At 43.3% G+C, this 72089-nt stretch overlaps 1 protein-coding gene across 5 annotated transcripts; it reads left to right on the top strand.

Moving 5' to 3' along the window:
* Positions 1–18166: 18166 nt before the first annotated feature.
* tle3b (TLE family member 3, transcriptional corepressor b) lies at positions 18167–48456 on the top strand. Of its 5 annotated transcripts, none has more exons than XM_070959331.1 (21): positions 18167–18620; positions 19054–19319; positions 19887–19987; positions 20230–20293; positions 22101–22145; positions 28519–28581; positions 29310–29384; positions 35170–35374; positions 36186–36202; positions 38939–39061; positions 39803–39853; positions 40288–40443; positions 41439–41574; positions 41794–41966; positions 42564–42640; positions 42745–42994; positions 43831–44078; positions 44273–44420; positions 44555–44705; positions 46128–46204; positions 47026–48456. In XM_070959331.1, exons 2-21 carry the CDS (start codon positions 19296–19298, stop codon positions 47131–47133), a joined length of 2292 nt encoding a protein of 763 aa, XP_070815432.1. In that variant the 5' UTR covers positions 18167–18620; positions 19054–19295; the 3' UTR covers positions 47134–48456. The 5 variants fall into 5 exon arrangements, with proteins under 5 accessions (XP_070815432.1, XP_070815416.1, XP_070815407.1 ...); XM_070959315.1 differs by having other exon boundaries at positions 35170–35375; positions 36145–36202; XM_070959306.1 differs by having other exon boundaries at positions 29310–29414; positions 35173–35375; positions 36145–36202.
* Positions 48457–72089: the final 23633 nt, after the last annotated feature.

The raw sequence follows: 72089 nt of genomic DNA, 5'->3' as shown, positions 1-72089 counted from the left end.
AATAGTGAAAAAAAAATCCTACCATGTAAAATCTTAAAATTTTAGAGTCTTAAGTTCATCAGTGAATCAGCTGAATTCAGCTGTGATTGATGTCGTGAACTTGTTCTCTTTCATGATTTTGTTAATAAGATGGCAGCAGTACCATGATAAAAATGGGTGTTCTATGTTATGAAAGGCAGCCGTGTTTCCATGAGCGCTGTCAGGTTTTTAAAAATATGAATCTGAACCGTTCTGGTTTCAAAGAAAACAGTAATCCTCCTCATATTTATACACATAACCTTATATAATAGATCTCCCAAATAAATGCCCTTGACAAATTTTACATTATTTTGTATGACTAATTGTGACATCTGCGTGTTCACCCTAATTTTCTCATTTGACAATAATAGAGCACTTAAATTCGGAGGGATCACTGATATAAAAGCGCCCCCCTACGCTGCTGATTCTCTTCTCGGTCTGAGCCAGTACAGCATGTCTTCAGCTTTATCCGCCTACTTCAGCTGGCTACTCACAGCTTGATCACAGTTCTTTAATCTCATTAACTGCTATCTTTGGGAGCACATCTAAATGACTTTAAGGCAGATGATGCGGTTTAGCACAGATTTAATTGTTGTTACCTCTCTGACCCAGGCTATTGTAACTGCTATCTTGGTGCTTAAAACAGCTTGACAGGAAGGCCAAGTTTTCCTTCTCCAATTGCTGCATCTTTATTCAACCTTAAAGTGTGACCTAGGGCTGGGCGATATGGCTAAAAACTGTATCACGATATATCGGTCGATATAGATAAAAAAAAATCTGAATTCTCCTCAGTGCTCAGCGGAACAGTCTTGCATAAGTTACAGACCACATTGGTCTGACTGCGGTCCGACTCGTAAAATCCCAAAAACTCCATACTGGCGAGCTGACTTTCCCTGTTTTATCGTCAATTTCTTCGCTCGCTGCAGGACTCTCTTTCTATTTCTCATCTCACTCCTCGCGAAGCATCAAACACGAGACAACGAGATGGCGCAACTGAACTTGATACTGTTACGTGATTGGCCAGTTAGCGTGTCACTCCCACTGATTAGCGATTACTCCCTACGTTGCTCGGTTACCTGAGAGCGAGTGCAGTGCCTTTGTTCATGCAACCAACTTTGCTTCACAACTGTTTCTTCCGACGAAGAAAAAAAAATTATCGAATGTTTTATCGAACGCATTTTTTATTGATCTTGATTATGTGTCTATCGCGAGACACATCGTTATCGTTTTATCGCCCAGCCCTAGTGTGACCTTTGGTATGTGTCATTGTATACATATAAATGTGTTTTTATGTGGATCTTAATTGAGCTGTTCTTAGCCACGCTAGCGGCATGACTTGAGGGATGGCAATTTCAGTCTTGAGTTGGTCAAACACTTCCAGAACAACTATGAAATGGATTGACATGAAGTTTTGTACAGAGATTAATGGTCCCTTCATGATGGACCCCTGTGAGTTTGCTGATCCACTGACTTTTCCTCTAGCGCCACCAGTAGGCTGATATTTTTGGCCTTTACTGAAAAGTCTTGCCAACCATTGGACGTATAGCCATGGTGTTTGATTTATGTTCCACTCAGCGACAACTTTGGTGATCATCTAGCGCCACCATCACATACTCAGTTTCTTCAATACTTTGGTGTATGACCAAATATGTGTAAAACCAATGAAATTCTCAGTATTCGCTCTGTTTTAGTCATCATTAGCAAATGTTAGCTTGCTGTGTTAAACACGCTAAGCTAAGATGGTGAACATGGGAAACATGATACCCACTGACATCAACATGCTAACATTGTCATTGTGAGTAGTGTTGTTTTTGGCGGCCTGTTTTAACTTTAGTCTTAGTCTAGTCTTTGTGTCAAGCTGTCATTTTAGTTTTAGTCACTTTCATACTCTTTTTGGTCTAGTCAAATTTCAGTCGACTAAAAGTCTGAGCACTTTAGTCTTATTTTAGTCAGAATTATCTGAGACTATTTTTGTGTAGTTTTAGTCGACGAAAACTGATGACATTTTAGTCGAGTTTTAGTCAATGAAAATTGTATTGTAGTCTCTTTTTAGTAATGCAATTTTATTTAACCCAGTCAATATAGTATAAGTACCTAGCAGTATAGACGAAACCAAAATTGCAGCCCCTGAAGTGAGACACAGGAAACAGAAATACTGCAAAATAATAATAACAGTGCAACTCAACGAGACGAAATAACATTTCGTCTCATCTCGTTTTAGTCAACGAAAATGATGAGACATTTTAGTAGAGTTTTTAATTTGTAAACCACATTTAGTCTTGTTTTTATTCATCAACAATATTGCATTATATATTTAATTATAGTTATCGTCACATGACCAGCATTTACATTGTGTCTTGTCTCCTTTTCGTCATGAGATAAAGGTTCGTTTACGACGATATTTAGTCATAATTTTCGTTGACGAAAGCAACACTAATTGTGAGCATGTTGTTATGCTGCATTAGCATGTAGCTCAAAGCCCCACTGTGCACAAATGGAACCTCACAGAGCTGCTAGTGAGTCTGGTGTCATTCAGTATTTCTAAAGACACAATATACTCCTACAGTACTTGCTTGCCATCTGCACATTATAAAGACATCAGCTGCCAAAGCCACTTAAAAACAGCCCAACCCTGGATGAGGTTGTGTTCCGTGTGTGTGGCTTTTTGAATGAGAGAATGGTCTGTTGTTTGAGAGGCACTTCAGCAGTGTATAAAACATATTTGTGAGTGATGCTACAAAGAGCATGAACTAAAGTACATACTTGTGTAGCTGCTGAAGCTCCACATCGTGACCCCTGAGAGGCTGTTGATCACGTTTCGTAACAATCTCATCTTCTCAGGCCTGGAAGACTGAACAGCTCAAGGAGTTGCTCTGTCATTCACTAACAACCACTTGAACCTCGCTACCAAGGAGACCCAGGTACTCCCCAAATCCCAATTAATGAGAGAAAGGCTTTAAGAGGGTGTTCTTGACTCTGGCTGTGACAGCTTAATTGTAATTTTGGCGAGGCCCCTCTGGCAACAATCTTCTCTACTTGACAGCTCTGTGCTCCTGATTGAACTGAAAGCCCTCTTTTGCATATTCATTTAGTTACAAGTGAATACAGTATATTGGAGAAACATATGTCGGCTGAGAGGATGAGTGCCGGCTATGCAGTTGTGTATTTGTACACGAGGAGCCATTATGTATCTTCTCAACACATTTCCACGGCAGATAATTAGATTGAATGTGCTGATGACTGACGCATTCATACGGATGACAGTGACGTAAATGTGGTGCTGTATTTTAGTCAACTCTGATTTGTCCTTAGGAATGTATCTTTCTAACCTTTTCGACTATTTATATCACAATAATAAGCCAGTGTGCATGTCTCTACAGCCCCGATTCCCAAAAAGTTGGGTCACTGTGTAAATTGTTAAGAAACACAACACAATCATTTGCAAATGACTCAGTTTTACAGTGTTTCTGAGTCCATGTAGTAATAACCTTCATACAATCATGTATTGACAAAGTGGTGAACCTCTCTCCATCCTCACTTGTGAACGACTGCCCCTTTCATGCCCAGTCATGATACTCTCACCTGTTACCAATGAACCTTTTTACCTGTGGAATGTTCCAAACAGGTGGCTGCACGGTGGTGCAGCAGGTAGTGCGCGTGCCTCACAGCAAGAAGGTTGCCGGTTCGATCCCCGGGTCAGGCGGGGCCTTTCTGTGTGAAGTTTGCATGTTCTTCCCGTGCATGCGTGGGTTCTCTCCGGGTACTCCGGCTTCCTCCCACAGACCAAAAACATGCTCATTAGGTTAATTGATGACTCTAAATTGTCCGTAGGTGTGAGTGTGAGTGTGAATGCGTGTTTGTCATTACATGTGGCCCTGCAATTGGCTGGCGACCGGTTCAGGGTGTACCCCGCCTCTCGCCCATTGTAGCTGGGATAGGCTCCAGCCCCCCGCAACCCCGAAAGGGATAGGCGGTATAGATAATGGATGGATGGATGGATGTTCCAAACAGGTGTTTTTGGAGCATCCCACATAAGATAAGATAAGATAAGATAAGATAAGATAAGATAAGATAAGATAAGATAAGATAACGCAGGGGGTGGGAGTCGTTCTCAATCATGGATGACAGCTTAGCCATCATCCTCCTCTCTCCTAACACCTCCACTGAGTCGAGGGGGCATCCCAGGACAGAGCTGGCCTTCCTTATCAGTTTGTCAAGTCTCTTCCTGTCAGCCATCGAGATGCTGCTCCCCCAGCAGACCACTCCATAAAAGATGGCTGATGCCACCACAGTGTCATAAAAGGTCTTCAGTCTTTCCCAGTCTTTAGTTGCTCCTATCCCAACATGTTTGAAACGTGTTGCTGCATCAAATTCAGAATAAGCAGATATTTACAACAATCAATGAAGCTGCTGAGGAAGAACATTAAATATATTGCCTTTGCACTGTTTGCAAATCAGAATATATCAAAAGGATCAGCAAGTTATCACATTCTATTTTATTTGTTTTACACAGCATACCAATCTTTTTTGAGTCAGGGTTGTATTTATCAGGTAATGCACTGTTAATGGCACAATAATCTACTTAAGAAATTAGCGAGCTTCCATTCATGAAAGAATATTTGCCATCTGTGACCATAGATGTTAAAGCTATGAGGTAAGCTTTTGTTTATCCTTTAATTGCTGAAGCCTACTAGTATCAAATTGCCTTTTATCCTATAAGTCCTTTAAACCAATATTTAGTCATTTTGCGGTCAACATCTATGATTTTAGCTTTCAAAACAGATTTACAAATGAATTTTTTGAAGACAGAGACAGCAAAACACAGCATTATAGTTTTCTTCTCTTCATTCAGCTTTGGTGCAGTGAAAAAGTGCTTATAATGGTGGCGAAAAACCTGATTTTTATAAATTGTATTCATATTTTTTGTAATTTCTGCAATATTCCCACAGTGAGAAATAAGATGCTGTTGGCTCTTTACAGAGATTTAAGTAGTATATCACATACAAAACTGTAGGTATCTGCAAAGTTACTCATGCATTTATCGTGTAAAATCTAGTCATTGTGCACAAAAGACTGTTCCTGCATTAGATTTGCTGTTGCTGCTTAGCAGAGCACAGTGTGGCGCACCCCTGACTACAGATCAACCAAGACAGACCATTACCATCAAACCCATGCATACAGGAGCAAAAAGGCAGCAAGGTGCATTAACAGTCGTCTCTTTAATGTTTGTGGGCGTGTAGTCTTCCTTTTATGAAGTGCACTATATCTCTCACAATCCCTTTTCCTTATTAACATAATATTAGCTTTGAATAGACTGGAGCTAAATGCATTTTTCTGCATGAATAATGAAAGTAAAAGGGACATGTCGTCTTCCACGTTTCTTTTCCACGCACCGTGCAACCCTTCCTCTCTGAGGTAGATGTCCCTAAAAGCATTTCCTGTGAGAGTGCACTGAGGTGGACAGCAAAGCAGAACAAAAGGTTATTTTGTTGAAAGAGGCAGAGTGGTGACAAATTATGAACAACTCATTACACTGAGGTGGCACTTTGTAGAGCAGTGGAACAGAATGAAACATGGAGGATGGATCTCTGGGGGAGTGTTGGAAGGTGCTAATAGCTCTCTGTCAATGACAAAATGAATTACATTAAATTTCCCCAAAGACCAAAGCCTCATTAATACTTTAGTGCATTTCACGTTTTAGGATGATTTTTTATGGTATGCTGCTCTGCTGGCTAGAGTGCTAAAAAAAATACAGAAAGTGGTAGAAGAAACAGACGGTGTGTTTTATATTAACTTTATCCAAAATATGCCTTTATATACTCTGAAATATGTTTGATTACTGCTTGTGTTATGTATACTGGCAAAGTAGTTTTCAGTCAGGAAAGTTTTGTTCAAAAGTAAAGCAAAGCTGCATTCATAAACTTCATTTTAAATTATTTATGAGTAATGAATTTTAGCATTCTTTTTATTTATGATGGAGCCATTGCTTCCCTGTTAATGATCTCTTAATTTTATCCTGAATTGTGAAGCCCTTTGCAGTGTTATAGTAGGAGCTCTATAAATGAATCATTGATCATTCTTGCGACGTTTAATAATGATGATTCATCCCAATGGCGGTTTACAGGCACATGTGAACAGGGTACGCTACAAATTGCAGTGTACTTGTGTCAGCTGTTGAAGAACTTTGCAGTTGTAGCAGCGAAATTACACTTTGTCTTTGCCGCTCCTCTCACTGATAGGTCTAATGAGTGGTGGAGCGGGCACATGTATTGAAATACCAATGGCCATTATGCTAGGCTAAGCTAACTGCCACTAGCCGTAGCTTCATGTTTTACTGCACAGACATAAGAGTGGTATCAATCATCTCAGCTAACTCTTGGCAAGGAAGAAAATATGTGGATTTTACCAAAATCAAAGCAGTTTCTTCACAACTTTAAAACACTATTGGGCACTGTCTACACACAGTGTGTAGTCGAGGACTCAGTGGGCATTTGAAGATAATGTTCTGTTTTGTAATTTTGGTCTAAAAATGTACAGCGTCAGTGTGGGTTAATAAAGAGTTGAACTGCAGTATTATGAATAGTGATTAATTTCTTATCTCCGTTTCCTTCAGTTTTAACAAGGTCAGCGGAAGTGTGTCAATTCACTGAGCAACAGAAGATGAAAACAAATTAATAAATTAGGTTTTAAGTATTTCCCCACTTTAACACTGAGGAACTTCATTAATAAGATATGACATAGTATAATTAAGCAGCAGTTACAGCCGCAACATAAAATTTGCAGTTTTGGTTGTGCTTGTGTCAGAGTATAGAATCAATCTCAGCTTAATTGCATGACGCTGAAAATACCGTTTGCCATACTAATAATACCACCAAAGGATAAGCTCAGTGGTTGTATATTTGTCCTTGTTGCATTTAGTTTCTTGTTTCTTGAATTATGACCAATGTGTTTTCACCGTAGCTGAAGTTATATCTTAAAAACAAGTGCAGTTCCTGGCATCATCGGCGTAGTGTGCTTCTGTTCCCAGGACGGAAAAGGTCTAATTTTTGGCGAAAAATATGAATCCCTACTCTCAACAGTATTTTCATGGAGCTTCATCATTTGGTTCTCAGTTCCCTCTGTAGGGTGTAACAGTGTAACCCCTCTGTAGTCTCTTGGATAGAGTTATCAGCCATTTGGATGCTATGGTGTTAAAGAGAGCCACTGTGTGGGCCAGCACATGTTTCCCTGGTGGCATCATCAAATCCCCATGGCTGGACTCCCCACTTTGCTTAATATCCCTTGTCAACAACTGCTTTGGGTTCAGTTCTCGCCACTGGTATTCTAATCAGTCACTATTATGGGCTAAACAGCTACACTGGCCCTGAGGCCAGCTGTCGGGCATGTTTGAATGTGTTTGGATGTGCGCCTGCATTGCATTGGCCTGCCAGCATGGGGGCAGCACAGTGTGATAGACCTTTGCTGAACAGGCACACACAGACATACACACTGTCTGTAACTTATTTAATTTTATGCTGAAGGTAACAACAAAATAGTAAGTTCATTTTTAACATGATGAGTAGCGAGATCAGTTGATATGAAAAAAATATATCATGTTAACAGTTTTTTCCATATTGCGTAATGTACAATGAACACAGCATTGAAGTTCCATCACATGAGCGACAGAGCTGTGTCCCCTGTCTCGGGGGGGGGGGCTGATAGACAGAAAATGATGGGCAGTGGGCAGTGTGCCAGCCTCGGTGATAAGTGGAGCTATGATCGTTGAGAAACCTGATAGCAGGGTGGCAGCACTCAGCGTGTTCGAGGTGAGGGAGGGAGGGCATAACACTGACAACAGCATTACTTTTAAGTGGACAGCTTGAAGATATTAACACGAGATGCTGTTTACCTGTGTGTGTGTGTGTGTGTGTGTGTGTGTGTGTGTGTGTGTGTGTGTGTGTGTGTGTGAGAGAGAGAGACAGTTAATGACACATCAAGCAGAAGTGGTGCTGAGAGGAAATCAAACTTGATCAATGAGTGAAGGTGTAACTCTATCACAAAGTCCCATACTTCCTTCTATGCTTTGTGTAGCTTATTTGTTTCAAATCCGGTGAAGTCTCTCCGAAAACACAAACCACGTCTGCAACTGACAGTTTGCATTTTTGTGAGCGGTGTATTTATCTCACAGTTACTTTCTGTTCCGAGTTGTAACCCACGCATCATCTGAAAAACGCGCTGTGCTTTGCTTAGTAAGACTTCAGAAACACCCTGTGGTTCTTCTTTGATAGGTGTGTTTAGCTCTCATTCTCACGTTAACAAACAGTGTCAGCGGTGTCAGAATCTCAGCCCTTTTCCAAACTCTGAATCCCCTCACACATTTCACATTTTGACAAGTGATTCAAAGGTCTGGAATTCCTCTGAAAATTCAGAGCCTTTGTGAACAGGATTTAAGTTGGCTGCCTTATCCAGGACAGCCTTTTTGGTCACCTTCTAGTCTGTCTTATTACATTAAATTCATTTAGCTGATGCTTTAATCCAAAGTGACTTACAATAAGTACTTTTGACCATGTGCATATAAAAGGGTGACCGTATTTTCAAACCCCCAAACCAGGACCCTTGAATGTACCGCACGTTTTTGTATGCACACTGTATGCTCTTATGCATGTGCCATTGGCATTTTTGTCAGGATGGGGACAATAATTTCAGCACTTAGCCCACCTCTCAAGCTCACCTCTCAACACTATGGATGCCATGAATGCAGCATTTTCGTTGAGGGGTGTTTTACAAAGGAAATAGGCAGCCTCCTGGAGCTTTTTAGCAAAGACTGACTTTCTCTTCACCCTGACAGCTGACCATTAGCAGACTGACGGCTTTTGTCAGGCAGAGCTGCAAGCATCATAGCCTATGACGCTTGGCTATGACTCATTGGCTAGCAGCAGCCTTAACAATGGCACATTGATTGGTTGACATGCATACAGACAAAGCGGTGTTGAATTCAGACACATATTGCATTGCTTATGTTTTTATAATGGTTTAGGTAATGAGGTATAATTAGAGGTATAATAATAATATGTATAATTAAGTGATAACCTCTGATTGTCTGTAAGCTCTGAAAATAAGTATAAAATTCTAATTATCATTTTAATTGTGGTAAAACTGGGCCAATTTTGCAGTGAATGTTGAAAACAGGGACATTTTAATGTTTACAGATATTTGTCTGGTTTCAGGACACTGAGGTTGAAACAGGGACAGTCCCGGATGATCTGGTCACTTCAGGTTACAGCCCTAAAATTACAGTTCATCAAATATTCTGGATTGCTTCACGTACCCCATTTTGAACAATAGTAGACTAAGAGATGGAGAAAAAGGTTGTTGAGACACTTTGTTAGGACAGCTTTAACCAGATTTAACTAATTTTCAAATATCAGCTTCCTTTTTCTGCAAACTGGCTTAGGTTTGCAGAAATGTTATATCATGTTATGGTAGCTGCTGAAATCAGAGCAGCAGGCTGTATGGATCCATCACGAGCGATGGTTAAGGCAAATCTTTCCCTCGCAGAAAATGTGTAACATGAAGATATAGTTGGCCTGAATGGTAGAGCTGCAGAGAAATTGCCATTTAGTTTAAATGTGAGACAAAAAAAATCCAGAGTTCATTAAAGATTTAGTCAACAACGCTGTACCTTTGGTGTGATTAGATCAGCGATACTGTACCTCCCCGTTCCAGTTCCTTGGACACAGTGCAAGAGGTTCTGAATTTATTGCGGTGGGTGGAGCAGGGTAATTAGAGCTATTGATCTGGCTAAGTGATAGCCTTCGCCTGGTGCTGAAGGGCATGTGCTCAGCAAGCCCCAGTATTATCTGATGACCCATGAAATCGATGGCCTGACTGCAATCTCCCAGGTGATTTACCTCATTCCATTTATCTCACAGGGCTGAGTGGGTCCACATGCATGAAAACAGCATACACGGCTCTGCACCATGTTACATATTCTCAATAAACATGCATAAATGTAACGCAATTCCCTTTGAAGAACACACCAGTGCAAACTCCTCAGTTGCCTACAGTCCTGAGACACTGCATGTAGGGGCTTGTTCCCTTGGAAACCGTGTTTTGCTCTGGTCCATAATGAACTCGGTTCTCTGGTAGCCTGCCGAGTGACTGATGAAAAAGAGCACAGAGAAGACATTTGAAATATCACAAAGATGTCAGGCTGCTCTCACATACTTGTAGATCCTTTTTCCTCTCCTCTCTAAAAGAAATTTTGTGTTTGAACAAGAAGGCACGCAGTTGACCTCCACCAATAATGAACAGTTGCCAATTTACAGAGCTGCAGCTACTGCAATAGATTCACGTTCATCATTCGTATAATTAGATTCGCTAAGAAGATCAGACAAAATGCGTTTGGATGTTCCTGGTGTCAGACAAAAGCCGGACGAATTACATTTTGTATTAAGATAATGAGGACACATCCTCAATGAGCATATCTGGCAGGTCGCAAAAATGTTCATACTGAATGTATCAGTATGTGTAATATTCATTCATAGTGACTACCACATGATTAAACTTAAAAATACAGACAATTAAATAGTGCTTTATTAAACTTTCCATAGTTTAATGATTATGCCATATTAAATCAAGTTTGATCATCTTAAAGTTAGGTAAAGACTATGGTGGTCTGTTTTAATAAAAGAAAATGTGACAGTGACTTTTCAGTAACTTCAGTCAAAGCGCTTTTGTAGCCTAAACCTCAAACATAATCCAGGCAGTGACTGCGTTTGTCAGCACGACATAACTGCGAAAACAATTTCATAATCTAGAATAATTTCAGGGTTGCTGGACCAGGCACTATTCTGTTTTTCATTGGTGGCAGTAGCAGGAGTAGAAGAGGTACTTGACACCTCCCTGGGTGTGTTATCATTCACTTGGTAAAGGCAAAGTGGGCCTCAGCATCATCACTAGCTTCCCTTTCACTCTCCAGCTGAGGATAAGGTCACTTTGTTGACCTGCTGCTTACAGAAGCCACTTGGACGGTAATCACAAAAAATAACACCAACCCACTAAAGAGCCTTATTCTGGGCTGGCCTGCAGACCTGGTCACAGTGAGTGCTGACTAAATGAGCTTATTAATCACAGACAGCATCAGAGGCAGAACTGTTAATGCTCAGCAGAGCAGTCTGAGAAAAAAAAAAAAAAAAAAAAGAGTCGGTATCAACAACTGTGAACTCATTTCAAATTGACACTGCGTGCACGACCAACACTCATGAGTGTTGCATGAGCACTTAATATTGCATTCCAGGGTGAGAGGTCCATAGAATACAACAACACGACAAGTGACCTGCATTTACAAGTACTCTGGCTTTACAAAACTACTAAATAAATGACTCACATTCAGATGATAAAATCAAACCACTACTTAATCTATTGTTGTGATTTAACCACTTTTAAGCTGTTGAATAATCCTCTTTGTATTGACTGCACCAGTTGTAGGTGGTTTCAGCAGTGTAAAGTGTGTCGAAGAATAAATCTTAATATATTTTACCAGTAAAGCGCATGCTGGAATAGTCTTTCAGCTCTGCGTGCTAATATCTCCAGGCTTCTTTAAAGACAGGAACAAAAGCAAAATTTGCCAAGGCACTTTGAGGAGCCTCCTGTCTTTTCTCACTACTTCTCTCTTGTTTACCTTTAGTATCTTAACAAACTGCCCTGATAGACAGCTGTGTTTTTAAAGAATTACTTGTCACAGGATGTCTTTGCAGGGGATGGGGCCCTCTTTCAAGGAGGGATTACAGCACATCATCAGATAGGATTTTAAAGAAATTCCACAAGATCCTCCCTGTATTTGAAACTCAGCTCTGCGAAAGTCCGTTAATTAATTAGAACACAATTTGGAGAATATTTTTATTCCTGTTTCATCCCTGTTAGGCAGCCCACTGCAATGCATGATAATTTTAGAGAAAATACAGCAGCCCGCATGTGTGAAGGCCTATATATGCACACACACATACAGTTTATACACCAGCCAACAGGACAAACAGATGCATGGAGTTTAGCCAAAAAAAGGCCTTCACCGTTTTTGTTCGAACACTGCTCATGTCCGTGTTTGTCTCTTTTGATAAGGCCCTTTCATCTTGTTTGCATTGATTACAGTCTGACGAGTCACAGTGATACACTTAGGGGCCCTATTCATGCCTGCAGCCCCCGCGACACACACTGGGTCCATTGTGGTGAGGAATGTCTCCTTTCATGGCCTGGACTCGCCTGTGAAAGCATGTCAATAATCCCCAGTCAGTGGGTGCTTCACAATACTGCTGCGACCATCCCACCAACCAGACCGCTAGGCCCCATTTTTCACCCCTCCAAGGAAGGAAGAGTGACTGGGATGGTTGAAAGAGGGGACAGTTGAATGGACGAAGTAATTAATTTGATGGATGCTGATAATCAAACAACGTCTCAAAGGTGTGACTGCTTACACAAGAAGAAAAGCACTAATCATCGTTTGAAGCAGTATGCAATCCCTTTTTATTTATAACCTTCTCACATATTACACCCAATATCTCGAGAACAGCTCTATGGCTTTGCACAGCCCCTCCTTGCTTTCACACTGCAGGTTTCCAAAAGGCGACTGAACACCGTTTCTCCTCTCAGGAAGTATCAAGATCCTTGTATACAGCAGAAGCAGGAGCCAGCATCGCTTTGCTATAGAAGCTGTGGTTTTAGTACTGAGGATTTGTTTGAGCAGAGAATGTGATACCATAAGCACAATAAACGGGATTTGAGTCTTCAGTGGCCACTAAAGCCATTGAAAATATACATCAGTTATATTTATTTTGGGGGTGGTGTGAGTCGGTGTGTGGGTGGGGGTGGGCAAAGGAGGATGAAAGAATCCATTGGCCAAGCTCTTGCAGCGATGAGAGTGAAAAGAGCCAATCATTGCTCTGTAAAGAATTAAAACCACCTCTGCAAATAGCCCCAATATTTGTGTAGTGCCTCAGAGTGGGAGTTTCACAGCGTCTGGGTTTCCAGTGCAAATAAACAGTGCAGAGGTCTACAAGGGTGGACTGCCCCCCCTTGTCCCAGAGGTGAAGCCCACTCCTTTGTTGCTGCCTAGTCTAGGCCACTCTCTATTGAGTGGGATGAAAAGTTGATCTGTGTGTGAGTGTTCGTGTGTGTGTGAGTGATATATCCACGGCCCTCAGTGTGTGAGATGAGGCTGTGTGATAATGTCTGTTTGTATGTGGTTCTTGAATCAGAGTCGCGGGCCTGTGGAGACCACCGCTGTGTTTGCCAGTTCCCAGATAACCCACATCCTTACACTGGACCTACACATACCAATCCCAGGATCCTCAGCACAGAGCAAACTGACAAATATCAGCACAACCGACCAACAATTCTGCATAAACCAACAGTACCTGCCCGCTCCAGATATGATGAATAGAAGATGATGCTGATATGCTAGCAGTTGATTTTGGATGGCGGAAAAAGTTGTACACCATCCTTCACATAAACTCTGCCTGTCACTGCCAATCATCACAGATCCACTCAGTTCCTACTTACCTGCTGTAAATTATATTCAGTCTGATAATGTTGCATTGCCACCGATCTCGGCTTTGTGTGGCAATATGTCAAAAGCCTTTGGTCCATTTCTTATCTGGTTTCTATTGTTTTTTTTAGGTTTTTCAAATTAATTTATGTACCGCGAGTTGGTCCATTTTGGACAGGGCCCCAAAATTTGCACCCATTAAGACCTCTGCTGCGGAGGCATTATGTGGATGACTGGAGGATTTACAGTACTAGTGCGTACAGCACTGTGGCTCCTCTGACGACATTAGAGAGTATCCTAATATACTTTATAAACTTGTTTTATATTAAAATGACGAGATGAGAGGTGCATGTTTTCAGTGTGTCTATGCAAAATGTAAGAAATTATTTTGCTTAAGGGGAAGTCTGGATAAGAGCTGAGAGTCTGAGCGAAACCTGTAAAAATACAAAGTATATGAGAGTAAAAAGAACTCAGAGAAGCACATAGTTTCTAAACATGAAAACAATCTTCCCGAAACCATCTCAGTGTCATTTGCAAGTGTAATGACATGAAAATGAGTAGGTTGAAATAGTGCCGTGGCAAGTGACTTAGAAGTGATCATAAAATACTTAGTAATTTGCTCCCTCTTTATACTTGGCATCATCCCATATTTGAGCTGGAGGAGGAAGTTTTTATTCTGTTTTTAACACCCTAAAATCACATCAGAACACACACACACATACATGTAATCATTTCAAGTGTTCCAGTAATTAATACCAGACTAGAGTGTGTAGAGGGCAGAGTGCCATGTTGAGATAGACACACCTCAATGTTCATACCTGTGAGCAATTTAGTCTCTAATGCACCTGGAAAGTAGAGCAAGCAGTGGAAATACACACAAACAAAGGTGACACAGAATGAGGCTGTGAGGTGAAGTGAGCCACTGATCCGCTCTTTGATACAAAATCTGGGCTCCGTTTCTCAGCTATCTTCGGAGATATGAGCGTTTTCTACGAGCGTTTCTATGAATGCTCTTAAATCTGTATACACGTGTCCCAAAGCGGCATGTCAGAGCGAGTGCACGCCAGCGTTGGTGAGCGCTTCTTAACGCTGAGGGTGATACCGAAAACACTTTAATATAACTTTGCATATTTAACTGTAAGTCAGGCTGTTTATTAAAAATACATCCATCGCAAGGCGTGAGCGTTGTAAACAACACAAAGAAGTGTTTTCTATTTGGAAAAGCAGTCTACAGCTTTCAGCTCGCTGTGCTTTATGATTCATGTCACTGGGTGGAAGTCAGTTTAAGAAAGTAAACTTTGATGTAACTGCTGCTCGAGGGAGACGCAACGCTTCAACTCATATTAACCTAAAATATGACAGTGATGGTTCCTGTACGTTTCATGAATAAGCACATCTTCTGTTGTCGTGTCATTCTGTCATCATTTCTGTATCACACTTGCTGTGTGTGACAAACACGCTTATATAAATAGAGAATGTGCAGAACCTGAAGATACATCATCAGTAAAGTGGCACTTCAGACAGAAGCGATTAATGGAGACGAGGGAGAGGAAGACGATGTTGACATAAACTGGCAGATTGATTGCGCAAATGAGCTGAGTGTTGAAGGAATATCAGTTATAATGATTGTTTCATTAATTTGTCAGTTTAGATTTATTTGATTATTTTCAAAATTGTCGCTCACTTTTACGTAAAACATCACTAAACATAACACGCTGGTCCTGGAGCCTGAATCCATGTGTCTGTTCTTGTTTTGGTTCATTCCTCTCACACATGCAGCCAGGACTCATGCAGTCTGCAGGTGTGTGTGTTCAAGGTCAAAGGTCAACCAACGGAGCAGTAAGGAGGAAATTATTCCCGTGCATTTTTTTTTTCTTTACAGAAAGATGAGATGATGATTAGAGTTTTCAATAACTCGGTAATGAACTTTTTATAGATTTTATTAAAATATATTAAGCATATTAAAGATTGGAACATATCTCCATATTATAACTCAGATTACATAATTAAGTGAAACCTTTCTTGTATAAATCCACGTTTTTTGGCAAGGCTTAATCATACTGAAGCCTCATTTGTAAAGTCTGTTTATTTATGCCATGTTGCACCTCTTTACCTGATGTGATGTCCCACTACAGCATCCTGGGAGTCCAGGTGCATCACTGATGAGGAAGGACAGCTCTCCCAAAATGTCTGCACGTTGTAACTTTGCAGAGTTACTCATGCATTTTGGTATTTCACGTCAAGGTGGATTGAATGTCTGACAGTATTTTAGTTTCAAGAGGAAAAGAGCATTGAACCAACATTGAAATCTGCCCCTGCATATTCACACCATAACAACAGCTGATGCCACACCATGACAGGAACAGTAAATTAGAAATGGGCTCTTCATATAATATTGATGGTCGTTTATTCATTCTAACTTTGAATGTATGTGTTGAGAATCATTTGGACGGCATCAACGGGATGACAGGTCAGTGCAAATCAGCGCTTGTTACAAGCAGCTTACAGAACTAATGAAGTTCCCTGAGGAAGCTTTGGTTTTGAGAAGTACAGAAAGTTTACAGTGTGTTGCTCGTGCTGTTTCCTGCCTGCTCCTCCTCAGACTACTAGTATACAGCGAGGACTGCAGAGGTCATTTATCATTAGGGAATTTCTGTGTGAAAAACCTTCTTTAAAGTCTCCCAGCAAGTGTGTAGCTCGCCGACGTGCCCTCAGTGCATAAGTTATTATCCCAACTCATGTCAGAGCATCTGCAGGAGGGATACATTTGTTGCTAAGCAACAGCTAAAGCTCACAGCATGCTAGCTGCAGTCATGTTCAAAATTTGGTATACTTCTTGACTTCTGGGCACTTTGTTATGCAATAAATAATATAACATTGAGTTAAGGTCTGAGTTGTTCAAGCTGCATTTTAGAAATACTTGAGTGACCCTGGTGATTTTCCTCAATGTGTAGTTTAGGCGTTGCAAAGTAATAATAAATAACAATAATTCATATTGTGTGATATCTGGTTTGGTTGCTGTATATTGTGTTCAGTATTTGTTTTGTATTCTCTATTTCCTCCTGACGGCCATGTTGACATCTATAAATGTGGCATGCATGCATTATTTTACTTTTAAAATCATCGTGATGTAGGGATACATTTATTCTAAACTGAAATACAAATACTTTTATTTTCATTGTACAAATACAACAAGATTAAAATTGTTATTCTCTTATTTTAAGACAATTAAACTGCTTCCCCCAACATTTAGCAACGTCCCAATAAATCGATAAAGCGTTAAATGTCGCACAGGCTTGCCAAACCTGGTCTGCTTGTTTCAGGGAGGACAGAAACCCCATCCTTAAATTCAAATGTGAAGGGATGAAATGTACACTTAGATAAACATATAAATACAATTTTTGAAGAAAATGAGAGCAGAAACAGATGAGTGAAGCGAGCCAATGTTTGAGCGAGGTAAAAGCTTTGTTTTCCAGCAAATGTTTTCATGGAGGAGGGGTTGAAGTGGGGGGAATCAAACTGATATTTAGCCCCTACTGGCTTTTTTTTCCTGCTTTTGTTTTATGCAAGGCTCTTTTTACCACATGGTAGTGACAGATTGTTTGAGCTGAAAGGAAAAGCCATTCGAAGCTAATTAAGCAGCCATTCCAGGCACTATTCGCAGGCAGGAGGGAGAGTAGCACAGGCATTTGTCAGCGGCGCACCCAACGTGGGTTTAATTGACAACTCTGGCTCTTGACTGACAGCTTTTCCAGCGCCGAGCCAATTGTAAGACGCGCAGGGAGACAGCTGTGACACCATTGGATGAAAAGCAGTGAAGGGAGGGGAAGGGGACCCACGTGGGGCCCGGCATAGTGAGCAACACTTGATAGGCTGATATCCTCACACGCAGACGTGTTGTAGCCTACCTAGTGCTGCTGATAGGAAAGCTTGTAGATGCTTGAGGTCTCGTTAGAAATAGGTCGATCAATTCAAGTCACTCAAAGGACACTCTGCTGTAGATTAAGCGGTATTCACATCTTCTCCGCACTTCGGGCCTTGAATGAATTTCTATGAGCCTCTGTTTTTCTTGGCTTAGTTATTTTTTTGTTTTTCTTGGCGTCTCTGCCTCTCCTTGAATTGAGAGCAGAAAGTGTGATCTTCCTTTTTCAGACTTTGAACCATTGTCCAGGATCAGACCAGCTTCCCGTGTAATCGTTCACATATTAAGCACATACCACATTTAGAGCCTAATGCTTTTATTAAAACGACAACTTCTGTCTTTGGTTATTGTGATTATTTTCCTGTTTACACCAGCGTTGTGTGTCTGAATCGACATAGCTTTTAATGATTATACTCGCAGGTACATATACTCAAAATGTGAAACGCTGAACTACCGGCTGCAACGCACGGACATATAAATTATTGCCTTTGTTTTGAACAAGCTGTTGAGCGCACTGAATGTCACTTCAAATCCAAAATGGCGAACATGTGAGGTCACATTTCTCAGCCCAATCAGACCGGAGATATACTGACCACCCCACGTGGGGATGCCGCGTTGTGATTGGTCATCGTTGCTAAACTCCTTCGTAGAACCCAATTGGTTAGCGCACGGCCCTCTCTCGGCAGTCGGGTCCTCGTGTCAGTGCACAGTCTGTGTGTGGTACAGCGCGCGGCGGAGGAACTGGGTATACCCGACAGCAAGCTAGTGGTATATTTCACAACGGCCGACATTTTCAAAGAAATTAACTCGGTTATTCGCCAAAAAATAATCTTTGGACTTACTGGAAGACTCGTGTACTACTACTGGATCTACTATAGGCTTTTTTGAAGTTGTCCGCGGTCAACAACTCGTCTCAATCGAGGGGTTTCCAGCGTCCGACCTGACGGAGAGACGCTCTCCGCCTCGGGATCACCGGGGTTTTAAAGGACTCTCAAGGGGCAAAGAAGAAGAAGTGTGTGAAGTGTAGAAACGGCGACGGACATTTTCCGCCCTGAGCACTCTGTGGAGACGGTTACAAGTCAAGGATATTAAGCTTTGCGTCTGGATACTAATTTTTTTTACCTGTGCTGAAGAGGGGAGGAATCAGCCCAGACAAAGGTAAAAAGAGCGACATGAAGAGAGCCGCTAACAAGACGGGTGGTGGTGGTGTTGGTGGTGGTGGTGTGGCTTTATGGCAGCCGACTTTGAAAGCAGCAGCTCCTTGTTTTCTGATCTTCCCGGACCACCAAAACAAGCCGTTGTGTGTGTTCTGTCCCTCTTTGTGGGAGACGACTCGTTAGATTTACGAGAAAAACAAAGCATCACGACCGAAAGTCTCAACTTTGGGATTTATTTGATTCGTCGGATCAAACACTGTGGTGCAGATCGAGGCGGCAGATTTAGATTTTTGACAGAAAAATGGGAATATTTGAAAAGAAAAAAAATATAATGCCACAATGAGGATTAAGAGAGCAGTTCTGTGTTTGTCAGGGAGCAGATCGTAGACCCGTCCGGTTAAGTTCATAAAGCTTTTATTCCTGTCGATTTACAGACCAAGGTGCGACGGTCGCCTGCCGTGAGAGTGATCCAGCCCCTCCGCTTTCAAAGGAAAGGCCGACGAGGTGATCCATCCAGCGGCCGGGGTCTGAGTGTGCGCCTCGCAGCCGAGAACAGGGCTTTGTCCGCCGCCATCCTGCGCGTACGGGGGAGGGGGTTGCGGTGATTTACCGCACCTTGGCTGGGATTACGGAAAGAGAGAAAACCCACCGAATTCCCCTGTGTGAAGAACGCGACATGTATCCACAAGGCCGGCATCCGGTAAGTCACGGGCTTTGTCACTCTTTGTAAATTGATGCAAATGCGACGCCCTTCAAGTCGCCTAATGAGCTGGTCAGAGTGGAGCTGCTGATCCACACCTTGCTATTTATGGTCTGCGTCGGTGCTGCTGAGGGGCTTCACTCCGGGTAACTGAGAGTTTTTATTGGCAACAGGATCAGAGCTTTTGGTTGAACTCAGCAAAGTAGATCATCAGCCCCTTTTGTAAACTGACTTAATTTCTCAGTGCAGTTTGTTATAGCTGCATTTTACAGCGCTAAGAGGCTAATTTAGCACAACTTTGTGTTTGCATTTTATTTTAATCCCACCCTCATCATGTAACATTACCAAGAGGATGGATGAAGTGACCCGCCTCTGTCGTCGCACATGATGAGTGAAAGCGGCTCTTTCTTCCACCAGTCAGGGCTCTGGGGAAATGTGAAGACGAACCATCAAGAGAAAAAACACACAGTTTACCAAGAAAGAGGCTGCGAGAGGGCGATGAGACTGTTATCTGGCCTGTGATGGCGGTATTTACACCTGTGGTAACTCCCACCTTGCACTTTTCAGGCACCTCACCAGCCAGGGCAGCCTGGTTTCAAGTTCACTGTAGCAGAGTCCTGCGACAGGATCAAAGACGAATTTCAGTTCCTGCAGGCCCAGTACCACAGGTAATGACCACAGCCAGTGCTGTTTACCTACTGTAAACAGCATTAGCTTCCTGGAAAGAATAGGAAGAGGAAGCAGCTTCTGTTTTGTTCCATTTTGTAGCGTCATGCACCAAGTCTACACTGATGTTACACTCATAAATGTATCTATTATTCATTTTTTACATGGTGTAATATGTCCTAATCAACAATGTGCTTAAATGTAACGTACCATAAAACATGATTTTATTTCTCTCTTTCTCAAGTCTTAAAGTGGAGTACGATAAACTGGCCAATGAAAAGACAGAGATGCAGCGTCACTACGTCATGGTAAGAGCAGTCATCGTAAAGCCGTGAATCTGATTTAATGCCGTATCCTCCCTTTAGCCTCAGGTGAACAGTCGCAGGTGGTGTGCGGCTCCGGTGTTTCGCAAAGCCCATGTCTGCATTTGTCCTGGCTTGGTATTGTTGACTCGCGCCTGTGTTTTCATTGGATAAGAAGATGCAGGGTGGGGGCATGTGGAGGGCCGTTTGAAACTCTAGCATGGGGTCAAATGTCCAACTATTGATTGTGGGGTGTGACGACCCCCCTGTACTGCTCCTTGACCCTCTTTATGACCCTCCACCACCCCTCCCTAATACACCCAACATGGCCCACTGGGGGTTAATGACTGGTCTGCTGGCTTTGTGCATGAATCAGAGGGTTTCCTGTATTTTATTTTACTTCTCAACTCCCCCAGTGTGAACCGCAGGGTCATTCAGACACTTTTGACTCACCCTGGGGTTTCTCAGATATGGGGAGACTATGTGTGTTTTTCTCCATCCGTAAGGATAATAGACTGCTTGTTGTGGCCGTGTGCTGTCATTGAAATAAATATCACAATATGAGAAATATATGCAAGATAAACCCAAAGCACTCTTGGTCGGACAAAACAAAACATTTGATACTGTCATCTTGGGCTGTGGGAAACTATGATTAACAGGTTAAACAAGAAAATAATCAGCAGGTGAATCAACGAATAAAGTAATAGCTGTAGCTTCAACATCATTACATTACCATTCCTTTGAAAGTCAGTAACATATGCATGATAATATGCTGTGGTTTATGCTGTACAGGCCTGCTACATATTTAAAATCTTGTGGCGTGTGTGTACTTTGTGTGCCAGCACTTTTACCTTTTCTGGAAGCCTTACTCGAGAGCAACGACGGGTGCTTGATTTCTATCACAGAGCTGTGAAGAGGTGAAATGTAAACTGCTCCAATGCTGCAATTAAAACACGTTCCGTTCAGTTTAGAGCTGATCAAATGGAGACAGAGAAATCTGTGCCTCTGCAAAGACAACTGTGCATGTGGAAAAAGAACAATCTTTATCTGTCAAGTGCTGCAACTCAGACCTCTCTCACAGGTTGTGTATGTGCGTGCTTATCTTGTTTGTACATGAAAGGAATGACTTTAACCAAGCGCAGCAGTACGATTGTTAAATATTATTTTCCCTGTGACGAACCAGAAGGTGGTGGGAGTAGCTATAATAAATGGAAGCTGTTCGCTGTGTGTTTGATAAACAAGACAGACAAACTACGAGGCTTTAGTTTGTATCTGTTGGTGGGCTCACAAGCTTTTGGCAATCAGCTGCAGATAAAGTTGTTTTCAATAATAGTATTGGCGTTCTCCTGGCTTTTTGAAGCCATAGACAGTGTTTTTAGCTCAAAGACTGGCAGTGCCAGTTGTCTGTCGGCTGTGGCTGCACAAAGAACACAAAGTTGTCAAAGTCTTTGGTTAATGTTAATGTGTTTTTTAATGGCTCGTCCCTGCAGCAAGTATTCAACTTGTTTCTTTCATTGTTTGGGTGCTTTAGAGGATCGATGAGAAAGTGCCACACCATTCAAACACAATGTTTTACAGCCAACTCATTGTTCCAAGCCAAATTAACTTTGGATTCTTATTTTGTTGCACACGATTAAGAAAGCACATACAGAATACCATGAGGATACATATTTGGGATTATGTCTGTCCTTCAGTTACTTTTTTGATTCAGTGTACACATGAAAATGCATCTTTGAAAAGTCTTGGAAACACCTGTTTTAGGCAAACTTTGTTAACAATGTAACCACGTTTTCTTTTCTCCTGTATTTTACAGTACTATGAGATGTCCTATGGGCTCAACATTGAGATGCACAAACAGGTATGTAGCCATATCAGGGATGGTGTGTGTACAGCCAAAACACTGCTGTTTTTTTGCCCCTAGTGATTGAGGAATATAAACACACACACACACACACACACACACACACACACACACACACACACACACCTGACCTTAGTTTCTACCCTCATCCTTAAATGGCTTTAGGAGGCACACACATACTGGTTTCCTGTAGTGAAAACGCTGACAGGCTAAACAACACGAAGGGCACGCTGCCTGATGGGGATGGTTTGATAAGATTAAAGTGAAGTATTTGGCAGACAGGCTGAGAGGATGTGTTTTTGTGTGGTTTGTCCTTCTGAATGTGTGTGTGTGTGTGTGCGTGCGTGCCTGACATATGCCTGCACTATTCTGTGTCTTCCTCCCCAGTGCCAGCCAGGCTAAAAGCTCATTAGTTCAGCTGCCACCCAGCACTGGGCACCATGCTGCAGTGGAAAGACTTCTACAGATGAATAGGGCAAAAATATCTGCAGCTCCCTCCACACCACCCAAGAAGCCAATTCAGTGCACTGGAGGCATGACGGGAAGGGGGGGGGGGGGTTCAGCTCATCTTAGCCTTAGAAATGGTGGCCGCGTTTCACACCAGGCTTCTTTGTTGGTTTCCTTCCAGTTGATCTTTGGCCTGTCATGTCCAGAGTTTTGGATGCAGGTTGTTTTAGTGTGTGTGGAAACCATCCCTCAACCCAAATACTTAGCTAACATAAAGCCCCTGCACCACCAAGAATGCACCATGCTCAAGTTTAGTTGCTCCAGCAGTGGTTTTCTGTCAGCTGCGCTCTGATGGTCCTCTGCATGAAAATAAGTGCTTTCTGCAGTGACTTTGCTCAGTGATGCTAATGTTTAACATCTTGATGTGTTGCATGTTGGAAATAAGTGTTTAAAATGTTATCCCTTGGTTTCAGTTTGTGCTCTTTGTGATACTTTAACAACTAGTTGAGGGAAACATTAGACAGAAAACTGTTTCATATTATTCTAAATTGAATGTCTTAGTCTTTTGAAGTCTTTGTTGGACTTTGCAAACGTGTGGTGAATATTTTCTGCAGTGTTTAACATTTTATGGACTACACTATCAATCAAAAAAAGGCCCCAAAGCATAATCTTTAAGAAGTCTACAGATTAATCTGAAATAGTTGTTAGCTGCAGATCGGGGCTTGTAGATCGATTAAAAAATAAAATGAATCAAAAATACAGTTTCGCACAACAGCATGTGTAGTTTTTTTCATAGTTGTAAGATGTCTGGAGGTGGGCATTTGGATCATTTCATCTGAAGTCATTTTCATTTTCATCAGCAGTGCATCTGCTGATCCCACGCCTAATGTAGATACCATAGTCCCAAATGCAAGACATCACCCCTCTATAAAAGTCAGATTACAGCTGTAAAGAACACTGGAAACCACTCTGTTTAGCTAAAGGTTTGACCTGAGGCCTTTTAGTCAGCCGTGTGAAACCCACATTTTCTTTTGTATTAACAGACATCAGCATAATCTTTTATTCAGTTCACTTAAAAAGAGGGAAAAAAAGATTAACGTGATCTCAAGACACCCCACTTTTATCTTTCTGCACTTACATTTCCATTTTCTCTGATTCTGTCTTGCCGTCTGTTGCTCTCAGTCACCTTTGCCTCCTCGATTCTCCCTTTCCACCTCCTCCTCGTGCCCTTATGTCTTTTCATTGCTTCCCCCCTGCTCCGACTGCCCCACCACCCCAGCGATGTGATGTGAATGATGGCCCTTGTGTCATTAGCTGTGTGATATGATGTATGAGGGTGGGAGTCTGTCAGAGAGGGAGAAGGAGAGACTGAGAGAGGTGGGGTGGAGGCTTCATGGCCCTCAGATCCAGAAGGTTAATGGCATCAGTGGGAGGGTAGCCCAGCTGGAACAGCGGAACACTGCACAATTCATCAGTGGTAGACGTTTTATGTAGGCACGTGGTGTGTGTGCGAGTGTCTGTGTGTGTGTGCTAACTAGGTGTTTTCTGTTTATCAAGGAGCTCGCTGCCTCTCAACCCTCCTACTCCTCCTCCCCTTTCTTGAGCATTTTCTGTCAGGCACTTATCACCAACAAGGAGATTGAAGCGATGCAGGATGGGGGTGGAGCTGGTTGTTGTGGGTGGATGCTGGTGGCAGTGGACAAAACAGGAGGGGGTGGAGACAGGAAAGGAGTGAGAGGCTTCAGGGTAAATGGGTTAATCGACTGGTCCTCTCCTGTGCATCTCCTTTGTTTATCAATACGCCCGGTGGAGTCGACGGCGCACTCTGAATAATGCATGATTCCTGCCACCTCCCTGCCTCCCGCTCCCTTCTCCCATCCCCAGTGAACGAGTGTTTGTGATGACATCAGCGAGAGGTAAACAGACAGCCGTAGCCGTCCCTGTTATTGGGAGGAGGGGGTGTGCGGGGGGCTGGATTATTGGATGCGGGCATATTACTTGGTTCGTGTTGAATATTTATGGCAGCGTGAAAAAAAGACATGATAAACCCACTTTGTGTTGTTATCGCTCCAAAGCTGGATTGAAAAGTGGGAGATGAGGCACGAACACACACATATACTATGCGCATATATGTAAATGCTCATATCCCTTACACGGTAACACCAGTTGTATATTCGCGCGCGCACACACACACACACAGTAAATCAAGTTGCAACAGACACACAACTTCCCCTACGCTGCTGCTGCCGAGCTGAATGGTTGCTAGCAAAGGGATGTGTGTGGCTGCCGGGGGGTAATTTGTTTTGACAGTGTCTCTTATGATGGCAAAGAGTGCAGGGTGGAGGTAATCACCCTCGCTTGCTGTCAATAAGTGATTTTAATTAGCGCAGCTCATTAGGCTGCCTCAGCAACATGCCCTGCTGACTTTGTGGTGTGGGTGTGGCGGCGTTGCTTTGTTTATCACTGCCTCTGTTCTCCGTCGTGGTCCCTGTTTATCTCTTGTACGCTTGTGCACATTTTGATTCCTGCTCTCTCTTTGAAAGCAAAAGGAACATGCATGGAAGAAATGCATCTGAGCCATTTTGGATATTATTACACATATCCATTTCCTCACTTGTTGAGTGGACGAGGGAAACAGAGAAAGTGCTTTATCAAGGAGAGTCATGTCCGTTTCCTGGATGGAGGAAGAGGATGAAAAAGGAGGAGCAGAGGGAGGGAGAAAGAGAGCTTGTGCAAATGAATAATTTATACAGGATTCCTGGAATTGTTTGCCAAGGTGATGATGGCCGACCTGTCTCTAAGCCAAAACAAACTGACTACGAGAACACACACACTCTCTCTCTCAAGGGAGGTTGAGAGGTTATTGGAGGCTGTGAGACATGCTTTATTTTGATAGCGAGGCAAAAGGGCTGGTTGAGCAGTGTTACACAATTAGTGTCTGGCTGTGTGTGTGTACTCAACCAGCTGAAGATGGTTTTGTGTGTCAGCGTTGATGTGGTTAAATGGAGTAAGATACTTTTGGTGCGTGTGTGTCTGTGCATGTGAACTGCTTTAGTTCAAAATGAAATCTGTGAAAAATGTCGTCTACCCGATGACCTGAAGTCTAACGAAATGAGACGTAATCTGTTGGAAAACAGCCCGTTTCCACGCGCTCCCCTACAGAAAAGATGTCACTTCAGTTTCGTATGTATGAGCTCAAAATAGAAGGACACGCACATGCAAAATATTCTTCATGCATTTGTAATGAACAAGATACCTCTAAGTGCCTCTTTCTTCCTCTGCTCTGGCTGAGAAGATAATTCCCAAACAGCAATCTCTGCCCCCCTCCCCCCGTCATATGCCACTTGTTTTCCTCGCCAATTGAATCCTCGTCAGAGACTCTGCTCTCCACTTGGGGGCTAATGCCTGGAGCGACAAACAGCCAAATGGCTTTCAACGCACCATTGACAGAGGGATGCAGCGGAGAGAGAGAGCCTCTCCAAGCTCTGCTGCTACTAGACAACCCTGAGTACCTGTAATTGTGGAGCTGCAGTGAAAAGCTTCTGCTGGCTCAAAGGCTCCTGTTTTCAGTGGCTTTAAGTGACAATAAACTCTTTCCAGTGCCTGTCTCTGCCTCTAAAAGCACTGTGGAAAATAGTGCCTCCAAAGTAAAGTGGGAGTCATTTAAGAGTGCTGTGAGTCATTGGATGTGATGTGTTATCGGTATTTTTCCCCTTCAAAATGGCAGTGAAAAAGTCGTGTAAATAAGCCGTGTGCCCGTTTGCCCTCCTGAGCGTGTGTGAAATCATGTCTGTGCAGAGCGGAGGGAGTGTGTTTGAAAAGGAAGGGCAAGATGTGGCTGATAAAGGCAGCGATTCAGTTCAAGGGTTTTTACAGTAAGTTTCTCAGGTTGATGTGTGAGTCATGTTTGCCCTCATTCTCTTAAATTGTGCAAAATGTACGACATCAGCATCGCAATAAGTAGGCCACAAAAAGAAAAACAGAAATGGATGCAAAGGAAGTCTGTTCCATTGTTTCATTTCCTGGCTCCAAAGTAATATTTTAACTCTGGGGTAAATTTCTGAGGAAGCCAACGGCTCGGGAACATTTAACCTTAAAAAACCCTGAACGCCGCTCAGCATGATCTCAGCTCTCCATGCACCTGGTGCTTCAGCTCGCCTTTCAGAATGAGCCGCTGAGAGAAACCTGTGTTTTTTAGCACAGCGCACTAAACAACTCAACACAAAAGTGCACCTGAATTCCATGAATGTTTTTGGCTTCAAATGGCAGTTTGGCGCGGTGATTGGCTATGAACAAATGGATGCCTTTCTTCATGAATCGCTTTGTGGTGAGGGTTTGTAATGTTGTTGCTCTAATAGCTGAGTGAGTGTTTCAGCATACCGCTGTGTCCTACAAGCCCCATGTTGCTCCCCTTGCAGCCATTTCCAGAGAAGTGGTGTGATACTGAAACACTCTAATCCTACTGTGTGTCATTGTATCCAGCCCCCGCTAATGATGATGGTTTATGAGTCTCCATAGAGCTCCCTCCCTCTCCCTCTCTTAGCCCCCCCCCCCCAGTGCAGCCCCCCTCCCAACCTCCCCACTCCCAGTTATCCCTCATTAATTTCCCGTGCCGATCAGATCGACAGGCCGAAAATTCAATTTAATGACCTGCCTCTTTGCTGCGCCTAATATGATTTTACAGGCTGTTCTGGTCAGGGCCCCAGCCCAATTTACATAACGATCAGCCGTGCCAGATAGCGTTGCCCCAGCAACAGAAGAGGGGGAAGATGGGAGAGGAAGAGGAGGAAGGAGGGAGGGCATGGAGGAGAGTAGTGGAGATTAGTAGGGAGGGGTGTGAAGAAGCATTTGGAGGAGGAGGGGGGAAGCTGGATGGACAGAAAGCACAGAGCGTCTGAGGTCAGACTGGGGGTTGTGAGATAATTCCTGACAGGCCAGCAAAGGTCTGTCCCCCTCCTCTACTTTCCTTCTTTTCCTGCCCCCTCCCCTCCAAAATGAAAAGACTGACACTGAGGGTTGTGCAAAGGGCTACTGGCACCTCATGTCCCCCCTCTCCACTTTGCCTCTCCTCCTCCCCCTTTCACAGTCAAACAAGGTTAAGGGAGAAAATGAGTGGAATGCAGCGGCGTATAAAACGGCGGGAAGGACCCCCCCCACACACACACACACCTGCTGAGCCTCCACCCCTAATCTCTCAGAATCAATTAGTTCACCTCCCCCGCTTCAGTCAAACTACATTACCTTAGTGTCAAATCAGAGCGTTTCACTCCACCATTCATCACCCCACCCCTTCTCCTTTATTCTGCTTTCTACTTTTGTGTTCCCTCGCCTCCTCCTCTCTCTGTGGAAAGAACAGATTTTAAAAAAGGAAATGGGTTTGGGCAGAATGTCTTGGGACATTGAAGTGCGGTAGGCGGGCAGCGCAGCATATCCATTTGTCCGAGTGCAGCGCCGTAAAGTGCTCTATGCTCGCCGAGCCCTGCAGGATCATCTTACTGTCCCAGCTAATATCGTGCGGTCGATACCAAAGATGCTTCTGATAGATCGGGCCAGAGAGTTAACCTGTCTGCTTCAGCGTGCCCCACCCCCCTCTCTATGGGCCATAATTATGAAGTATGGACCTCATTATGGTCTCTCCAGCCAGATGGTATTAGCATATTTCAGCCTCCTAATGAAATAAGGCCAGAGTCTAATGGAGGCAGGAGAGAGGGGGAAGTAAATTTGTTCTAAGGCGGTCACAATTTAGTTAAGAAATACATGGTCTGTCCAGATGGACGCTGCAAACATTTGTGTGTGTGTGTGCGCACACAAATACACTCCCTTTTGTTTTACTGGTAGTTTAACTGCTCAATGATCGTGTTGCCTTTGGTGTGCAGTCTTCCAAAGGACTATCATTCTAATATTTTCTCTCCTTCTTCTGCAGACTGAGATCGCCAAACGTCTCAATGCAATCCTGGCTCAGATCATGCCATTCTTGTCACAAGAGGTGAGTGTCACTGCAGTTCGCTCAGTAACTGTGTAGGGATCTGTCAATGGTATGTTGACAAGGCATCTTATTACAGTGCAGGACGTGCATTCACTGAATGATAGGAGTACATTTCTTAAATAATTTTCAGAAATTATCTTAATCATGAAAAGGTTACTGAATTGACAGTTTTAGCAGCACAACTCCATTAAATAATCATAAATGAAATAAAAGCAGGTAACTTGAACAAGAAGTGCTGCTGCTGTTCTGCTCCTCTCCATCGTTATTCAACAAACAGCAGCTCTACAGAACCTGCATGCTTCTCTGAAAAACAGAGCAGATGAGACCAAACATACAAGGGACTTCAAAAAAGCCAGAGTGCAGGAAACTAAAATGGCTGTCCTGATCTCCTGACAGCAGATTTCTCTGTGTTTGATGGCACCTTTATCTTTACTGTAGCCCAAAGAAATAAGTCCAGCTGCTGAGAACACACGGATGGAAACTGACTGATCATTAACGTGCCTCGTTCTTACTTATCATGTCGTAGCTGCTGTGAGATTCCTCAGTCTGTACAGTTACACTGATGACTTTTGTGCCTGATGGAGCACAGTTCTCTCCCTCATCTAAAGCGCCTGTTTGTAGTCTCGTGTCGGTAAACCATCCGTACAGGCCAGCATATGTGCTTTTTTCAGTCTGCCGCAATGAATTCTTTCCATCAGGAATCTAATCTTTGTGTTTGTGTCCTGCAGCATCAACAGCAGGTGGCTCAGGCTGTTGAGCGAGCCAAGCAGGTGACAATGACCGAGCTGAATGCTATCATCGGGGTACGTGGACTTCCCAATCTGCCTCTCACTGTGTGTATACCCCCTTTTCTTCCTTCAATTGACCTGAGGCCAGGGGCAAAACTGCATGCATCGAGGAGGACGGGCACTCCTGACACAGACAGGCTATTTTAACGTGCGACACTATGCTTTTGGGTTTATTTCACCTTTACGCTTCAGCTGAAGTGTTGCATGTCAAAGATAAGTTTGGAAAGGGCAATGGATTCAGGATGAAAACAGGAGTAAGAGTAGCTTAGTGTATTAATCTGCAACCATTTTCTTCCTCCTGTCTGTGACATTTGAATGTTCGGACTGAACTAGTAACGCCATGTCCTCCTCACATGTGCAGACTTGCCCCTGTCTCCAGTGGTTTATTATATTTTTATTTGAGTGCTCGCAATGTGCAGTCAATATGGCGTTCACTGCTATAATTTCTCTGCTTGTTGGTTAACCGTGACCTGTCAGCACACAGGATGCAGCAGCTCTGATTTTCTCCTCTCAGGCAGGCCCACAGAACGTCTGATATATAGTAACACAGTGCAGGCTGAGATCAGATCATGGTGTTTCTCAGATTTCACTTTGGCTGCACTTTAATTAGATAAAAGGCTCCAGCCAACAGGCTTACCCCTACCTCTGACCCAATAGCGGGAGGAATTAGAGCGGCCAGGTTGGGACAAGCGCTGTGATTGCAGCAGAGATTACAGTCGTGTGGACGCAGCAGATACTGAACATTTGCGAGCTGCAGTGGAGAAAAGACTGAGGCTGCATTCAAGAACATGAAGAACAGGAAAAACTCCTTTTAGTCTCCCAACGTTCACACACTGCTGGCCTTGTAGTTACATCTTATGAATGGCCTGTGTTAGCTACTTTTGTTGGGCTACAAATAATAACTATTTTCATTGATTGATCTGACAGTTAATTCTTGATTATTCAATCAATCATTCAATAAAATGTCAGAATACTGCATCATGTCTGCTCCAGGACACCTCTATCTCTCAGCAGGTTTTTAGGGTCGAGGGCAATTTTTAGCTTTTAACTGTCATGTTCGAGAGCATCTGCAACATTCTAAACTTTAGTATACGACAGAATTTCTCTTAAAAAATCTGAATTTGGCCTATTAATTGTAGCCACAACCCCTAACACTCACAAAATTCAAATATACTTTTTAGTGATTCGGTCCTTCATCTGACTTCATCTCACCGCTATAAGTCCAGCTGCTTTTTAATAGCTGCTTTGAACCCAAATGGATAACTGACCCTTTTGATTAGTCCTCTGTAGCAGAGGTTAGTCAGCACTTACCTAGTCCCAGTGCTGGGGGGGTCAAGTCTAATGAGGGGCAGATATCGAAATTCAATTAATGTAAATGAGCCAGGAGCACAACCCCCAGTTTTCAAGGTAATTACTTCCTATTTCCTTTTCTTTTCTCTCCCCGCAACCACCTCAGTGAGACTGTCCACAACAGGAGTGACCCTGCCTTCATTAAGGGAGGGCAGGGCCAGAGAAAACACACACACACACACACACACACACACACACACACACACACACACAGCGGAAAAACAGTCTTTAATTACCGGGGCAAAGACAAGGCAGGTGATCAGTCTCCATGTCCTCATAGTGTGGGCGAAGCGGAGCTGCTGTGGCGTCTTGTTATTAAAGTGATATTCAGAGAGCATCAGGCTCTGACAGCGTCCTACAGCAGTTAGATCAGAAAAAAGATTGGAGTGAAGACACACACACACACACACACGATGGTGCTGAGTGTTGGTATGTAATGCAACATATTGTGAACATTATATTTAAGCCCCCAAACACCCGTTGCTTCACCCTCTGCTCTCGGTTTGGTTTGCAAATATTGGACATCTGGGTCAAAATCAGGCTGTGAGGCTGAAATGATTAGTTGATTGATCATTGATACAAAGTTAGAAATGATTTATGAAGCGAAAAGGATTAAAACTTTATAAGATCCAGCTGTTCAAAGGGAAGAATTCCACTTCGATATCTTTAAGTTTTAGCTGATGGTTGAATAAAGAATATAATGAGCAATATAACGACGTATTTGATAGACTTGATGAGTGATCGATAAATTGGAAGTTATGAATGGGGAAAAAAATCATATGTCGCAGCCCTAATTTTCTAGTTTTATTTTTTAAATTAATGTATATACCATATTAATATGAAATCCACCTAAAGTCACCAAATCCAAAATGAAGTGAAACTGGCATCAGGACATATGAAAACCTGTTAAGGGTCAGGAGTGAGACAGAAGTGTCAGAAATAAAGTAGTCAATATCATGATGCTTCCATCGTATTAAACAAAAACACGAGTCCTCTCAAACCCAAGTGGTCTGACCTGTGCTGAGGGAAGCTGAGATGCCTCCTCTGCCCTGCACTGTGTTTTGCATAAGTTCCTGCTGGTGACATATGATTGAGTTTGATTTGACAAGTGTCAGAGGTGCTGTCTCATTTCTATGCTCCCACCCTCATTTCCATGATTTCTACACAGGGCAAGATTGTACTCGGACAATGGTTAACGAGTCGGCTACATGTGCCGTGCTGCTTATCAGCAACCCTTATGCAAATGCTAATCTGTGGAACACATAACGAATGCTTTTACACCGCCTGGTTTTGCTTTGGACGTCACTCATTTGCTAACGGTGATCTCCTCTGTGAAATAGTGCTCGTTTTATTTGGGTGTGCATATTTGCTTTATCAGAGAAGGTCATATTTCCACCTGGCTGGAGAGTGTCGGCCTGATCATACATTAAAACGTCCACAACATCCACACATTTTCGACTCTGTCAGTGTTTCAGGATGATAGTACACTGTATACGTCACCATTTCCTTTATGTTTTATATTTTATGTTAAAAATCAGATATTAACTTGCATAACCAGCTTTATTATCACATGCACTAGCTCATGAATCAAGCTTTTTCTTAGTTTTCTCAATTAATCCACAGTTATTTTGACAATTGATTATCATTTTTAAGCAGAATGGCCCAAAAATCCTCTCAAATTTGAATATTTGATGTTTTCCTTTTCTTCCTTTGATAGGCTGAAGCTGAATATTTTTGGGCTTTTGGACTGTTGATTGGTCAAAACAAGCAATTTGAAGACAGAAAATCCACCCTGAGTTTTCAAGATTAATCAAGAGTTATCCGCAGATGAACTGCTAATGAAAATAATAACTAGTTGCAGCTCTAGTTCTCATTGTCTTGTTGCTTGTTTGGTTTCTGGCTGAATCTCTCCTCTCCCTCTCTGCTTTGAGCCAGCAGCAGCAGCTGCCTCACAGTGTCTACCCAGCCTTCATGGTCAGTGTTCAGGGAAGTTACCGAACAGAGAAACAATCTGTTTCTCTGGAGCCGCTTTGAACTGCTTGCTGGCAGCCTAACATGCATCTTTGAGGAGGGAGACGTTGCCTCTTTGAGACAAAGCATGAGTGTGTTTGGGTATTTTTTTCCTTTGTCTGCCTCACTCAGGTGTCACAGATTTGACAGCACTATTTCTAACCTCAAAAACGTTTCTGCGTCTCACTCCCTTTGCAGTACTGAAGTCAGTCAGGTCTGTTTTCAGCGGAGCATTTTTAGTGCGTGTTTGTCACAACAACTGCAGAAAATATGACGAGCTGCGGAAGCTGTTGTAAAGCACAGGATAAGGAGGTAATGTGGCGATCATTGCCAGACTTATTAAGCCAGTCTGCCAGCTGGTTTGTGCTGGTGCTGTTGATGCTTGTTCCACCTGACAGTACTGTTCTGCAGGGAGCCAGCTTCGCCTAGTTAACTTTAATTGCCTGTTTCCTGTGGAAGTTGCCTGAGCTGCGGCGGCATTTACACATAATGAAAAAAGATAAGTGTGAAAGGAAGCCAGCTCTTTATCCATGAATATTGAATTGGAAGCAATTTATTTTCTGAATTTTTTCCCTCTTTTTTCCCTCTCTCTCCCCCCTTCGTCTCTCCTCGCTCCTCTCCTCAGCCATAGCTCATTAATGAGGCTTCTTGATAATGATCCCTGCACGCTTTTCCTCATTAGGCACACTCAATAGGGACGTCCCTGCCTCAATCCCTCTCTCTTTCATTCTCTTGTTATTTTCTGATTCTGCCGCTCCCTCCTTTCCTTGTTCTGGCTGCCCCTTTCTCTCTTCTTGCTCGCTTTTCCCTCTTCACAACAAATAGGCTGCTCGGCACACCGGCGCAGTATCGATTAACAATGCCGCCCCTCAGTCGCTTATATCCATTGTGCGATTTCAAGTCCAGCTCCACATAATGAGCTGACTGTATAATGGCCAGCTGCTAAATAAACCTTTAAATGTGGTAAACCACTAGATACACCCTCGTCTAGTTCATGTAATGAATGTATGGATGAGGTTATTGAAGTTCTATCTAGCAAGCAGAATAGCGATCGTGGTTTTTTTTTTTTTTTTGGAGAGGCAGTTGATGGATGTGCTAAGTGTTATTTAACCTTGTTTTAAAGCACTTGCTTCCCTCTTGCCTGAGTGGCCATTTAACTCCTGTCTATCTACTCACTCTTCTCTGGCTGCCTCTCACACAGACGTCCATGGCCTCCTGGGAGGTGTGTGTGTGTGTGTGTGTGTGTGTGTGTGTGTGTGTGTGTGTGTGTGTGTGTGTGTGTGTGTGTGTGTGTGTGTGTGTGTGTGTGTGTGTGTGTGTGTGTGTGTGTGTGTGTGTGTGTGTGTCTGTGCTTAACAGCATTTTTCTGGAGGAGTGGGCATGCTTGCTTGGTTTTCCAGAGTGTTGAAAGGTTTTGAGGTTTTCAAGTGTAGACCTATTGATTTTTAACTGTCCCAGCTATGATTGAAGCACAGTGGTTTGGGCGCGAGCAAAAACCTTCTGTACCATTTCTGACCAGAGGAGATCTGTCGCCGAGTCAAACGCAGTTGTCACATAAAGGTCTTGTACCATAAATAAGAAACGAAAAGCAATTTGTAAAGCAGCCGCAATAAGTGCAGCAGAGCTGTGAAGAGCGCGATATGAAAGAGCAGCAGTCTGTCGTATAAACCTGGAGACGTCTTTTCAGAGGCACAACACGCTCATTCAGGTGCAAACCTTTGCACAGAGCTGGATTTAATCAACCCTGTGCTGAAACTATTCCTCAATCAACAGCCATTTCTGTTCCAACATTAAATATTCTCTGGTTCCAGCTTCCCAAATGTGATGACATGCAGCTTTTCTTTGTTTTATATCATTATAACTTTGAATAGATTTGTATTTTAGGCTGTTGGTTGAACAAAATGAGCAATTTAAAGATATCATTTTGTGTTCTGGAGAGCAGCAATGGGCATTTTGCATTAATTTCTGGCCTTTTTTTAAGACTAATCCATTCATTCATTCATTCATTCATCCAAAAAACGCAAAAAAAAAAAACAACCTTCAAATATGAGAAAAAAGTTGCTGCTCTCCTTTGCACTGCTGTCTTAGCACACTCAGATTAGTTCATCATTGTGCAATTAATGTGGTAAATCTGTAATAACACAAAATTTTTAGGAGATGAAAGCGTTTTACTGTGTCACACATGGAACTGGACGATGTTCGTACTGTACAGCTACAGCTATGAGCAGAGTCTGTTTTTTGCCCTCAGACAGTGAATGAGCTGGATCAGCATGTTGGCAGTCACTGTCAGGCTGCTATTATGCATAAACGCTTTGGCCTTGAACTAAATGTTGTCAAAGCCAGCTCTAATGCATGAGTAGAGTGCGGTCATTCATGGATTCACTTCCCAGCCGACCCACTTGTCCTCTGTCTTGTCTCCTGTCTCTCTGCCTGTTTACAGCAGCAGCAGCTTCAGGCTCAGCACCTCTCTCACGCAGCCCACGGCCCCCCGGTCCAGCTGCCCCCGCACCCTTCAGGTCTGCAGCCGCCTGGCATCCCCCCTGTGACGGGCGCTGGCTCCGGCCTGCTGGCTCTGGGTGCTCTTGGCAGCCAGGCCCACCTGCCTGTGAAGGATGAGAAGAACCACCACGACCTGGAGCACAGAGGTGAGGAGCACAGCCTGCCACACACACTGCCTGCAGCAGCGTTTCAGCACTGATGGCTGATTATACCTGCGCAGAGCTGGCTCTGTCAGCCACATGCATTCATCATGTCACCGAATGCCTTTAAATAAATGTGTTTATGTGCAGAATTTAAAGTGTAATTTATCCTCACATTACAGGAAAGAAAGAGTGTGTAGAGGAGAAACATGTTTTAAGAACAGGCAAAAAAAAGACAAGAAGTCCATTCAGTAATGTAAAAAATAACCTTCTGAACCTCAGTGTTATTATGAATTAGGGTATTATTTTCTTTTAAGTCACCCTGTGGAAAGGGTGTCTACTCTGCGGCTTTATAATTGGCTAATGAATACTTTACTTTCTAATATACCAGTAAATATCCAGTTACATATGTTTAAAAACTAAGTAATAAACATCAGTTCTGCAGCTCAGTGTTCACAGTCATTAAGGCTCATGAGTTTATGACTTCTAACAAGCCACCCAGTAATTCACAGTTATAAATTAATGTTAATAATTAAATGGATTTCCCTTTTCCAGATGGTCAGAGATCAAACAGTCCAGTCCAGTTCTACCTGAACTGTGTTGTCCTCATGAATGGCTTATAACTGATTTATAGTCACACGTCTTATGAACGCTCTGTAACAGTTACATGAAAACAGTCTTTCAGCTTAATGATAACGTTTTAACTGTTATCTGATAAGCGTGCTGAGTCATGCTGACACCCATACTAATTTGTGTTTTGCTTTTGTCCCTCCTGGCCCCTCATCTTTTCACTCGCCTCTGGCCATTCCTCTGAAAGAACGCGAGTCGAGCACGGTACGTTGACCCTCCGTCTCCTGTGTGTGTCTTGACTTTGCCGGTCTCTGGCTCACTGTGTTTGGTGATTAGGTGTACTTTACATAGACTTAAGCCCACTGTTCAATAGAAATTCATGCTCTCTGTGTAAGAACACACACGTTTTTGTACTCTGGGGGTGACTGAAATCAAATAATGAAGTCTGGCCAAATAAGCCAGTGCCATCTAATCCAGGTGGAAAATGACTCCAATCACTGGGCGAGGATTAGCAGTCAGCTACCTCCTTTAATTTCAGCACAATTAAAAGCGACTTTGACTCTCCTTCTCTTCTTCTCTCACCACTTTAGAGGATTCACCATTGCATGTGTCCAATACCTGACTCCTTTTCATCTCCTTTTATCTACCACTCTCCTTTTCTTTTGTATCTACCTTTATTTCCTGCTCAATCCACCGTCTTCTTATCTCGCTCATTTATTCCTTTCCATCACTTCTTCTCTCTCCCCCCGTCTCTCTCTGTTTTCCTTCTCATGTTAAAGTCCTTGTTTATTGGACTGGCTTAAAGCTCTCAGTTAGCTGGAGCGTAACGCTCCGTTGGATCTGCCCGACCAGATTGAGTTCCCATTGACTGGCCATCCTGAATGAGCCCACTCATGTCTGAAGGGAACCCAAACTCTTCCCCCATCTCGTATGGTGACGAGCGGCTGCCAATACAACCTTACCTGATCCCCCCCCTTCCCCAGTCTGTGTGCTTGCACACACACACACACACACACACACACACACACACACACACACACACACACACACACACACACACAGTCTTCCTGTCCTGTTGTCTCAGGTCATCTGATACCAGAGTTGGAGGCAAGTGCAGGTTATTGAGTCTAAGCAATCCTTTAAAGGTCACAGGCTCAGAGACGCAGACAGGCTGTAATGCTGAAGGAGATTTTGGTCTGTCAGACAGCGTCTTCACACCAAGCCAGAATAAAACTCTTTCCACAACAGTAGCTGAACAAATTTCCATATTTTGACCTGAGAAGGAGGATGGCAGAGTGCTGCTGGGTTTGCTGTGTGTGTGTGTGTGTGTGTGCGTGTGCGTGCGTGCGTGTGTGCATGCAGGCCGTTGACTGCCTGACCGCAGTGTTTTTTTATCGTCACTCTCCTCAGCTCAGGTCTTTTTCTAATGTCGTCCTTTCACTCAGTTTCCAGGCTCTTGCCTTCCTCTGTCGCTCTTAATTCTCCTCCAGTCATTCGCAGCCAAGAAGTCAGACATCTTCCTTCTCCCCTTTCACCGTATCTTTCTGTTTCTGATGAAGGCAGGGATTTGTTGAGCTGCCTGACAGTGTGGGCTGTCCTCAGGGTTTGCTCGCCTTCACCATTCCTCCTCCTCCTCCACCCTCCCTCCCTCCATGCCTCTCGGCCCGTTTGGCAGTGCTACCCCACCACACCATTGCCCAGACTACAAAAACCCCGTTTGCAGCTTCTGAGAGAGTGCCAGCCTGTCCGGGCATTCCCACTAGTGGGGAGAACTCATTGCCACACTGCTACGCTCTCATTGCTCGCCAAGTTCCTTTCCTGTTTTGCTCTCTTGTCTTTCTTCCTTTTTTTTCCTCCTCATTTTCTCACTCTGCTTCTTTCATGGCTCTTTTCTCTGCTGGCAACACCCTCTTTGTGTCTTCACATTGCACTCTTGTCCAGGTTCCCTCAATGGCTTCTTTCTTTCCTGCCTTCCTCTTTTTTATTCTGGTTGATTTTCATGAACTCTGCTGTCATTTTCTGCTGTTTTGTCACTGACCTGCAACAGCACGCACACGCACACACACGCACACACACACGCACAGACTCTGCAGGAGTCATTAACCTAGGTTTTACAGTTACACAGTGAGAGATCGTGGTCTGTTTTGTTTTTTATTTGCATGTACTTGCATGCCCCAGACAGAAAAAGAGCAGTGAGGAATGTAAGCTGTGTTCAGTCTGAATTGTTTATGTGGCTTCAAGCGTGTCTCTGACCAGGTCACTGAGAGGGGCTACAAGAGGATTAGGTGTCGCGTTTTGTGTGTGTCACGCCGCACTCTGCTCCCTCTTCACATTTTACCTCCACCTCTGCTCTGCCGCACACATCACCTAGCTTGCGAGTTAATGCTTTTGTCTTCCAGAGGCGTTCTGTGTATCTGTGGGTTTGCTCAGCTGCCTCGTCTTTTTTCCTCCTTGCTCCATTGCCTTGGCAGCAGCAGCAGCAGGGCTAAGCTGTCCCAGAATCCTCCTCTGCACCTTCTATTCCCAATCAGTCCAGGAGCATTGTACGCTCAGCTTTACAGTCAATATTGTCACAACTCTGACAAATGAAAAGGCTCCAGGGCCATGCCAGGGCTTAAACACACCATTTGATAGTGTCTGGCTTTTCTGGTTTCTGAGGGTTTGTCACTTGCTGCATTTAAGACCCAAATTATTCACAGGAAATATACTGGCAGGACAGGGCCTACTCTTTATTTTCTGACACCTGAAGCCAACAGGGAAGTTTCCTTATTTGCAAGAGCCACACAATTTGTGGGATCGTATCATATCAGGATGAGTAAAGTTGGAGCAAGTTAACATTTTCAATATTGGCCGAGCTTAACACTTGACAATGCAACTATGAGTACTGTTCTGCATATTAAATGGTTATTGACAGTTTTTGAGGATGCTAACAGTCATGGTATGGTTCACTTAGTGGGAGCTGGAGACTGATGTGGTCTGGCTGCATGTTGTTGTTGGCAGAATAACTCGGTGTCGCCATCAGACAGCCTGCGGGCAGCGAGTGAGAAGCATCGCGGCTCTTCAGATTACGGCCTCGACTCCAAGAAACGCAAAGCGGACGACAAAGACAGCATGAGCAGATATGTGAGTGCTCGACGTTTTGTGGTGTTTCACATTGAAGTTTTTAGCTCTCCTCTTGTATTTTAACTTTGATCCTTGAAACATGTTACTCATCAGGATGGAAGTTCAGTATAAGCAAACCAAATCATAGCAAAAACAACACTTAACCCTCAGTTTATTTCATTATATAACCACCGCAGTTTTGGAAATGCTTTCTTTTATGGGTCTTTAAATTTCTAATACACTCATTGAAAGAGTCCTGGAAAGAAATATGTAATTTGGCTCCAACTATAGGTGAACACAGACTGTGTTCAACTGGTACACTGCCAATTAATTAATTCCTATTGAAAGCTAAGCTAGTGTATCAGTCTTAAAGTCAGTGCGCAGCACGTCACACAACATTTGCATTACAATTCAACACATGTGGAGAATAAAGTTTCCCATAACATTAATATTCTTCATATGGTTCAAATGGGCCCGTTCTTTCAGTGACATTCCTGTGCATATCAACAAGTCTCAAAACTGTCTGTTTCCCCTATAATTACTACCATGTCAAAGTTTCCAGGAAACTTTCAAGAAATTGTAATTATTAGGAAATAACTGACCTGTAAAATAAAACGTTATCCAGTTTCATTTCCCAGAAATCTGTTGAGGTCTTTCATTTTGATTTAGTAGTCAAAACATTGGTCTGTACTGGTTTATACTGTAATTGTATCACTGTCAGTGGTCTCCCAGTAAACTGAGCCTGTCACTCCTTCATTTCAGGACAGTGATGGAGACAAAAGCGACGACTTGGTGGTGGACGTTTCCAACGAGGTAAGACTGCGTTTGAACTGAGCTGTTCAGCCACATTCCACACTTTGAACGCCACACAGAAACCAAACATGGCTCTCTTTTGTCATTTTGCCTCAACACCTTTCACAGTATTGCCAAAAAGTCTGTCATAATATTGGCTGTGTGTGTGTGTGTGTGTGTGTGTGTGTGTGTGTGTGTGCATGCATGCGTGCGCCGTGAGTGTGTGCGCTGCCTGTATTTCTTCTGCCGTTCATGCAGAAAGTAAGACAAAGAACACAAAGAGAAAAGGGAGTGACAGGTGAATGAAAAGTGTGTGTATGTGTGTGAGGGAGAGTATATTTATCTGTGTTTGCACATGAGGCCCCAGTTTGTTTGACCTACATGTACATGCCAGTGGCTTTCCTCCGCTCTGTTTGCTCAGTCTCGCTCTCTGTCTGTCTCCTTTAACTCTGTAGGATCCAGCTACCCCTCGAGTCAGCCCGGCTCACTCACCTCCAGAAAACGGCCTGGATAAATCACGAGTCCTGAAGAAGGACGCTGCCCCCAACAGCCCCGCCTCCGTCGCCTCCTCAGGCAGCACGCCGTCCTCCAAAGCAAAGGACCACACCCATGTGAGTGTGAGGGACACGCTGAATGACTAGAGAGAAGATGAAATGAGGAGTTTACGGTGGAGGGGGTGACGAGGTGACAGAGTAAAGGGCATTTGTCAAGTGAAGTGGGCGCCTGTGTGAAGGACTAATGCGCAGGAGGCTTAGCAGTCAGCTGCTGTGAGCGGCTTGAAGGGGCAGAGGGTGGATGCACTCTAAGGAAATCAAACCCTGTGGCTCACTCCTCTCAATCTCCTTTATGGCTTACCCAATAAATGGTCATTTCTTCCTCGGCCCGAGGCTGTAAATATCCCAGAGACGCAGCAGCGGGGGAGCTGCTGTCTCCCTCTTTTCTTGCTTCGTCTCATCTTCTCCCCCTCCGTCCCCGATTTCCTCTAATGCCGAAGCTTTCGCTAACCAGGCTAAAACAATCCTCGTGCATCGGTTTTACATAAACCATTTCAAGGATTAGGACAGATTTAAAGCCCACATCACTACCCTCCACCTCCCATGACACCCAGCTTCTCTCCGTCCCTCATTAGTGTGTGTCACCAGGCTAAACCTCCACTCCTCCAACTCCATGTGCGGGAGAAGAAGGATGGATTAATTATGAGAGAAGTGTTTGGGCCACCATCTTGCTTGTCTAGCCACTCTTAACAAGCTTGACTTCTAAGCGAAGGTTTATGCGTCTACCCCCACCCCACACACCCACACACACACACACACACACACACACACACACACACACACACACACACACACACACGCGCACACACTATGGCTGTAATGAAGTGTCAGTGTTAGATTGGATTACCTTGAGCCATCCACTTAGATTGTCACTCTGGATTTCCCTGCCAGTGGGGGTATTTTTGACCCACTGGGGAATTTTCTTTCTACTCTGGCATGGACGTTGTTTCATTTTTGTGCATGTGTGGTTCAGAGTAAGTGAACGTACAACTTTCAGTAAGAGGATATAAAACAAGGTTGCACCCAGAGGTTAACGAGTATCTCTGTTTTAGAATGACAAGTCGTCCACACCGAGCCTGAAGTCCAACACACCTACACCAAGAAATGAGGCCCCCACACCTGGAACCAGCACCACTCCTGGATTGCGGCCTCTCACAATGGGCAAGCCACCCGGCATGGAGGCGTTAGGTACCTGAACGGCCGCACTGTGTCTCTCATTTAGCACTGAAGCAATTCGATTGACCAAAAATTCGCTGTTTCTAAAGTGGAATTGCGCTTGTCTGACGACGCGTAAACGTCTCAGAGAATTTGAAAATGAAGCTTAGTTCAGTGTTTCCAAATGTTAATTATTGTCTCTCCTGCAGAGTTTCTATAAACCAACCAAAATACTCTTCTTCTCTTGTCCAGCCGCGCCGGCCCTGCGTACACCTCTGTCCATTGCGGGTTCCTATGCCAGCCCGTTTGCTATGATGGGTCATCATGAGATGAACGGATCCCTGACCAGCCCCGGCGTCTATCCGGGTCTCATCTCACCACAGATGAGTGCCGCAGCTGCTGCCGCCTATGGACGCTCACCAATTGTAACTATTCCAGCTTCTATATAGAATTTCTATCATGAATGCCGCTCCTCTTCCTCACATATATTCATTCATATATTCCACCTCCATCAGTTTGACACGACAAGCCCTCACCAGCATCTGTATGAATTATCCTGCTCGGCTGTAGGTTGTAAAACGACTTTGAGAAACTCACGCACTCATCCTGTATTTCCATAACTCATTGTGAATATTTCTGCTTGGCTGGCTGCAGCTTGTTGTGTGTACATAATGAGAAAGTACAAAGACGGCATGGCTCCTTTACTTTGATGTTAGCTAGTTAGCATTCTAAAGGCTTTTAAAAAAAAAGCCTCACCCCCAAAATGCATCTCCGTGTTTGAAAATCTCCCAGGCTTTCATTAGCATTAGCAAGTGGGATGTTGTAGCCTTGTGTAAAGCTTCTCTGTATGCAATGAAGCTGAATCTGCACCTTTCAAGGGATTTGCCTGGAAACGATGGTACAAGAGTTCCTCTGGGCGTTAGCAGATAAAGTGAGGCGTAGTTTTCAATTTGAATATTAGCTTAGTTTAATTTATCTTTGCAGGGTTGTTCCATAACTCTTTGCTCTTCTTGCTCACACAGGCGGGGTTTGACCCTCATCCTCACATGAGAGCTCCAGGCCTGCCAGCCAGCCTCACCTCCATTTCTGGAGGAAAACCGTGAGTTTTGGATTTAGCTATTTCTTATTAACAGATAGCACCTGCTTCTTAGCCCTGATCATCTTGCTAAGATGATCATCTTTCCTTTCCTCTGTCCTCTGCAGAGCTTATTCTTTTCACGTGAGCGCCGATGGTCAGATGCAGCCAGTCCCCTTCCCTCCAGACGCGCTGATAGGCCCAGGCATCCCGCGCCACGCTCGCCAGATCAACACGCTGAGCCACGGTGAAGTGGTGTGCGCTGTCACTATCAGCAACCCCACACGTCACGTCTACACCGGTGGCAAAGGTTGTGTCAAGATTTGGGACATCAGCCAACCAGGCAGCAAGAGCCCAGTGTCCCAACTCGACTGCCTGGTAAGTCATCGCATTGTTTTATTTTTCACATGTCATGGCAGAAGAGTTTCAGATTGGTGTTATTTCTGTGGATGTTTCAAAGTGGTAACAAGGCGTCGAGCCAGAGCAGACATAATGTACTCACACTGAGGTCTCTGCAATCGGTCTCCTTCATTAAGATTTTCTTGAGCATCAAATGTAGCCTGACTCCACATCCCACTGTAGCTTCCCCTCAGATTCCGACTGACAGACATGTGAATAATTCAGCGAAGTGTCTCACTGCTGTGCTGAAATAATCCTGGGTGAGGGGGGAAAAAAACAGCCTGCTGAGTAATGATGTTCTGATTGGCCAACCCTGTCTGCCATTACCCAGCTCATTACTTCCTCCCAACTGCCTCCCATTTCTCATTTTGATACTGTGGCTTCATGCCGTTCAACTCATATGGTCTCCAACACCCTTAAGGTGCGTCCAGAGTGCAGTTGGTCTTATAAAGCCATCAGGCTGCTGTTTTAATTCGACCAAGAGCTTCCACAGTCTTATTGATCTCTGTCTTCCTGCTCTCTTGGAGCCTGGCCAACAGCTGCAGCCCTGCTCCCTCCTTGCAACTCTTGTTAAAGCTGACATCCACATCTTCACCATAACATGAAACAGGGTTAGCAGCAGCCTGAGACCTTCCCTCAGCTCCTCCTGAGTGGAGAAGGCCTTGGTGTGGGTCCTTTGATGCATGCTGCTGATCTCTTTTTGCTCCACAGAATTGTAACTGAGTCTGTATTTAACCTCAAATTTCACACGCTGACAGATTTACAGATAAATTACATCCAGCAAAGATCGTGACGATACCTGTTTTCTCTTCCAGAACAGGGACAATTACATCCGCTCCTGCAAGCTGTTGCCTGACGGCCGCACCCTGATAGTGGGTGGCGAGGCCAGCACGCTGACCATCTGGGACCTGGCCTCACAGACGCCCCGCATAAAGGCCGAGCTCACTTCCTCTGCTCCAGCCTGCTATGCGCTGGCCATAAGCCCCGACGCCAAGGTCTGCTTCTCCTGCTGCTCAGATGGAAACATCGCCGTGTGGGACCTCCATAACCAGACCCTCGTTAGGTCAGTTCTTTGGCTCAAGAGATGTATTTTTTACCAATATGGCAAACTTTCAGACTAAATTCACTGAGCTGGAATGTGTGCCTCAGGCATTTTCTAATACACAGCTTACAAACATGAGACACCCTTATTGTTAGCGTTGGGAAGGCTTTCTGCTCTGTTCCTGACTTCATGGTTGGTGTTTTCTGCTGTTTCAGGCAGTTCCAGGGCCACACAGATGGAGCCAGCTGTATCGACATCTCCCACGATGGGACCAAACTGTGGACCGGAGGGCTCGACAACACCGTCCGCTCCTGGGATCTGAGGGAGGGACGACAGCTCCAGCAACACGACTTTACCTCACAGGTAGGGAGAAACCTTTGATGCTCATTCCAGGCTGTCCTCAGCTGATGCTTGATGGTAAAACAGGATTCATTTTGAAGTGCTGAATTACTGTTGACCAATGTTGCTGATCCAGCTGTGTGGTGTCCGTGCTGCAGATCTTCTCGCTGGGCTACTGTCCCACTGGAGAATGGCTGGCTGTGGGCATGGAGAGCAGCAACGTGGAGGTGCTTCACCACACTAAGCCTGACAAGTACCAGTTGCACCTGCATGAAAGCTGTGTCCTCTCACTCAAGTTCGCCTACTGTGGTAAGTAACAAGCAAAGAGGCTCCTAAATGTGCTCACACAAACAGAAACTCTTTAAGCAGTCTGTATTAGTTGGAGATTTGAAGGTTAACAAGGTAAAAGAGGGTAGGACTAGGGTCTTAAGATGCCATTTTCCAAGAGTTTGATCTAGAGTAACCCTGGCTGACACCATGAACATGGATTTCATGTTGTTGCCACATTTTGACATGAGACCTCCTTGGAGAAGAAAATAACTTGGCACCAGTCTGCCAAACTTGATGGTTTTTGGGTGACTGTTGAGCCGAGCTGGAGCTAACACTGAGGACATGAGTTTCGGGGGAAATTTCATACATACAGTCATATTACATATGTTTCAGGCTAATTCTGATTAAGTGTCACTGCAAAAATTAACCCTGGCAGCTTACACTCTGCTCGGTGGCTGGTCTGTAGTGTCTCAGGTGATCAGGGAGATTTGGCCTCCTGACCTAAAATCCACTGCCTGCTGTGAAACGTGCTGAACATGGATTTCTCTGGTTTGTTTACTTTTGCCCTGCTGAAATCATTTTGTTACAATTGCCCCAGGATCTCCTTGACGGGCACTCAGCTAGAGCTTTGCAGTCTAGACGAGCAGCAGCATCAGACGGACATACAGACACTGCAGTGGGTCACTGGTGGGCCGTTTCTGTAGATGCTGCAATAATTCAAACACCCAGTCACTGATATTCAGACACTCGAAGGGTGATTTAAAAAATGCAGTCTATTTTGGCTGTAGTGCATTTTTTTCATCAGAATTCCCAGTGAGTGCTGCTTATTGGTGAGAATTTGTGATTGTGTTGAAATGTCAGGCATCTCTGTGCGGTTTAAACTGCACATAGCAAAGGCTTGTAGCTGTATTAACAAGGAAGCTGTTATTTTACAAATGAGCTCATTAGAGAAATTTGTCATTGCGTTTTCAGCTTAGATCATTCTGCCTGTTGGGCAGACCAGCTGGTTTCAAGTTTAGGGCTCAGATAAATGAGGTTTTACTATCAACTCACTTTTCTTTTTGCCAGAACTGTCACCACTCATTTCCCCTCACAAGAACCCCCCCACAGCAGTGTTTCACATCACTGCCACCACAGAACTGGTTAATTCAAATGACGCTCTCTGCTTCAGAGCTTTTGCTGTCACTAATTAAATCATTAGCCAACTAGTCAGTTGGGTAATTAATCAGAGGCTGATTTAAATAATTATCAGAGTGGAAATAGTGTGAGTCTCCTTCATTATGTGCATTTTATGATTGTTAATGTGACGGTCTTCTCCAATACGGTTTTTAGGAATACTGATGACTGTGTGTGTGTGTGTGTGTGTGTGTGTGTGTGTGTGTGTGTGTGTGTGTGTGTGTGTGTGTGTGAACACACATACCTTCAGATGATATTCTCAGCACGTCTGTTCTGTGTTTGCAGGTAAATGGTTTGTGAGCACAGGGAAGGACAATCTGCTGAACGCATGGAGGACTCCTTATGGTGCCAGCATATTCCAGGTAAGCACATACACACACACACTAGTCAACGCAAGGTATTCAGGAACATTACAGTTTGCTTTGATCTCACAAAGAAGCGTCGTCGCTGTTGTGCATCGTTTTTTTTGTCATGCAGAACAGAAGCACAGTTGTCTTTATTTCCTTCCAAAATGTTGCTGTCACAATTACAGTGACAAAAAGCTCTCACTTCAGAATCCATTTAGGAGCTTTAAAGGACCTCTTTCTCAGCGACACGTTTGTCAGATGTAATCATGGGAACTAATTGTGGATCGCATGTGGGAAGGAAGGAGATTGTAAGCACTGTGTGAAGCTGTGAGCATGTTCATCAGCAACCAACATAATCGTTTCCTATTTTAATATCCGATTGTTGTTGTTTTTTATCTGACTTTTTGACTTGTAATTGGCAGCACAGTTTAAGCTTCTTTAGCAGACAAATTCTACTCAGTCAAGACTAAGTAAGTTACAGCCGTACCATAATGCGCTCAGAGGATCTTCCAGCTCTGGTTCCTCATCTGTGTTCACTCTACGAGCTAATCTAACTAGCATGGTCTAGTTAACTGACGACAACTGTCCCACCAGCACAGCTCTTTAGGATTCCTGTTGTGCTTGTGCAGACAGAGCAAATTACACAGAATTCAAGCCAACTGAAAAATAATTATGCTGACTCACAGAAAACCGAGCAGCTCTAGATCAATAGATCTTCTTCAGTTAAACAGAAGACTAATGCTTTGATCCAGAAATGAAAAGTTGTACTAACGTGAGAAACAAAGGAAACGTAAGGAGGATTTAATGGTGACTCTTATCGCTTTTTACTTGCACAGTCGAAGGAGTCGTCCTCCGTCCTGAGCTGTGACATCTCAGCGGATGACAAATACATCGTGACAGGATCTGGTGACAAGAAGGCGACCGTCTACGAGGTCATCTACTAGAGAGAGGAGCGAGGCTCTGCTTCAGCACTTCTGATGAGATGACTTTTACTCCCCCCCCCACCGCCTGTGGATTACAACACACTGAGACGAACTACAGATCTGGAAAACTTAACTGGCGGAAATCGATTTAGATGTTGGCCGAAGGCTGCTTGTGCTGGAGAGAAGTCGTCGACCTTTCTTTTTACCCTTTTTGTTTTGGAGGGTTTATTTTTGGGTTCTACTTTTTTTTTTTTTTTTTTGTGACTTCTGAATTTTTTTCTGTTTTTCCTTGAGAAAATTTGGGCGTAACCCAATGGAGCGGCGCTTCATTTCTGAGAACCTCGTTTCCCAGACGTCTTGTGAAAAGTGTACATATCGAATTAAATAAAAGACATTTTTTATATATTATAAGAATATATATATTTTCATGTCCTGGGTGTATTGTGATGATTTTTTCCTCCCGCTCTGTCTTCTGCCATGATATCTGAGTGGGAGTGCAGAACATAGATTAGAACTTTTTAACAACTTTACTTTTTGATTTTCTTAAAGCACATTCTCCAGGCTGACTTTTTCAGAGATCAAACAGAGGAGCATGAGACTTGTGAGTTTTAAAAATGGCCTTTTGTCACAGTGCTCTTACCGACCGATGAAAACGTGAGTCCTCTGACTCGGGCAGAGCCTTGTCTGGTTTGGACCACTTTGGGACCGAGTGGGACGCTATGATTCAGGAAAAGAGATGGATGTAAATTTAATTCATATATATATAAATATATATATATATATATATAAAGACCTTTTTAAAGTGTACATCTCTGTGCTATCTTTCTCCCTGTTTGTTTGTTTTACCTTGTTAGATCACGGGAGATGGGGAACGTTTAATGTTTAGCCTAACCTTTGGACCTCAGTTGGCAGCAGAAGCACTGCAGCAGGCACAAACTGAGCGACAATGTGCTTTCTGCTAACTTTGATGTAATATGGATGTTGAATTGCACAATTGATTTCTTGGCTACAGACTAAACTCAAACAGTCCAATCTGCGCTATTGGAATCCTTCTGCCCCTTTGTATCTTATCAATATTCCTGGAACATGTTTGGTTGGCCATGATGGGGAGAGGCAGAGACATGTAACTGCTCATGAGGACGGAGGGGACGGCAGCAGACAAACACAAATTATGAAATGTCGCCATTGTAGACGTGTGAGTCTGGTTTGTACGCTGTGCTCAAGTACAACAAAATAAATGCATCAGTCCCTCTGAATCACACCAAAGTATGTAGCAAATGCTGTCAGCACTGAAAAGAAATGTACAGTTGTTAATAACTCAATAAAACAGTTTTTGTAGAATGGCCCACTTCCTTGTGATTGACCCGCTGATGACGTTTCATCTGCTAATACGCTCCTGAAGGCCTGCGTGTTGTGTGAAGCATCAGGGTCGAGGCTACCACACCGAGAGCAGGTCCTCTGTATTTTAGGATCAGTGATTTTAGCAACTTAAGGGGAACTTTGCATCAAACAGTTAAAGGAATAGTGCTTAGACATTTTTGGAAACACTCTGCTTGTACATTAAATATGAAGCTACAGCCAAGGGATGGCAATCTTAACATAAAGACTGGAAACAGCCAGCCTGGCAACAACGGGACTGCTCCTGGCCAAGAAACAGTCTGGTCCCCAACCCCCTGAAAAACCACGACTTGTTGAGATATTCCTTGAACGTAACACTGTTAGCAGCTTATAAAGCTCCATATGCATGTTTTTACAGCGAACAGAATTCAATTAATCAATAAAATAGAAAATCAATAATGGCTTCAGCATTTGGAGCTGACCTGAGCAGTACTGATCTAAAGCTCATGGTTCAGAAACACAGGAGGCTTATTCATAGCAAACTTCATTTCACATCTCCTGAATTTCAAGATGGTTCAGGAGTTAGAAAGTGAAGCAGTATTAGAGGATTGTCTGGCTGTCAACTGTCTGAATGGACACTAAGTTTGGACTCACCTCCGTGTGACCCAGAGCTCATTCAGTCCTCCCAGTGACGTTCACAATGCAGCATTTGAGGCCAAGTCTCATCGGGCGTGTTTCCTGAATTCCACGTTGATCTCTGATTAAAGAAGGAAACACACAGAAAGAAAGCTTTGTTGTTGTTGTTAAGCTCAGACGGACGATTGGGTGAATCAGCCTTTGTTCAATTCTGACCTCTTTATGAGTCAAAACAAACACGTTGCAGGCTGAGAAAGTTACTGTATGTGGTTCATGTAAAAGCAACCTGAGACAACAAGATAGCTTAACGCCATTTACACTCTTGCTACAACCTACAAGGTGAGTTATGTGACCAGTGGAAGCTAGGCTAGCTAATCTGCTAGCATATTCACCGCTGACTGAGGGTTTGACAGTGTTGTTTTATCAGCTTATATACTCAACTGAAAACAGCACAAAGACTATACTTAACCTCATCGACTTGACTGATTTCTGTAAATATCTGCTTTTTCTGAACACCTGCAGTAACGTATAGAAGGGATCCTTAACAACATCACCATCCTGGCATTTCAGCCTGTAAATTCACAAACACTTGGCTTCTGAAAAGAAAAGGCCTGGAAAGAAAAACTAAAATCAGACCAAATGCCACAGTTGACAAAGAAACAAAGTAGTTACTGTAGGTGTAATTTTTGGTAATGGGACGAGTAAAATGTCACGGCTGTGACACACAGACTTGTAATGTATTTGTCAGCGCACACACAGATATGAAACAAGTGAAGTGTGACACAGAGAGGAGATCTAAACTGAAGAAAAAGGTGTGAGGGAGACGGAGACGCTTGTTGTGAGTTAATGGCTTTGTTTCCAGACGGGATGGTTTGTGGTTTCAGGCCTGCTGACAGGAGTAATGGTGGGAGGGATGAGACACACAGCTCAGGATCTGTGCGGCTTGGCAAAACACACACACACACACTGTTGCCTCACTTGACTCACAGAGCCAACAGAGACGCATTCAGTCACACTCACATTGCACACACTCCCACACACACCTGAGAAAGAAAAAGACAAACTACTCGGGGAATTTGTGGCTTTGTGCTGATATCAGTGATGCTTGTGAAACAGGATCTGAAGATAAAATATCTCACAAACGAACGTCACGGCCAGTAACGACCAGCACTTGCTTATGATATGGCCACTTTTTGGCGTTGTGTATTTTGCCAAGCACAGGCTTCTGTAAGATTACTCATGATATGTACTATTAATGTCAGTGTCTGTGAATCCCGTTTCACTGACTCATCGCCCTGAACGGCTGCCATGTCTTTTCCTTCTCTTTCTTCCCCTCCCACGTCCTTTCCCACTCTCTTGTTCTGCTCCCACCACAGGTGGTGAGTGCATTCATTTTCACTTTTGTGGGGGTGCTGGCTGTAAGGCTGTGATTTCTGACTGTGAGTGGGGGGGAGGGGGGACAGGGTGGTTAGGGATGCAATATGGGGTGATTTCTTTGCCATGCATTTCGCTAATTGCGTGGGTTGACGGCTGCGTACATAATGCTGAGCTGCACATGCACACGTGTACAGATTTTCCTGAAATACGTGAACGTCAGTTGTGTAATCCCGCCTCCAGGAAATGATGTTTGTATGTCACTAAATAGTTCTGACTGACAGGTTTTGGGTGGTGGGTCTTCAGGCCCAGAAAGTGGCACAAAAGTCTTGACAAGGTGGTCAAGGTGGACCGTAGACCAGGGTTTGCCTTCTGCTTATCACCTGTGCTTCAGTTAAACTACAACTCGTAGGTAAAGACAGTGGCTTTGGTTAAATATTTAGAAATTCTGAGATATATGGAAGTAAACACGTCCTGTCTAGGGTCACTGTTGACTTTTCAACATTTGACCGAGACAAAGATTATTCCCTACCTGTAACCAAGTGCTGTGACCGAACCATGAGGAGGATTTTAGCTGCAACAAACCTGCAGATTATCAGGTTTGTTCATTTAAAGTGTTTCCACATGATACTGACATGATACTACAAAGAAGCAAAATGTGTGACTGTGGAACAATTCGACACAATAAGAAAATAAGAAGCCTGACATCACGCATCATATGTAACAGTCCATTCCTACCTGATGTACAGGTAAGTACAGGTAGAAAAATTAGTAGAGCCCAAACAGCAGCATCACTTCACTTGACACAGCACTAACCTGCACACTGACATCCAATCACAACTCCAGCAAAACTGAGATTATTGACTAATAATACCATCTGTAGATGACGAGGCCCGTGATAAGATGTCAGAGGACAGATTAACACAGCGATGTTGTGTCCACATGTCCAGAACATTGCACGTGTTGATGTGTAAGTTACAAAAATCACAGTTCAATGACTTCAAAAGCTCAACTTAAGAGCTTTCAGTTAATGGAGTTCTTGTAAAACCGTAACATGAAGCGTGAACGTTGAACTACAAACTCAGTTAATTTGAAGCCGAAGCCTCAAATAACCTTCAGTTAAGCCTCTGGATGCAGTTTCTGCACAGACAAAGCATTGAAATAACATCGATCGGGTTGTTTGATGTACGCATGGGCATGAAAATATTGTTTTAAGACATCCTTTGAAACATCTCACATCTGGCTGCTTTGCAGCTGTTGTTTCACACTGATGAAAAAAGAGGATACACTGAAGTCAACGTGTCTGTGCTCTGATGCATAATGAGTCGTATTTGAATAAACATTATATATACATAATACATCGTTTCAACCATTTGACCCCGTTCACGCCAAAGCTTTCTGCTGGATCTGGGCTAAAAGCTCGCCGCTCTGAAAGGCTCGGCCTGTAAAACCCTGATCTAAGGTGTTTTTGTTCTCTTGACAGTCGAGAGCTTTCGCTGTGAAGGAGAAGTGATGCAGGGCGCTCTCCCTCTCTCCTCTCCATTTTTCTCCTCGGTCCATTTCAGCAGGGAGGCAAAGGTTTTACTCTCCTTTACCTGACAGCCGTCTGATTTCATCTCTCTTTTATGGCACCGTGAGACGAAATGGAGAGCAAAGTGATGAGCCTTTTCTCTCTTCCCTCGCACAGATGGCCCTTTATGGTTTCATCTTCCTCTTCCAGCGTCTCCATTTCTCCATCCCATTGTCAGCAGTTACACCCCTTCACATCTCTCTTTTCTGTGTATCCCCTCTTCAGGGGCAGCTCCTATAAGCACATCGATTGGGCTGAACCAAGCAGCCTGAAGAAAAACGAGAGAGGAGAGGACGAGGGTGCAGTAGTTCTCTTTTCTTATTTTTTACAAAAAGAGAGGCGCAGATAAAAATGGGAAGCTCTCTGCTGCCTGTCCCTCTCACTGGATAACCAAGTGCTTGCAGAGAGCAGAGGGAGATTAAAGGGAGCTTGTGTAGAGGCAGAGAGCGCCGGTGCTTCAGCACCCAGAGGTCATTTAGGTCCCTTTGATAGCGTTCAGGCCTCGCCTCATCTTCTGACCCGTCCTTAAGATGAGAAGCTTTCATCAGTCTCTGCTGGACACAAGAGCCCACTCAGGACCAGGGGCTCAAATTAGAGAGGGGCTCTGTGTGTGTGTGTGTGTGTGTGCGTGTGTGTGTTTGTGTGTGTTGAGTTGTCATATTGTTATGTATAATTCAATGCTTTTACCGTTCTAAAGGCCTTTCCTTTGGTCTTTGATCACACACACTGGTGAGAACAATGCTTAAACTGGATTTTGTAAATTATTTGTCTAGGAGGGAGCAGAGGGGAAGGGATTCACATAAAAAAGAAAAGAGTGGAGGGGGGCTTCCTGTACCTGACAGTACACTGAATATCAAGCATGTCATAATTGACTGTATTTACAGCGAGTGGCCAGAAAAACAGTAACGTAATCCAGTGGATCTATGATAAATATTACCTCTGCGACGTTTCTCATGTTCAATTATTCACCAGGTCAGAGAAGCATTGGCACAACTCTTGTGATCTCTCAAGCTAAACAAACAGGTAGACAGCGAGAACCACATTAGAAAGTACGCCTCCTTAAAAAATAACTTCCAATAAATCTAAATCCACTTTCTAAGTGACTGTATCGTAATCAATCCATTGATCCTGCTCGCAGTCTGTAGTGTAGGTTATAAAGTGGAACCAATACCTCCATAACATCATCTGAACATTACTGCTGGAGCTCAACAAGCAGCGTTCACAGGCATTTGATTTACTGATACTGATAAGCAACATGGCTGACATTTGACATTAAATAAATGAGGAAGGTAAGCTCTCAGCATGTTTCATCCTTACTGTAAAAACCATATTAAAAATGAAGTTTATCGTGTTTGTGATGGAGCGTAAAACAGAAAACTTGACTTTTCCAATTGATGCCACCTGAAGGAATCTTTGGGAAATATCCTTATTTGTTTTCCTGCTGAGGGTTAGATGAGAAGATTTATATCACACTCGTGTCATTATGGTAAATATGTAGGCAGCAGCCTGTTAGCTTAGCTTATCTTATCTTAGCTTAGCATAGACTGAAAACGGGGGGAAACAGCTAACCTGGTTCTTTCTAATTAACATTTAAATCTCTTGTGTGTGATCTGTACAAATCATAGCTTTCCTAAACTAACTATTCCTTTCACATGGAGGAGGAGGAGGAGGAGGAGGAGGAGGAGGAGGAGGAGGAGGAGGGACCGGAGTTCAAAAGTAGGATGAACAGAGCACAGAAAACAAACTCTGACTTCAGACTAGAAGATCAATCAACGACTCTGTCACCCACGCTGAGCGAGGAGGTGGAAAAAAACAAAGAGGAGCAACACTTTTTAGTTGTTTTCTTTGTTTGTTTCTGTGTGTAACCAAACTCTATACGTCCTCACATACAGGACGAGTCATTAGGAGGATTCTGAAACGTTCTATCAAGTGAAATTAGTTAATTTCTGATGAGGGAAATGAGGGAAGAACCCTGAATCAGAGCTCAAACTGACATCTCAACAGACAAACAACTGAGAGAAGCAGCTGAGTAATGAGGTCTGGCTTCCTCAGTTGTAATTAAAAATGCATTTTGTGATACACAGTCAGTCATAGCAGAGACAGACAGCAGAACAGCGGCTCACAGACACAAAGCAAGAACAGAAAAAAACACGTTTTCATTTCAAAAAAGGAAACTGTGAAACACTTCTCACAGCAATCGCTTTAACTGCCAAGGTGAACACAGAGGTTAACAAGCTCAGCAAAGCAAATAATTGGTACAAATAAGTAATTAGCACAGTGGAAGGGCTCATATAAAATGTGAAGGAGCACTAATTGAACATGATTATAAACTTCCTTCCTTCCACCTCTATCAATTGGAGCTGTAACGAGGATGTCCTCAGAGATAATTAGGATCAGAGGGCAAAAGTGCCACTTCAGAGGAACTCAGAGGGAGACTGTTCAGTACAGTAAAACACAGAGAGAGTTTAGCAGAAATACTGAGGAATAACTGCTCACTTCGCATGATCACCTCACTGTTTTGATAACACCTCCAAGCAACTTAGACCGAGCTCCACCAAGCAATATTTCTCAAGTTAACACTTGATCAAATGACTTATTCATTGACAATCAGCACGCATATTTGTAGCTCTATGTCACTTTTCAACTACTCAGTTGGTTTTCCACCCTCTCACACGGTTTGGCTGAGTGTCATCACCGTCATCAGGCCGCCATTTAAACCACCGCTGCTGACAGTTCGGCAGCTGCTCAGTGCAAAATGGCTTAAAGACATGAAGTAAAGTCGTATCTGGTGAAGACAGATAGCAGCTGAAGCGCAGGTGTTTCTCACAGGAGTTGGTGGAGAACAAAATTTTAGCTGTCAATGTTATTTTCTCCATTAAAGGTCAGAAAAATCATTGTCTAGAGTGACATGCAGCCATAAACCTCACAAACATTCATTTTACTACCACAGAAGGTTAAGAAAAACTAACAATATTGACCTGGAAATGGTAAATATGTTGGCATTCTTACTTTATACTTAAATCATTAATCGATTATCAAACTCGTTACTGATTAATTCTTTGTCAATCGATGGTGTGTGCGATTTTAAAGGGACAGTGTGTCAGAATTGGCCACCTGTTGAAGGTTACTCCAAACAAATAGGGCGCAGCTCACCACCAGAGTAACCGCTAACTGCTGCTCACTATACTCTTTGGCTGTAGCTGCTAGCTGCTGTTAGCTAGTTAGCTCAGTTAGCGTGCAGCTAGTGGCCAGATTAGCTGACGGGAGTCTGCCCTGACGAAGAGCTTGGAGCACGGGGGGGGATTAAAGGTGTTTACACTGCGAGCAACAGATCCGGGTGCAGCAGCCTCCCAGTTAAACGGTCTGGTCAGGGCTGAACACAGCCCACAAGGCTGAAGGAGGCCGGTCTGACGACATGAAATGCAGCACCGCATACATACAGTGTGAAGCGGGAGAGGAAGGGCGGGCATCACTAGTGTGGAAGAGCAGGAATGTTTTCACATGTAATGCAGAGCACCAGAGTTTGGTTTAATTAAGCTTGTTTTAATGTGGTAAAAGAGAGGAACGTGAGTTCAGAAGTGCTCAGCTGTACTTTTCTGTTTAATAAGGAAAACAGGTGTAAGAATGTTTCTTTTCTTTACAGTTTGTCAGTTTATTTTCTTTATTTAATAGACCAACTCTTTAACATACAATCAGAATTGTTGCCTCTTCACATTCTGCTGATAATTTTACTTCATTTATTGAATGTTTTACACAAATATTCTGGCCACATTGTACCTTTAAGTGTGTATCTACTGTTGTGAATATGTGTGTCAGACCCAGTCACACACTAAACCCTTTAATCCCAGTCTGACTTGCATTACCTGGACGTTGGTAAATATGTCTGTCCTTGTGGTCGTTATGTATCCTGTTGCTCAGCAGTAATGTGACCCAGCCACTGTTACATAACAAACTGAAGTCTGTGGTCTCTACTAATGTTATGCATGTTTTACTTTGCACCTGTACTTTGCAATGCTATTAGTCTAGTTTTCTGAATCAGAGCCGGACACGTTAGTTTTCACTTCCTGTAAGAACGCTGTCGTATTTTTGCAAATGTAGAAACTAAGAAAGGAGGATGGTGGATTTATTGAAGATGTTCTGTGTGAAAAGTGCTTTACACACAAAGATCAAAGTGTTCTCGAGAGCCACATCCTTCATGAGTTGAACATGGCTGCAGACGATGTTCTGTTATGGTTTTTGAAGCTTAAGAGCTCCTTTGAATAAAACTTACACAACACAACTAGTTTTAAGGAATGAAGTAAAGTAACTAACTTTGCACAGAAAACAAAGAAGGGGAAGTGAAGGTTGGAGGAGGTCATTGTAGAGAGGGAGAATTGAAATGAAGCCGGAAGGCTGACAGAGAAGCGGGGGGCTTTGTGCTGTGTGAACAGGTCATTTGTTTGGGTGGGTCACAGTGGTTAAAGGGCCAGAGGAAAGTGAGGTGCCAAGTTAATGTGACAGGCAAATGAGTGTGAGCCTGTTCCTGGGATTTCTATGGGCTTTATGCAAAGCGAGAGGCGAAAGGGGAAACTGCCCATTCAGTGCTGCAGCAGAGCGGAGGAGGGAGACTCCAACCAACAGGAATTCAAAGCAGCGGTCAAAACACCAGACTGAATATAATACTGCTTTGAAAACTGGATTTAGTGAGTGAGACTAATCAAATGATCAGCCAACTGTCACCGATGATTAACGCTGGTTGGTTTTGTAAAAGACGGGTTGGCATGCATATTTATGGATATTCTTATATGTGAAATCTTATACACATCTATGCACAGGAGCCATCCAGGAATACTTGGCATGCATGATTAGAAATATCTTCATCTCAGCACATCGCTGCGTGCTGAGTTATCAACACCGACCATCTTCAACAGCCAAAAGAGTAAACCGCTGTATGATCAGTCTGAAGGTGCATTGACATGTTTAATTGCACAATGACACAAGGTACAATGCACCAATGTGTTTAGTGGTGAGTGAGAACACAAAGTGATGTGCAGGAGACTAAACACACGCACAAACACTGCAGCTACTGATGATCTCTGGAGTTAACACAGCTGAGAATAAAGCCTCCAAAGAGGTGCAACAAATAATGTTTTCATCAGGTAAGACGATCCAGATCTCAAGGTATTAATTCTGAGCTCTGAGTTAGCATTCAAGTGGAGATCTCCATTGACTGAAAGGTGAGTGCACACGCACACGCACACGCACACGCACACACACACACACACACACAAAACACATGTAAGCTCAGAAACATGATATGACATGTTGGACGTGCTCTGAATACCTCCACAGGGAGACAACCAGGAGACATCCTGATCAGATGCTTGAACGACCTCAGCTGGCTCCTTTTGACACAAAGAGCTCCTCACCTTATCTCCACAGGTGAGCCCAGACAGCATGCCAAGGAAAGTCCAGAGATATCTTAACTGAACATTCAGAGCTGCGGACCTTACATGAAGGCTGCAATGCAGATCAAATCGGGAGTTTTAGCTTCAAGGTCAGACACTTCTTCACCACAACAGTCCGGTTCAACACCTTCATCACAGCTGTCCGCCTGTCGATATCAGCCTCCATCTTGGACTCAAAAATCCTGAAATACTTAAACCCCTTGACTTACGGCAGCAACTCACACCCAACCAAATGCGACCAATCAACTGTTTTCCAGCAGAGAGCCATACGGTGTCCTTGGACTTGCTCACCTTCATTCCATTTGCGCACTCAGCAAAAACACTCGGCTGTTAGCCACCAAAGCTCACGCTGCGACTGCAGCCCAATTAGCCAAAATTAAACTGGCAAAAAGGAGAGATGCACTCCTGAGGTAAAACTGGACTCTCTCCATGACTCTGCTATAACTTAAGCTACTACATGTGACAACCAACGACAAGCCACAAGCTACGCAGAGACCAACACACACTGAGAAAGTGCTGGAGCAATGCAGCGTTAAAGTCACTGTCATTACCAGTTTCAACCTTTAAAACAGTGTCAGGTCAGCATCCAGGTTGTAATTACAACTGGAAGCTCAGATTTTTTCTGACAGTTAATTGGTCTTGGTGCTAAGTAGTGCGGAAGTGTCGCAGTCTGTGTTGAAAGTAATTAAACTGAAAACTTGGATGTGGCGTTCTACTGACCATGTCCAGTTTGTTTAACCCTCACAACACCGACTCTGCAGTGATAAAACTCGAGTTGTCCAATAATGTGAACACTTGCATCTCAAAAGAGATATGAACCTTTCCCATCTCAGCCAATGTGACGTGAACGTGACATCGCTGCAGAAAGTGCAGAAACAGCTCCTTGCAATAACCAAAGAAAGTAAGCTAGCAAGAGGTGCTTGTTATTCCCTTAAATTATTACACAAAATCAAAGACATGCTGTTGGGATTTGAGGGGATATAAGCCTTACAGATAGTTCACACACACAAACAGTTACTCAGAGAAATCTGCGCTTTGGCACATTTGCAAACTCAAATGTAAACATGAAAACAGCAAACAGACAAATTTCTAGAAGGGCAGAAGAAAAAGCTCTTCCTCTCTCTGCGCCTGGCCTGTTTCTCTCAGCTTTCTCTCTGTCACACACACACACACACACACACACACACACACACACACAGACACAGCATATTCCCTCTCCCTCTCTCGACCTGTCTCACACACCATTACCCCTGTGAGGCGAGGAGACAACCCTAGCCAGGGGAGCAGGGGAGGGGGGGCGGCATCATGGGTAATGTCAGTAGACACATGTCAAAAGTACAGCCTGTGTCCTGAAAAAGCTGTGTGTGGTGTGACAGCGGTCCGCCTGCCGCTAACCCTCAACCCCATCGCCACCCCCCCCCCGACTCGGTCCAGCCGACAGAAAAGCTTCCTGTGTTAGCCCTGAGGGAGAAAGAGAGCAAGAGGGAGCCAGCAGGGAGGGTCATCAGCACGACTCCGCTAGGATAAATGCTTTTCCTCTTGCAGTCTCACCTCACTGCACAGCTATTGTCCTCAAGAAGAGTGCAGAAGGGGTGTGTGTGTGTGTGTGTGTGTGTGTGTGAGGACAAAAAAGCAAGATAGACAGCAATCACGTATGTGTGTATGGGTTGGGGGTTGGGGTAGTTTACCACTCAAATACTCAGCACACTCACGTCACTTGACAAACCTCTCAGCCCTGCAGTCTTTCTCCATCAATCTCACAACTATGCATCAAATAATTGGCTCTTTAATGAGACAGCCTTTCTTGTCCGGATGCTTCCCCGTCCAGACGTTATAAGTCACACATCACTACACTACATGGCTAAAAGTATTCAGACAGGACAGAACGGTGGGCTTTAATCTGCTGCTGTAACGGCCTTTTCTCTTCTGATTTCAGGCTTTCCACAACATCTTGGAACCTGGCTGCAGGGATCTGCTCTCATTCAGCCAAAGGAGCATCACTGAGGTCGGGTACTGATGTAGGTTCATCCTCAATGTGTTATGGGGTTGAGGACATGGCTCAGTGAAAGCCAGTCTAGTTCTTCAACACCAAACAAAGAAAAGCATTTCTTAATTGTTGGTTCACTGTAGATAAAAGAGCTTGGTCTGTACCAGCTCTATATGGAAAGTATCCTGAGACAACTTATGTTGTGATTTGGCATTATACAAATAAAACTGAATTGAATTTATGTTTGAGATTCATTCCTGATCTTGGAGACACATTCATGTGGCTAATCATCTAAATGCAAGCTATTTGCTATTGACAAGGTTTTCAGTTCAAGTTCTTTTGTCCATGTGGTCTACCATAAATAATCGATTCGCGGTCATTGCGTATTTAAAGCATGACTGCAGACACGTAAAAGCAGCTTACATGCTACACAGTGTGCACTGTGAACTGGGCTGCTGTTTGGACAGAGGTCAAACCCCAGCAGCCCTCAGAGCGTGTACAAAGACCCATCACTGAGCTGACAGGGTAAGCAAGGACAAATATTGCTGATTGCTGTGCTGCAGAACGCTGATCTGGGAACAGAGAAAAATGGAGAAAAGCTTAATTTTAAAGTGTGCTTGGATTTTCAAAAGGGTGCATGGATGAGAGATTAGATCTGATACTACAGTTTAATTAGTGAGATAAACTACAACTCCCTGCCCCTAAAACTCTAAAGAATTAAGACATACTGATGAGCTCCACTGTTACATGTCAAATCTGTAATCTAATTTACATTTCATGCACTGATGTTACAGCAAACACATTTTTTTCTTTTTGTTTCCCTTAATTTTAACTGTATGTCCTCCAGTAAACATAATATGGTTTGCCTGTGCTCTTTGTGAAGGACCTCACACTGAAATGCTGTTGAAGCAATCCATTTTTTTACACGATGTAGCCAGTGTACAGTATGTACAGAATACAATATACCCAGACACTGTATGTAACATAGATGGTTGTTTGTAACCTATTTTTGGTGATAGATTTTATGGTTTTAATATAGATGTATAGCCCCACCTGTAGCACACTGCCTCCAGCTACTACAGACAGCATTAAGACTCCATCATAATCTGAATGATTATGGGTTTATATCTATAGATGGGCAAAAAAACAAGGTGGAAAACATTCCACGTTTTATAGTCGAAAACTGGTCTCTACAGATTGATGTACACTCAGTGTAATGTGATTCTGACAAAACTGTTGGCCACGTAGAGCACGTGAGGCCGAGTTAAGGCTCTAATATAATGGACAAAATGGACTGAATGAAAGTACCCTCTTGGATGACTCTATGGTAGATAAAACATGATAATGTGCCCTTTACGGTGGCCTGATGTGCAAGGAAACGAGATCAAGTGCCCTCCAGGCTGCCCTACATGCTAGAACACTTTCTGCACTGTGGTACCCTTTTATTTTTTCCACCCTCGCCCCTCAGACAGCCTGAGCCCGCCACTGCACATTCAGTTGATGCAGACTCTGTATGGAGGTGTGGACAGATGGTAAAGAGTACATCCCTCATACAACACAGACTCCAAAAAAGTTGGGATGCTGTGTATATTGTCAACAAGACACTGTCTTTGAATGCATCCACAGATTCAGGTATTAGTGCAACAAGCAGACATATTACTGACTTTCTTTTACGTGCAATCAATAAAGTTGTATCTGCCTTTAATGGAGCATTACTGTTACTGTTGTTATAAAGACACAGCCTGAAGCACTGACTTTTGACTTCCTAAGTGTGTGTATATGTAGGTACATGAATGTGTGCCTGTGATGTATGTATACAGTAAAATGACAATGACTCAAATTATATTTGACAGTAAATTGCGTGCAGTGTTTAAAAGAGAGTCTGCTGAATGTCATCTCATGTCAACATGTATTTATCTCTGAGTCCCGTTTCTTTCACTCAAAATGCAAATTAATTCAAGTCTGCCACTCAGCTCTAATTAAGAGGCAGCATCAGAAATAGCAGCAAACTGAGATGTTTCAGCGGTTTCGTGCTTCTGGTATTACAATAATGATTCACAATCTGGGAGCGCGATGATCACACATTCACACGCACACACGCGATAAGAGGCACAATAATGGAGGAACAAAAGACTGAGGACTGCTCAGATTTTCTATGCAGTGAAAAATTATTCTTAATTATCAAGAATTATTATGACGCTACTAGAATCTTCACACAAATGAAGTGACACTTTGTCATTCCTACTGCACCAACTGGGTGGGCAATAAGGCCTTACACTAATATCATGATGCTGCAAGGGGTTTCTGCCATTACATTACTTCTGAAGAAGCTGCTGGTTGGTTTTCTGACTAGCAGCACTGTCCGCTCCAACATCCTCACCTGACTGTGACTGACTGCACTTGCCCTCCATTTTTACCAACTTGCAAACCTCAGGTTTTCTCTTGTACCTGGTCAGTTAGTGAAAAGCCGACATGTTTTGTTTCACAGACAGTGAACGTAGACATGCTAGATGACGCTGCATGTGGCCTTTGCTGTGTGATGTAGTGTTTCTGCTCTGCCTCTCTGAAGGTTAATGTTGCTAAACCTCTTCAAAACCATTGAAGATGCTCCTTTTTTAAAACCAAACCTTGCCCAGCAGAGCCAGCAGCAAACTTTCCTTCACTTTACACCATACACCATGAACGATAGCAGTAAGTGCAAAGCTCACTGACAAACATGTTGCATTTCCTGTGACTACTTCATAATAAAAGTCAACTTGTATTTTGCCAGTTAAATACTTTCAATGCCAAGCTGCAAGAAAATTGCATTCACAGTGACTTCAGACAGCATTTTGTCCAGGAGTGTCGAGACCAACACCAAACTCGTAACACTGCAAATATTTAAATATTGCAATACATCAGCGGGCCATGGGCTCAACCACCACTGTGTTACATCATTCAACAATGGTGACTTAACAGACATTTCTCTGAGTAACATTTTTTGAGATTATAATATATTGTCAGACACACATGTACTGCATAGCCAAACTCTGAGAGCATATTAAACTAATAACACTGTGTTTAATCCTGTTGCATACAAACGCAGTGCAAAGATTGAGAAACGATCTTCAATAGTGAAATTCACTGCAGTGCTCCTGAAAAAGTCCTCCAGAACATTTAGACAATGCAGAATGACATTGTGGAAACGCCTTCACACACAGCCTCATGCAGTACATTACAGAGAGATGACAGCACCTAAGTTTAAATCCTCAGGCAGGGATCACCTTCACCTGATGACCTCTATTATTCCACCTTGACCAAACAGAAAACTCTGTGCTTCATATCTTGATGGTGTGTAGATGTACTTCAGCAATACCTCATATTTTCCTTTCAGCCTCTCCACAGCAAGATTACAGAAGGCAGTGAGCATTAGAAGAGGCCCAGGTAATTGCCCTCATTTCTGACACAGACAAAAGCCAATGTTCTGGCTGCTCTTAAGAAAGCTGTTGAGTGTCACTCAAGTATTCTTCAAGGCTGCAGAAAATTGTATGGGTCTTTCTTTCCATGACAGCTACCAATCTGAGGATATTATGAGTTTCCCCATTTGGAAAACTGTGTATTCACAGCTGCAATTTCAATACAGTATTATACTAAAGAAATACTTCTTTTCTTCTCTTCTTTCTGAGACAGCTGAAGAGATGATTTTTAGCTTGATGGTGAACATCATTTTTATTCGGTTCCTTTCTGTTTTATTCATTATTATCATTCATTGTGAGACAGATGAGTTGCTTTTATGAGATTTCCGCTGTAGCTCAACAGGTGTGCGTTCACACTGCTGTCAAACGACAAACTAAGGAGTGGCCATTAATTTGCAGTAAGTGTCGAAGTGGATTAAGTCTAACATGTAAATGTAGAATATGTGCACAGTTTAGATGCTGACCATCACAAGTAGAAGGAGAAGAGACTTTCTACTCGTTTGGTCTTATTATTTTGGCTTTATGTACAGCCTGAGAACGGTGGCTCAGATGGAAGTCACTTGCACATGGAGACAGTGTCCTCAGATTAATCCACCTCAGTGCAGAAATGGCTTCAGAAGAAGGTGGCACAGTCGGCATAGTTATCTACTTCTGAGAGGCTGTATCAAAGCTTGTGTGTATGTCTGCGGGCTTTTAACAACATCAGACCAAAGTCACCACAGACTGTTAGCTTCTGCTTTGAGGACCCAACCCATTTAGGGAATTCAGAGGGTATTAGCTGGTGATTTAGGTCCTAATGAATAGGTTGCCAGGCCACTAACACACATCGACGTGTCCCCGTCAGACACACACACACACACACACACACACACACACACACACACACACACACACACACACACACACACACACACACACACACACACACACACACACACACACACACACTAATCCTTGAGTGAATTGTAACTAAGCATTACTCTCACCACAAACCCTTCTTCCTGCTATGCTAAACACCAGTTCATGGGTTGCCATCTGGTCTGCTCCCATAAAAAAAAAAAGAAAGAAGAGATCTTGTCAAACCAGCGTGAATAAGCACACAATGCTAATAACCCTACAGACAATCAAAGACTCCAAAAGCTAACTGAAGATGAGAAGTCCAAATATTGCCCCATTACTCATCCTCTGACCCTAAATGTGATGTCCATTATAGCACACCAACCACTGGGGTAGAACCAATCCTGACCCAGATACTATTTGCATATGAAAGGGTTTAGCCTCAGAATATAGAATCCAGAGAGTTGGCTCTGGCTCTGATTTCAAGGGATATTTAGCCCCCTATTCAGCCATCAACAAAGGACGGGCATTCAGACAGGCAAGGAGGGAGGCAGTGCTTGCTGAGCCGTCACAGAGCTCATTTGTTCTCTTCTGTTTACTTAAGCCTCCCCCTCTTTTTTTCTCGTCCCTCCAGAGGCTTCAAGCATGGACGGGTGGGTGATTGGGAACCCTCCTTCACTCCATCCCAGTGGGAGAGATAAACAGCAATTTAAATGGTAGTCAGAAAAAGGTTTTGATTTGCATGCATTTATCGGTCAATCAGCACTGCCGACAATCATCATCAAACTGTCGGTGCGCTGCCGAACAGAGTTATTTATTTATTTTGACTCTTTGGTCTTCATCATCCTTTGTTCTGTTGTTAGCATTGTGTATTCTCTATGAGTAACTATCTGAGAGAAAGGATGTACGTTGGTGTATGTGTGTGAATGTCTCTGAATATGTGTCCATGCATTGTTTGAGTATCTTAAGTCTCCGATAAGGAAACACTTGATGAAGCTGAGAGGCCTCCTAATCTGATTTCTGCCACCACCCACCTCCAGCCTCCTGTGTATTTGCTGGGAGATTGCTTAGGCGTCTGAGGGGAGAGGTATTTGTAATTATATAGCTGGATTAGGGGGTCGACTGGAGGCTACATGGACCAGCTTTGTTGTGTCTGAGAAGTAGGGGAGGTCGAGTTGTACCTGCACGTCCCTCAGGTATTAAAAAAGGTGCTTACAGATGGAGGACTGGAGAGAATAAAGCATCAGATCCAGATTAGTTTGGTGTAGTGTAGCGTGGTGGCAGATGAAGAGGTGGACAGAGGGAGGCAAGCATGTAGTACTGCAGAGACAAGAGTCCCAGTTGGAAATCTGTAAAGGATATAGTTGTAAAATCAGATAGAAATAAGTAATAATGAGTTGCTGTAAAATAACAAAGCAAACCTTGTTTGAGCAAACCAGTAAATACTGTACATGGAGAAGGTAGATCAGAAGTGTCTGACCAATGCTGGACCCCTGAGGCCACCACACTGATCCTGCTAATCGAGATATTCAAACATACATTTGCTGACATTTCTTGAGTGGCCAATATGTCTTAATGCTGGTTCAACCATGTAAAGCACGGTGTAAACAGCATTTATTATCTATCTTTTTACAGTGCTTCCGATATATCCGGAATTCAGCTAATATCAGACAATGTATTTGTGAAGCTCTAAATAAACCTTTCAGGTAAGCTTACAGGCTTTATAATCATGCAGCACAGTAAAAGGATCCATTTTTCACACCTGTGCTTTTCATTACTGTGGCTTAGAAGCTAGATCTTATTGCAAATATGTCTTAGGCTTAATAAAGACTAGATTTTCCACCTATGTGTTATTATATCTCAGCCATTTGTTTGCCAGCTACTGTGATATACTATCTATATGAAAACCCAATAAGTCACACTGCGGACAGAAGTAAATCAATTCTACTGTTCCTAACAGGCTAAAAGTAGTGTGTTTCTGGATTTAACTAGTACAATATATGCTGGTTTCTGCCTCAAGATGTTTTGACATAACATGTTAATATCAGACAAACTCTGCACAAACCTCAAAGCAGGATCCCTCCTAAAACCCCTAAACACTGATACACTTTGCATTCTGATTGTAAAGCCACTGTCGGTAAACACAGTTTGTTTGCTAATGATTGCATTCTGTATTTACTTACCTTTTACCCAGAGTCCTAACTTTGGGAGTGAGGTTGTACAACATTTAGAGTAAATAACAACTTTCAGTGTCAGTTAAGAATAAATGCTTAACTAGCACAGAGGCAGAGCTCCATCCTGGAAGAGGCAGAGATTTGACTTTCTGACCCCACAGTCGTCTCAATGACTAAGTGCAGCTTGTAGATGTGTTTGGAGAAAGGGGCACAACTCATCTCTCTTGACAGGAAAAACTCTCAATATACTTCGCTGCAGCTCAGTCTGCCTACACATGCAACAAATTCTGTAAGGAAAACGTTTGGTGTAGTGTGTTGGGAAATAGGAAAAAACATCAACTAAGTAAGCTCACCAAAAAAGTCAATTCCTGATAACAAAATAATTTAGATTAAGAACTAACAGTTACAGTAAAATCTCTTCAGTGCACAACAACAGCAAACCTTTGCTGGCATCATGCGAAAAACAAGCATTATATCAATTTATCACACAGATTCATGAAAATCTCATCAACCTAAATATTTATCTGCTGAATCAGTAACACACAGTATCAGCCTCATACACAGCACCTCTGCTTGAAAAATGACAGTTTTGTGGTTACAGCAGCAGTCCCACAGCCACTGCTTCAATTATATCCTTTGCTGAGTCCTAGTCTTTTTATGATATATGTATGCTTTGATGTAAACGCTCTGCAAAACTGAGAGGGAGGATGTTGTTTAATAGACACTGGCGGCTGAGACTTCGCTATGTTTTCATCAGTTAAGTTCTCTAAAGCAGCAAAGACAGATCATTTGTTTCTCTTCCCGGCTGCCACAAAAACACCAGTGGTTTTCAAATTGTGCTTCTCCAGGTTTTACTTCTAATTTCTCTTGAACTGAAAGAGCGATGGGAACGTTACTGCTTGTGGAAATAGTGAATTGAAATCTACCAGACCTGCTGAAATCATTTTAATGCATGGGCGAATGCTGAAGAGGTGAACAGAGATTCATCTCTCGCTAAAGGCTTACGAGTCCTTTATAGTAAAGGAGAAGCTGGTGCTCATATATTGATTAGTCAGAAATCACAATCTTAAAGGCTGTCAGAGAGAAATAATGCATGTAGAAACTTTCTGAAAATGATGGATTAGTCTTTAAGCATATTTTCTCCCACAGTCAATATCTCTTCAGTTCATTTCAGCCGTGTCAGTCATTATTCAAACAGTGATGTTGGTGAGCAGACACAGTCAAAAAATGCTGCATATATTAACCAAGTCTACAGCAATTTATCAGTAATGGTTCTCAGTACTGACCCCCAAAAAACAGACCCAAATCTAGTTTGCAGTGACAAGCCCGAATGCAGATACGACTGCAGTTCAAGGAAAACACCACATACACTTTTAATAAGTAAGCGTGGAGCCTCTTCTTGCTCCAGATAATTCTGGTAGGGAGTTCAGAAAGGTATGTTGGCAGATGCTTCTTCCTCCTCTGAGGAGAAAACCAATCAATGTTTTGTTGCTACCCGCAATCCATCACTCCACAGACATATTTTAAGACTGTTAAATGGAAAAAACATCCACAAATCCACAGCTAGTCTGTATCACTGTCTGGTATTGCTGAAGTCATCTTGTTGACAATGTTTTTTTTCCTCTTGTGTTTAAAAAACAAATAAATCATCAGTCTCATTGGTCAGAAAATCATTGCTGCTCCATCCTAAAGACAGCGTATTGCACCTTTGGCCACACCCAAATCAGCAGAGCACACACTTTGCCTTGTCAGACAGTTACAAAAGTTTGAAACTCCGGATAGTTTAGCAACTATTTTCTGCTTCCGGCATTAACTGGGTCTTTAGAAAAAGGAGGCGGCGGTCCAGCAGAAAAACCTGCATCCTCTCTGCATCAGTTAAAGAGCCGCTGTCCAAGGTGCTGAATGAAGTCCCTCGGCTGAAGGAATGCCTTCAGCAGCATCGGCTTTGTGTGTGTGAGAGAGAGTTATGTCAGGAATTATGGCAAAAATGACCTAAATCAATCCAGAACCACAGAGACCGTTCACTGACTGATGTTAATGTCAGTAAAAGAATAAGAAAAACAATTTGTCTTTCTTGAACACCTGTTGCTGTTTTGATGGCTACAGTTTTTCGTTATCTGATGCTGAGCTGCTCAGAAAGATAGTTTCATGAAAGTAAGGTAAAAACTGATCACAGGGATGGCAGTTCAATCCCCACCTCCTCCTGCCCACATGTCAGTGTCCTTGGGCAAGATACTGACCCCTGGTCTCCACTGAGGACGAACAAGCCAGAGCATTTCTAATTGATACTGTAGTCCCAAGCCTGGATAAATGAGGAGGGCTATGTCAGGGAAGCTATCCGGCATAAAAGGCCTTTGCCAAATCAAATATGCAGATCATAAAAATCAGATGTCCATGCTGGGTTGGACAGAACCCAGCTTGCCAGCAAGTACAACCCACTGTGAGATCCCTATGAGGAGCAGCTGAAAGAGGAAGAAGAGCTCTATTTCAAACAAACGAGGCGGCAAATAATTCAATTCAATTTTATTTGTATAGCGCCAAATCACAACAGAAGTTGTCTCAGGACACTTTCCATATAGAGCTGGTACAGACCAAGCTCTTTTATCTACAAAGAAACCAACAAATATTCCCCTATTTTCTCCTCAGTAGCACCATCAGCTTGCACCACCTAACTTCTCATTTCCACAGTTTGAATAACTTTGAACATCCTTATTTTTACAGTTCTCTTCCTTCCATTCAGACAGATATTGTGAATATTAAGTGCTCATAGCGTACGCATTTCTGTTCCACAGTAATCACACTAAGAGCAACCGAGTGCAAACCTCGTGGCAAAGGTTAGATGGTTTGTAGTCAAGCCTCTTGTCTCTGTGCCTCAATCTCTTTATCCCTGGACTGAGCTGGCCCTGGCCCAGGGCCCGTTCCCAGGCTGTGTGTGTGTGTATCTTTATCCTCCCAGCAGGGAGTTATCTGGGGGTAAAGGGCTCACCACTGTTTTTACATAAACAAAGACTTTGGGATGAAACAGAGAGAGCGTCACGGCCAAATCCCTGTGCCTGGCTGCCGGCCACTGCTCCATGCCGATTTCACCTCAGGCACCTTGTGGACACCACGCTGGTCCTGGTAATTAAGCAGCACAGACAGGCACCATGATTAAACTAAGTGACACCAGAGACTGAGGCAGGGCCACCACATAAAGTGCTGGTTACAGCCATCATGGGAGAGATTCCACTGGATCAGACTTTACTTCAAACAGCAGATTACATGACAGAAGTCTAGAGTGCAGCCTGACACTTACTGTCCAGTTATTTACACTGTAATAGAGTCACACTCATTTTGGCAAGTTCAGTTGTACTGACAGCAACCCCAAAATATTAAATCATAGCCACATTAAAACATTAATTGAGAGCGTTAACTGAATAAATAACCCAAACATACACAGAATATTTACCATAATATACCAATAAAGACATTAACTATTGATATCTAAACTTTAAAATGAGCTATAATATAAATGGACTGCATTAGAGCCTTTCAACCTCAATATCTTTCACCAGGGCTCAGGAGACAGAGTGGGTCATCCACTAATCTCTGGGCTGGCAGTTCAATCCCCAGATCCTCCTGTCCACATGTCAGAATGTCCATGGGCTAAGTTGCTCTTGATGGACAAGCCAGTGCCTCGCATGGCAGCTCTACAGCTATCAGTGTGTGTGTGTGTGTGTGTGTGTGTGTGTGTGTGTGTGTGTGTGTGTGTGTGTGTGTGTGTGTGAGCGAGAGAGAGAGAATGGGTGAATGAGAGGCCAATTGTAAAGTACTCTGTCTGTTAAAGTAGAAAAGCGTGATGTAAGTCCATTTACACTTCATCTTGAGAAGGACGAGGGCAGTGGAGGCAGCCTGCTCATTGGGAGCAATTTGCTTTTCAGTGTTCAGGGACACCGCAACATGTGACAAAGAGGAGCTGGGCAATACAATGAATTAAAGACAGCGACTGTCCTCCAAGTGTCCAAGAAGAACAACAGCATCAGTTATTTCAGCAAGTACCCCAAAACAATGTTTACATTCACGTGACAAAGTCCTCTAGAGGTCATCATAATTATGATGGGAGGAGGTCGTAAAACATTTAACCTTAACATGAGAGGCCACTGTTTGTTTTCCAAACCTTAACCATGTATTTATTACTGTAACCAATACGAAACAGCAGTCATTAAGCCAACACCATCTTGAAAATGATCAGCCTTTCCACGGAACATAGAGTACCAGGAGCCGACTCTCCACAATGCACACATCACTTGAATCCCTGCGCAGTCAAGTACAACCCACCCTACCTGCCAGCCTGCATTAAGTCACTGCATTGAGGAGGCTCCAGAAACACACTGCTGACTGCACATCCATGCCATCTAAAGCCACCTGCCATCCCCCACTTATTAAGATGACTTACTGTGAAGGCCACCCACGACTCTCCTCTTCCTCTCTTCTCCACCATGTGTCAACAAAACTATGTTGGACTTCCCTGAAAGAAGAAACTAGTGCCAAACTCCTGTACTGTAGAACAAAATATCTGTAATATCAGTGAAAACAGTCCACTCCTCTGTGACATACATGCATTTATACACATCTGTGCGCATGGATTCACAGTTATTAGAAACTATCCTGACTATGAACAGCCTATAACATCATGCTAATTATAGATTTGAATGCTTCTAAGCTAATAAGTGAATTATGTGCAAAGACCCCTTCATAGCAGGTGGGATGACAATCTGGACGATGTGTTTTGATATCTGTCTGGTATCAAAACACATCAAAGCAAAAACTAGGAATGAGTAAAAAGATCACTGGTTTAACTGAAAGCAAATCTTAAATGTTTTTTTTTGGCCTTTCCCTGCAGATAGATTATTGCTAGAATCCCATGTGTAAAACATGTATTTCTATTTATGTTCACTGCTAAAGTTGAAAAACAATAAATCACCCTCCCCCACTGCTAATAAACAGTGATGTATTACAGAAATCTTCTCTGAGTGATTTCTCTGTCTCGGCAGAGAGCCAATTCACCCTTGACAGTTTGTTGGCACAAAAAAAGTGACTCAGAATAATGATGAAAGGCAAATATCCAAAACTGAAATCTACAGACTAAACATGAGCTCCAAGGTAAATATCAGCCTGCTGCCATCTGAAAAGCAAATACCTTCATGTACAAGCCCGATGCCAAAGAAGTTGGGTCACTTTTGGGGGCATTACATAGACGGGCATTCATTTCCATAACCAGAACCATAAGAACTACTTGCCCCCAACACATCACCCTAACCTTAACCCGAGTCTTCACTGTAAAATCTAATGATTAACATTACATTTGTCCCCATAAGGAAGGTGAGTCCCCTCAATACACACATTTATGTCCTGACGCACACACAGGGTCTGTCTGTTAAAAGCAGTTCTGCCAGCTAGCTCCCACTGAGGAAATGGTCTGTGATTGACACGATTCTGTGGGAGCCATGGAAACGAAAAAGGAGAGAACTGAACCAGTAACAGAAATGGCTGACATGAGTGACTGTTGGTGTGGGTATTGTGTCTGTGTGCACAGTGAGAGACGGTGCACTTCTCAGTGTGCTTTCAAAGCCGGGAGTTCCCGCTGTTTCCTCGTGTCTGTATGTCTGTCTGAGCGTGTGTGAGCATGTATACTGTGAAATGTTTATTTGCAACAGTCCCCATCTGTTCCTGTAACAGTGTCAGCTATATCCCGCTGTATTCAGTGCCCGTTTATGTGAATATGTACAAGCAGCCATCTGTCATCTGCTATCTATGCAAAGAGGCGGCCAGCAGCAAATTTTTCATTTTGCATTCAAAGCATTTTGTTTGCATTTGGCCTGTCAGTGATCGAAGAAGCATGACGTCATAACTGAACATCCCATATCAGGGGGTCTGAGAGACAACAATGGGCTTGAATAGACCGTATGCACATACACACATAAACACTTCGGGGACATTACATAAAATTAATTTCCTAAAGACTTGCTCTAACCATAACCTTAATCTAACCATAACCCAAGTCTTCACCTTAATATTTAATGATTTACATTATTGACACCTGTGGTTTGTCCCCATGAGGAAGGCGAGTCCTCACAATGTTACTGGGTAAACAGATTTATGTTGCCACAATGTGAGTAA

This window comes from Chaetodon trifascialis, chromosome 1 (genome assembly GCF_039877785.1).
Source record: "Chaetodon trifascialis isolate fChaTrf1 chromosome 1, fChaTrf1.hap1, whole genome shotgun sequence".
Taxonomy (NCBI): Eukaryota; Metazoa; Chordata; class Actinopteri; order Chaetodontiformes; family Chaetodontidae; genus Chaetodon; species Chaetodon trifascialis.
Note: the sequence above shows the minus strand (reverse complement) of the source record. Positions and strands in the feature narration are given on the sequence as shown.

Bases quoted from the DNA above. Each gene is read 5' to 3' on its own strand.
- tle3b (XM_070959298.1), top strand. From the start codon at position 19,296: ATGTATCCACAAGGCCGGCATCCG. The intron at 29,415-35,169 runs GTGTGTATACCC...GCCTGTTTACAG, and splicing joins TTCCCAATCTGCCTCTCACT to CAGCAGCAGCTTCAGGCTCA. The intron at 40,444-41,438 runs GTGAGTGTGAGG...TCTCTGTTTTAG, and splicing joins AAGCAAAGGACCACACCCAT to AATGACAAGTCGTCCACACC.